We start from the raw sequence: 69,881 nt of genomic DNA on the forward strand, positions 1-69,881 counted from the left end.
TGACTTTTAGAAATGTTTGAAAACATTTTTTTTTAATTTTTTTTTAATTTAACATGAATATCTAAACTATCTTACGCGCACCTCATTAAATTACCAGGTAAGAAGAGAAAGCCAGTCAAAGACGCTTTATTTCATGCTCTGACAAAATCCCTTAGGTTTATATTTTGGAACAGTAGCGACAAAGAAAATGAAAATAAAAGTAAAATGTTTTTATATATTTTTTATTTCTAAAGTACATTAACTTATTTAAAAATTATCTTTTAAAAAATTATTTAATACATGTGGGACCATGAATTATGTTTATATCTCTTCAATCAACCATATTTCTGCTATTTTTATACTTCTATCTACATAAAAACTAACCAAACAAAACTTTTAAAAATTAAACTTCTTTGTGGGACCATCAATATTGCAAGCGAGCAATGAATTCTTCTCTCTCCCCCTGTTGTTTGTCAGTTGTAACTTGTATGTGTGCTGTGAAGATATTATTAAACTCAGTTAAGTTTACCGGGTTAACTTCTAGAGCTAATCTCTAGATCGAGTCAAGCTTCAAAATAAATTGGTTGGGAGCTGATTTAGTGAGGTTCAATTGACATAGCAGGGGCACCTATGACTGATCCACCTAACCACAACCTGGTTTGGCTTATTAAAAAACTTTAAAACAATGTTGATTTAATTTCAAAAAAAAAATATTTGAATGAAGATGTTTTAAATTAATCCAGGTTAACCCACCCAACTATTAGCCTCAAGTTTAATAACCCTGCTTTTTAAAACCTAATTTTTATTTAATTAAAAAATTATAAAAATAAACATTTGCAAGAATAAAGATAATTTGGATTAACTCGGGTTAAGTAACGTTTATTTTAAATAAAAATCTATTCTAATCACAAAAACCAAGTTTAAAAATAAAATAAAATAACATTTTAATATGTTGTATGTAATTAAATAAAAAATTAATAAATATGATAAAATCATATAAAAATCCATAAAAAAAACTTAAAGAAACAAAAACTTGATTGTCATTGATTATTTATGATAAACATAAATATATGAATACAATAAAGTCTTGAACTAAAATACAATTTTTAAAAAACTGAAAAATAAAATTGAAAATTAAAAAAAAAAGGCATCCATCAACAATGATTATAAAAAGGGTCTAGTCGCTGTGATCAATCGTGTGACTTGTTCTGCCCCCGTCCCGGATTCGACCCTCTATATACACGCCTGTCACCCTCACGGTGCCTTACTTGTTTCTGGGCTTGCAGGATATCCAGTGAGTTGATTCAATGGATCCAATTGTCTTTTCTAAGTGCTTAATCTCGTGAGCATTCCTCTTCTTTTTAAAGAAAAGAAAAGTGTTAAGAAAATTAACATCTAATCTGGAAATGCATTGACATGTTAACATCCGAAGAGTTTTTTCATCTTTTTTCCAAGGGAAGATCAAGTGAGCATTAAGTTAAGTTACACACTATACGAGATAACCCCGTCATTGCCTCTAAATTGCATTAATCCTTTATATGTAGTGTTTGAATGTGGAACCTAATAAGAACAAGATTATTCATGAAGTCTATTTAATTTATAAGGATAGTTGTTAAAGAAATAATTAAGGTAAATATTCTTAATTATTTTTTAATCCATAAAAATAAAAAATTAAAGAATCGAATAGTTCAAAACAATCATGAAATTATTTCAATCATTTAATTAAATGAGATGATCGCAAAATTTATTTGCTCCATTTCCTTTTATATCTTACTTATATAAAATATAATTAACATATAAACAAATTATCAAATAATATCATTCTTTTCCGTAAACAAATTATGACCAAGCTTCAAGACTTCATTACTAGGTTCGGTAGCATGGAAAAGTAACAAGTGAATTAATCTCAATGCTTGGTTTTGAATACAATTATAACTCTGTCCTTTGGGTTTAGAAACATCAATAATGGTTATTCCCTGAACTATCACTATGTCGGTTTTTCTATATAAATTTAAATTGTTAAATGTTATATTTGGGATTAAGAAAGTACCAATATATATTTTACCAAAAAATAATAAAGAATAATTCAGGGACTAAAATATTCATTTTCAAACACAAAGGACTAAATTATCAACTAGATTTGTTGCTAGTGGTCTATTGCGGGCCAGGAAAAAAAACTTTTTGATGTGAAAAATACTAGGGTAAAACAAATTTCAAAATTCCAGTTATTCGTTAAATTAATAATTTAAATAATATAGATAAAAATGCAATAATAATAAATAATAAAAACAAGATAAAAAAACCAGATTTGAGCCTATATGGATTATCAAACAACCCTATATTGTTATAGGGTGAAACTATAAAAAAAAAAATATAAAACAAAACAAAATAACCCTATTAATTCAGGTGAACTTGAAAAGCCTTTGTCCATGAATATAAGTTTAGTATAATTTTATAGAAAAAAAAGTTTAAAAATAAAAATAAAATTAAAATAAATCAATTTTTAAAAAATTGAACCCACGTTAATATTTAAAATCAGTGACACTCATGAACCCATGACTAATCAGAAAGCAAACTGTAAAATTTTCCAGCACGTTTAAAGTTACAGTCAAAATTAGAACAAAACGTCAAAACTCTGGCATTGTTCCTAACGATCTTCAAACAAGACTTTTCACATGTTGATAAAGAAAAGATTCTTGCTGACTCAGTTAATGTTGCGGTGCGATACGAGGCCATGTTTTTTATTCGGAAAAAGGTGCTAGGATAAAGGAAGGTTCAGTGGTTCCGCGCGATATTAGGAAACATGTTTTTATAGGAAAAAAGGTGCTAGGATAAACGACACCTTCTAGATGACTTCGTTGCTATATAAGAATCTTTCCCTTTTTTATTTTTTTATTTTTTTTTGAAATAGTGATGAATTAAGTTTTTATCATTATATTTTTACCAAAAAATACTAAATACAAAAAATAATAAGTATAAATTCTTTGGTGCACAAGCACGCTTTAGTGAAGGCATGCTTGTCAGACCCAACTACAGTTGGCTTAGTTGTGTGCCAAGCTTTGAGCACACCCAAGAGAATTATCATCATCATTGGGCATGCTCAAGAAAATAACTAGAACATTCTCTCTAGGCACGTGCGTGTTTGGAAATATGGTTGTGGTTGCTTTTCAAAGTACTTTTTACTTAGAAATATATCAAAATAATATATTTTTTATTTTTAAAAAATTATTTTTGACATCAGCACATCAAAATAATCTAAAAACACAAAAAAATATAAATTTGAAGCAAAGAAAAGAATAAAAAAATATTTTTTTTAAAAGCGTTTTTGAAACGCAAAAACAAACATGACCGAATGAACATCCTTCATGGGGAGCGCCCAATGGTTTGATGTCTTAAACTCTAATCTACCTAGACCTTTTAGGTGTATAAAAGTCCTCCACAGACCCATCATATTTCTATCAAATATTAATACAAATATAAGATATATTTATATATGCTATCAGGGTAAAATTATACTCCAGACCCTTCTTTTAACAAAAAAAAAAACAAAACTCATGAGTTATAAATATATCATGAAACCTTTAGAACAAAGGTTCACAACTTTTTATATTTTAAGATAAAAATACATATATTTCAGAGTATTAATAAATTTAGAACTCAAGAACAAATATATTTGTTTCTAGAATTTAAGATTCTTTTAAGTTATTTAATATATTTTTCATAAAAGATATTAATTTTATCATTGGAGAGTATTTAAGTCTCTCGATTGGGACTATTTTTGCAGATATTCAAAATTTTTATTATAAACCTATAATTTTTTAGATTAAAAAAGAAAAGTCAAAGTATATAAATACATTGATTAACCACTATCTCAAATACTAAATAACTTTATATATATAACTTTACACACACACGCACACAAAAGTCGCTGATTTTTCAAGTTTACCACCAAATTGGACATATACGTGAACCCTTATCTTTATTAATCTCATTGTCAAATTAACGCGGCCGGTTAGTTAATATTTATGCTTGAATGGAAATTTCCAATCTCTAATTTGGAGGTTGCAAAACTGCAATTTCGTGTGCCAAGAAAATATACAAACCAATTAAGAGTTATTCAATGAATTCCAAACTATTATACCAAACACGTGCAGATTCTAAAAAAACCGCATTGTTCATATTTTACATGTTAAAAATCTTTGTCCTAAATGATTAAATTCTAGACTATATCTCCCGTGAGCTTACAGGAGGTGTCATGTCAACTATCTCGGACAATATTTAGCCACGGAATTTTAGGGTGCTCAACCATCTTTATTTATCAATTACCATCTGACACGTGCTGGATTTCTACGGAATTGCAGTGGGCGTGGATGTTCAAGCTTGTATAAACTTGTCATGAGGTGTATGAAGGGTTATCATTACCTTGCTCTTTAAAAAACTTTGTATTTTTTTGTTGTCACGACAAGACGTGGGAAAAGAAAGACATATATATATATATATATATATGCATGGGAAGATTGGATCGGTGGACCCTTTTCATCCAATTTAATTGCCTAAAACTTGAGAGGCCAAAAACCTTTAATGTCTTGTAAAAAAGACTTGACAATAAGTCTCATTCATGTGTAGTTAAGTAAATAAATATTATAAAAATTCTCCGTATCCAAATTATTAAGATCATCTCATTTTATAGTAAGGAATCTTTAAAAGCATTAAGGGAATTTTGATAACATCTTTAAACTTTTGGATATAAGTTAAGAGGGTCATTGTAATTTACCCAAATTCATAATCTAAGTTATATAATTTGGAGGGTGTTATTAATTGAAATGATTAATGGAGGACTGAATTGCAAGAACCCGTATGATTGCGTGTCACGATGACTAGTTTTTTTTTTTTTTTTCCTGGGAAACTGCACGATGTTGAAGGTTTGGGCCGTCCTGAAAAGAATAAACAGATGCACCCGGAGGAAACCCAGCATTAACGATTATCTAATGGTTTCAAGATCTAGCAAAATGGAATCGAATTGGGACTGAAACTAGATAGATAAATAGATAAATAAATTAGGGTATCTGCTACTTATCAAGTTTTCCTTAATTACAAGTCAAATTTTTCATGGTACAATAACAAAGTGTTTCTTGGCTGGCCTCAGCCTTTTGATTCTTCGGATTTTCCATTGGCTTGCTCCGTGAGTTGCTCCGAGAAAGACTCCACCTCCTCTTCCACCTCCTTTTCCACCTCTTCCACCTGATTTTTAATCTTAATAAGAAACAAAGCAAACCCAATTTTTACTTTAAAAAAAAAACAGGCGCAGTTTACAGCATGGATGCTAAAAATATTGCAAAATGCTTAGTTTATTTCATGTAATATTATAACATGTTTAAAACAGCCTGCATTGGCTGTCAATGGGTGAAGCATGTGGTTGGTTTTGATTTTCGATCTGGACTGAAAACAAGTTGGGCATGCTTCTTTTTTTTAATCCTTTCTTCTTTAAAGCACGCAGCCAGCAAGAAAATGAAATTTGCTGATTTTTTTTTCCTGCTAGTTATAATTCAGCCATGGGACCATGTTGTTCGCAACTAAAACGAATCGGTACACGACTAAAGTGAATGTCAAAATCATCAACAACGAGCATTTAGGCTTACGCGTTGATTCTGCGTTTCGAGAAATACATTTAACCTGATATAAGGAAACGATTCATGCTGACACAATTAACAATCGTTTTATATGGTGTTAGGTAATTAAGTGCTAAGACAGAAAACAGTGTATTAGGCAGTACCTTTTCAATTATTTCATCTACTACATTAGCATCCTTCGCTGTTTCTTTCGCTACGTTTTCAATAAATGTGGCCACTTGTTGAAGTTTCCCACCTTCCGGCAGATGATCGGCAACTTCTTCAGCTACCTTCCCAACTTCCTCAGCCACCTCTTCTACAATGTCTGCAACGTGATCTGCTGTCTCCACCACTTGTTCAACTTTGTCTACACATCCAATTTAAAAGCTAAGTACATTGGATTCCATAACTCATTCACAGCATGTGAGTTTTTATTGAGAATTGACAAGTCAAGCCTTTCGATCCCTTACCTTTTATCAACAGTAATGCCCCCCATTTGTTTCTACAAAAGGGTAGAATTATTGATATTAGCATTCCCAGAACCCAACCCTTCCTGCTAGTACGTAGATCACCATAAAGTTGTATTAAACTGGCCGGGAACATGAAATATAAGGGCAGAGTGCAATTTATCTGTTTAATTTATAGATCGTTGGTAAAGTCAACTTACCAAGGAGAAGGAGCAGAAGGATGAGCAGGTCCTGCTCCAAGACTATTGTATACAGCCCTTTCCCTGCACCATTACATGCATTAGACTCAGAGCTGCAAGATATCTGCATCTGCATGATTAATGTTATACCCAGGAAAGTTTTGCGAAAGGAAAATAAACGTACATCTTTGTATTTCTTGCATAGAGCAGTTTCAGAGAGGTGCTGAAAACTTCCAGCCTTTGATTTCTAAGAAACTGGCTTTTGAATTTGAGTTTTGAGATTTCCAAAGTGCTATCAGATACCGGACTAGGTGCTAGAAATATCTGGCTAACGGAGCTGTAGGGAAACGTTGCTCTTGTTACAGACATCATCAATGCCGAGAGGTTAATTTCCAACTCGTGCAATCAAAGAAATCCCTCGATCAAATCGAAGATATATATCTCAAAAGTTTTAAGTTTGGTGCAGAGCGTGCTTGGAAATTTTAGATTATATTGACTCGTAGAAATGGTCGAACCATATATATATATTGCCACTTGCCGGGCTAAAGTCAAATTACTACTATTTTCCTCCCTTGCTTCGCGTTACATGATAAATTTTCTGGGAAATCTCGTAGCTATTTCCTATGGAGGTCTAGGAAATTAAAGTCCATCTTGGCGTGCAATGAGAAAAGGAAAGAAAATGTGCTCATCTCCCGCAAGGTCATCCAAGTTTTCGTGTTGAGAAGATGAGATGACAAAATACCATTGGGATTTAAGACAATTAAGAATATTTTTGTTGGCTTGAACAATATTACTTTATAAAGACGCAACATTCCCTGTTCCAACTCAAATGATAATTGAACAAAAAAAAGTAATTCTGGTTTTGTAAAAAAATAATAATTGGGAAAACATCAAAATCACTCTTCCAAGTATCCTTTCAGGGAAGAAATTTAGTGGTATTAGGCCAAGGATAAAGAAAGGGTTGCGGAGTCCGACATCCCAAGCTGAGGCCCGAAAAAAGAGCCCAGTAAAGATTGAGGCCGAAAGATTTCAATAATCAATCAAATTACGGATCAGAAGGTATGGTAATTGCTAAATTGTTAATTAACCAGGCGTGATTCTAATTTTTTATATATATATAATTGGCAACATTATAATTTGGATTGTGCTGAACACGCCGAATTTGGGATCTTTTGAACGCCATCCTGGATGGATATTATGCACAATCTGTGGCACCACGTATCATGACGAATTTAAAGATGATTGAGCATGATAGAAGCTTCGCCAAACGGACGTTTCAGTGCCTGGGAAGAAATAGGAGAGAGAAGGGTCAAGGTAGATTGGTAAAAAAGTCAATGGAACCCTAAACTCGGCTTCACAGCTTGTTTGATAATCGTCAATAGACTTTCATTCAAAGATAGAGAGATTAGAACGAGCAGAGTTGCCAGCCCTATTTGCGTGTCGTGTAATCAACTGGACGAGTGCAGGGATCGCATCGCATGTTTTTTATTGCCAGTTTACAAAGACAGTTTGAGGTGAGGTTCTACATAACTGTAAAATAATAATAATAGGTAAGTTTGACATGGTATATGCGGATTTCGTGGATGTCAAACTAATTAATTGATATTGTCTCCCCAACATCAATACTAATAACAGATGCGAATGAACCGATCACAATGGCTATGGCAAAGAAAAAATGAGGCATTAAATGAACTTATTCAATGCATTCGGGCCAAACTGACTTCAAAGAAAATACAACATATACGGAAGAGCTCAATTCTTCCACAACTTGGGTTTAGGGTTTACATCATGATGATAGTTTTATTTGAACTTTATAAATTAAAAATTTCTAGTTTTCAAGGTAAAAACAAATCTTGAAATTTATTTAGAGTGAGAAAATAAGATGAATTAGATTTTTAATTACCATAGTTATTATGAGAAAAAAAGATGAAACTTGTGATGATTGAATTTATTGATTACATGATTATTTGATGGGATCAGGACAGAAAAAGACCTCTTTTATTGAATTAGATACTCGCAAATTCATATCAATACATATACATGCACATCCTATTTGAAGTGAAAATATGAAGGTCATCCAACTTATTCTCTGTTATCTTCTTTGCCTAGCAGATTTTCTGGATGCTTAAATGGCTCAGACGTTGTCTCAATCACTTCCCATTTCAGTTCATCCACCTGCAGTGGTATCAAAATCAGATTAAGAGTTTAACAACCGAGTACTGATACATTAAAGTGTCATTAGAAAAAAGCAACAAATCAAGAAGAAAACAATTGCTTTTAATAGAAGAGAATTGAGATTCTTAAAGACAACAATTGAATTTTGGGTGGAAATAACCACCATATTTGGTGAATTTTATATGTGAATCAAGTACTTAATTAAATGGGTATGAATTGATATGTTGATATTAAAAATAATGTTTTTTAATAAAAAAAATATATCATTTTAATATATTTTCAAACAAAAATTATTTAAAAAAAAAACTCTAAATACCCAAAAAAAAAATTCCACTATTTCTTAGTTTTCCATGGTTTGGAAGCTTTTCATATTCCTTCCAGCCACTCCAGCAACTTTCTCCACCACATCAGCCACACTCTCACTGTCCCTGTAACTTTTCCCACACCACATCACAGAAGTTTATAATATGAATCACATAAATGTTCATCCAAACTGCAGTTTTGTCAATCGTCTTCTTTTTTCAGTTAAGGTCATCCACAATTGCAAATTATAGAAAATGTGGAAATGAACTAACCCAGTAATTTAGCCGCCACGGGACACCTCGAAACAGACAAAAAGACTTCCTTTTGACACCACCGGTACTATAGTAAAAATCCTGTTCTGATATCCCTTTCTTTAAGCATAGAACTTCTACTTAACCCTCGTAAGAAATTCTTTCGCGCTATTTGTGTAGCCGTAACATTTTATTTTAGGATTTACACTTAGATTCTGTTAGGTATAACTTTAAAATTGATTTAATTCTTTTTTAATTTACCTTTGAGTTTTACCAAACATTCCCATTTCTTCTCCCAGGAAGGCTGAAGCATAGATAACGTTGATTTGCTCGTCGCATTAACCTACATAATGCATTGTATTATTGAACTGAACAGATCTATCTATGCCAGTAAAGAGGAGAAAAGGATTTCTTGGTAGGAAAAGAAATCATCATATTAACCTTGATAGATGTAATTCAACTGGTTAAACTCTAGGTTTGCTTTTTAGAAATCATCAATTCGAGTCTCACAAATCTCAAGGTTTTTGAAGGCTTTTATTAGTTAACTTTAGGGTCTGTGGGATTAGTTGAGATATGCGCAAGCTGACCTGGACACCAATATTAATCAAAGAGGAAGAAAAAAAAAATCACCATATTAGAAGGTTCAGGATTTATATTCAGTTGTAAGATCCAAGGAACCATTTTTTGTCATTGTTGTTGCCCTTTTTATTATTAATAACACTAAATATATTAGACTATTGAGTAATAATATTTAGTTTATTATATTTATTATTAATAATTTTTTAATTTATTTTTAATATTTCTTTATATTTCTTTAATGAATCTAGAGTAAAGATAAGGTTCATGAAACAAAAAATACTTTGCAAATAAAATTATAAAATTATTATAATTATGAATCTTATTGTATCAAATCATTATTCCTAAATGTTCTTGATCAATATTCTATTACGACTAGATATTAATTGGAAGCATATACATATCATGGCTCTTTTTTTATGAAAAGAAATAACTGCTCTCATAAATTAAGCTACCAGAGATATTTAGAATTAATATGCAGGTGCTTGTCAAATGACATGTACACTGAACTACCCCGCAAGATAATTCCATATGAAGATATTACTTATTTCTATGGAAAGGCTCACGTGATAATTGTGTAAGTGATTTTTAAATTTGAGATCACTAAATTATCTTATATATAAAGTGTTATGTCAATTTTGAATCACATGTTGTCCTAATCAAGGTAATAAACGGGCATATATTATATATAACATAAATTATATAAATATATTTGAATAATCAAGAGATGATTCATCATCTCTAGATGAATTAGATAAAATATTTCATCTATTATCAAATAATATTGATTGTGAAATTCTTTATCAATGTGGAATGATATTTAAAAAGAATTTTAATTTTTATTGAAAAAATCAATTACTATAGTGTTGAAAATTAAAATAATTTAACAAAGTATAAAAAAACACCTAAAACATAAAATGAGATGGGATTTACAACAACCCGGATTTATATAGTGATTTCATTATCACCATTGAATTGGGACCATAAATTATATATATATAAACCTCACATGGCAGATACGAGGTCCATTTCACTTCATAGGTCTATACTGTCTATAGACTCTTCACTAATCCGGCTGTGACACCAAGGAATCTTACCAGGGACGATATTGATTGCACCAACTCTAAGATATGTTATAATAATAATGATAATGACATACTACCAAAATAGTAACAGGACGCCTCCAAAAATATTATAGCGCACCTAATAGATAAGAAATAAGGGGGAAGGAAGATGGCCATCAGAAGAGAAGTACTTGTACTCAGGAAAGGGAAGTTTAGTTTGTATTGGTACAGTTCGATTCAACTTGTTTTATGCATGGCCTGATGAGATCAAGCAATGCTGTACTGTAATGAGAATGCTAGTATTCTACTCGAGACGTACTCTTTTTTTCCTTTTGTTTTTGTAATGAGAATGTTAACAGCTGATAGTCTACAGAGGCCATACTGTTATATTTATTACCGGATGAAGGAGAATGCTAAGACTACATTCACAGCACCGAACTTCTTTAACTTGTTTTCAGCCTGTTGTAGCGTCTGGTCTTTTTGTACTGTACTATGAAAGTCTAAAAATCGGCAAAAATACAAGCAAATACAAGGCACAGAAAAACACAACCAGATAAGAGTTATCTACGACAAACGACAAGGAACTTCTAGATTCGGACCCAAACCTACCAAACACATCAGTAACCTTGTTGATTAAAAATTGAAAAGGACATGTTTCTTAACCTTGTTAATTTCTTTTCTTCCGATTGAAACAAAAGATAGTAAGCTCACCCACTAAGCCTCACACAAACACATTGTTGCAGATCTATCTTTACTTTCCTTCTCAATTTCTTCCACTTTTAACAGTTTCTTTAATGGCGATGAAACACAGAAAACTGTTCCCAATTGGAACTGAAACAAACCAGACTATAGACTGCCCTGACTTCTGTGACCCAGCTTGTCCTTATAATTGCTATCCTTACTCAGACTACTATTTGCTACCCCCACCTCCACCACCTCCATTCTTGCCCCAAGAACGTCACTTATCACCATATGTGATCATCATAGTTGCTTTGCTAGCCAGCTTCTTCCTTATTGTTAGCTATTATGTTATTGTGGCCAAGTCTTGTTCTGGTTGGTGTGGTTCCAGGAATAACACGGAGCCCCAGGCTCAGGAAGATGATACAGATGAAGAGTTTCTTGATGAGAACCGGGTTGATCACCCGATATGGTTCATTACCACCATCGGCTTGCAACAGTCAATTATAAATTCAATCACAGTTTGCAAGTACAAGAAGGGAGAGGGACTAATTGAAGGCACTGAATGCTCAGTTTGCTTGAGTGAATTTCAACAAGATGAAACTCTTAGGCTATTGCCTAAGTGCAACCACGCCTTTCACATCTCTTGTATCGATACTTGGTTGAGGTCTCACACTAATTGCCCTTTGTGTCGTACACATATAATCAATGGTCCAGCTAGCACTCCCTTGATTTCAGTGGGTCAGAACCACGATAACTTGAATCCAACTTTCAGTACCCAGGTGGAGAATTCGGATGTTGATAGTGGATTGGGTAATAATCAAGAGAGTAACGAACCTTGTGAAAACAGAGCTGGAACAGAGGAGGTAGGTGAAATACTGCAGGTTGGTGAGGAAAGAACTTTGAAGGATGAAGTAAATTCTAATGATATTGGTGATCTCCAGGTACTTTGTAGCTCCGTTGATAAAGACCAGGCTGAGGATAATGATATAAAGCTGCTGAGGAGGTCTTCTTCAATGGATTCTTTGAGAGCTACAACTATGTGTATTGGCCTGAATGATCATAAGAACCTGGTTAATCAGATTGACATTAATGAGGAAAGAAAATCAAATATGGTTTTGAAGCGAGATGGTGGGTATTCAAGCGTGTTTAAACTGACTGGTACCTCTTCCTTTTCACTAAGTCTTCATAAAGGTCCTGTTTCCATGAAAAGATCATTCTCGTGTGGGGGAAGGTTTTTCTCTTCGAGGCAAAACCCAAGCCTGAAGCCACTTCTTCCCTTGTAAATTCAAAGACTTCGCTCTTTTTTGGTACGTATTTTCATATGAGATATCTGCAAAACGGAGATTTCTCTTGCACTCCAAATAAGTTGGGGTTCTTGGAGATAAAGAGGTGAGCTAGAAAATGTCTCTACTTACATATTAATATGTTGATATGCACCTTGCTTCAGTGTTTCACGTTCTGAAGCAGAACTGGAATAAGTTTCTATATCACAAAAATTGTGATTTAACTGATGCCTTGAAGGAGAAGGTATCACTTCCACCATCAAGAACTTATTATGTACTGAGGGGATGTAACTCTTGTTTCTGAAGAGATGAGGTGATAGATCCGGTATGCAATCTTTTAAATCTGTCTATTTGACAATAATGGATGTTTGCAAGTATCACAGTGATGTTTCAAGCTGAGATACATCTTACACAAAGAAACTAGCAATATCAAAAAGAGAGTTCTTGAGGAATAGACCATTTATGACATTAAGGTACAATTATACGCTTAAATAAAAACATAAATTTGAGGTGAGAAATATTCAGCCATAGAATGGTAGGATAGTTCTTGTCCTCTTCACTTTACTTTATTACTGAAGTAGAGTTTATTAAAGATGCTTATAAATCAACGAAGGTGATATTGATGCAAACTACATGTAAAAAGAATAAAAATATAAAAGTATCACTATCTAGTTTTATAATAATAAAAAACTCTAATTGATTTTTAAAAATTCTTAAAAATCCTAGGTAAGAAGTTAATTACATAATAAAAAAATAATCGTTATTATCTAAAATAAATTGTATTGTTATTTGTTTTTAATAATGAAAGTGTCTGATATACTTACATGTTAAGAATTTATCTAAACTAGTATATTTATGTTTTTATTATAGGTAAAAACTATGATAGCCCAAGATAATAATTTAGAATCTAGGTCTAGAAAAACTTTTTATCCTCACTATTGTAACATGAGCGTTGAATCTAAAAGGATAGAAAACAAATGATAATCATAACCTTTTTCAAGATTATATTAATTGAAATGGATTTCAGATCCACCACTTTCATTTAATGAGTCGGATTAATTTGATCCTGCTTAAATTTACCTATAATATAAAAAAAAATTGTTCTAAAAATAAGAAAAGATGATAAATTCATCACCCACATGTCAATATAAACATATAAAATTCACTTTCACGCAATAAATGAATATTGACAAATAAACATCATCATTCAAATTTTAGAAATATTTATATTTAGTTTAAAAAACAATGGTATCATTATAAGTGACTTCATTTTTTGAAAATAATTGACTAAATAGCTAGAATAATAGTTTAGAAAGGTATTTTTAAGGGTGTATTTGGGAATCCACCGATCTAGATTCATGAGAAAAGAAAAATATTGTTATTATTATTATTATTTAAAAAAATTATGAAATTATGATATTTCAAAAATATCTTTAAACACGACAAAATTATGTTTTAATTGATTTATTTTATGCTTTTCATTAACATAAAATAATGACTAATGATAATTCTCATTTATCCTAAGTAACAAAATATGCATCAAAAAACAACACCCATATTCAACAATTCAAAAACGACATCTGAATCACAAAATAAATCCACAGAACAATCTAAACGCCATGAGCTTTCATAATCATCGATCCACGACACATTGTCAACTAATTACATTAGTCGCGAAACAACTGGATTGCCCAGATTTAATCAGCCTATACTTTTAATCTGTGGTTTTTTTTTTTCCTTCACTACAGTCTTAGTTTGCCATACGAACTCGTCCTAAGATAGAGCATCTCCGAGGCATGTGTGTAGCTCCTCCAAATTCAATTGAAATGGAAAAATAAATTTCGGTGATCTAAAGGGCTTAAAGTCTAAGATCTCCGTGGTCTTTTAATTATATTTTTCCTGACCCTTTTTCCTCCTTAACGATTCGATCCGTGCTCTCAAAAAACAAGTTCTCATAATTTAAACCCTTACTATCTCCCCGCTAGTTGGATGCTAAAAAAAGAGTGTACAAGATTTTATTTATGGTCAAAGAAACTTGGGTTAGTCCAATATAAATCTCAACAAATTAAGCAATGTATTATATATCAAATCTTTTGTTAATTAATTATACCCAAAGTCAAGATCAAAGTCACTCTTTATAGTAACATTTTGAAAAATGGTATGCACTTCCAATGTATCACAGCTATTTGTTGATGTGCTAGGATATTCAACACCAAACCTTCCCTACACAGCTATGCTTACAGTGCAAATGTGACTTACGTCATTTCCCAGTTTTCCTTTCTCATCACCGATCATAAAATCTTTGGCAGACTTTAGCTTCACGGTGAAGGCGATGTTCAAAATCCTACCTTTCAATTTTGCCTAACAATGCTGGCTAATTAATGACAATTAGTCAAGACCTAACTTGTTGTCAAACTTAGCATTTCACGCGGCAAGATGCTGAAGCTTCAACTACCATATATGATCACAAGAACATTTCAAAAAAAAAAAATTCAACCGCGTTTTCAAGTTCTTAATTTTTAATTAAACACACTTTTGTATATTCAAATCCAAAGCTCCGAACTAAGGTAATGAAGACGAGTCTTTTAAAATCCTATGTGCAAGAGAATGCTCGCAACTTATTCATCATCTAAAATTTCTATGAAACTCAAGCTGTAAATACTAATACTAATAATTTATAACAATTTTTTTATCCTTTTCAAAATTTGTTTTTTAATTCTCTCTTTTTTTTAATGCCTATCTATCTCTTATATGATAAATATTAATAATTATTGACTAAGCTAAAAAGTTTTTGGTCCCCGCTAGAAAAAAAAGAAAGGAATCTACAATAATGGGCCTATCCTTTGCTGGATTTCGATCCATGGCGAAAAAGATTTGCGGCCTTTTCAATTACCTTTTCGGGGCCGGTTGTTATTGGTTAGGCCTATTACAAATCCAGCTGTTAGACATTTTTAACCATCTAATCGAACAAGGATGGCTAGAAATTGTAAAGTTCTTTTTACATCATGAAGAACTTTGCGAAAAGAAAATATTTTTTATTTTTATTTTTAATTCATGAAGACAAGCTGGGATTTGAGACTTCTTGTTTATGAGGAAGAGGAAGACACGTACTATTGCATCAAATTGGAACTTTCTTAGCCTTTTAAGTAAAAGAGGTACTAATTTAACAATATGCTAGTGAATGGATTTGTATATGCTTTTGTCTTTCCCAAAGTCGATTGACTCAACTATATATTAAACAAAGAAATAGAGCCGCGGTCCGCCTCCTATATGCAGCCTCAAGATCGGTTAGATTAAATTAATAATTAATGTTAACATCTAGTAGATATACTTGTAAACTAGATTGATATGTCCTAATCTAAAAAAGAGTTGGACAATTGAAGTGGGATTTCTGACAAAATTAATAACTAATTTTCTATAATTTAAACAGTGTGGTATGTTATTGAAATAAGAGATATTGATATTCAAGATCCATCATATCATGGTTTTGTCTATGTATTTTACCTATAATTTGAAGTTTCGTAAGATTTTAATTCAACTGCAGCCTCTAGCTCCAATTGTGAGTCCTGCCTGCCCTTCAATCCTCTGAAATTGAAATTCTCAAGACACAGCTAGCCCCACCGGTCCTTGCACATTACCAGATAGAGCCGAAATAGAGGGAGGCATTGTGTGCATCCCAACAGTATCAAGAAGCTTTATTACTCTTTCGTAGAAATGCAGTCGTAATGATGGGGGGAATATCGTACCTGTTCCTGTGGCCGCCATTGTTTTACAATCCTGAGGATTCTTTAATCGGCAATCATTTTATACACGAAACTTCTTCGATCCCACCGGAACTAGCACTTTTGTCATTTAAAAGTATCCCCGATGGCACCCAATTATTAATAATTTCATGGCAAGCATGGTCTACAATATTCTCCCATAATCACGTAGTTACAAGAGGCTTTCATCCATTGCGGGACCCTGAATATTGGCATCAACATTGCAACATAGCCAACAAGCATTTTAAATATTTAAAGCTAGAGCACCAATCATCCAATCATCAAATCATAAAAGAAAAAAAAGAAAAAAAAAAAGAGCTTGGGTTCTTACGAAGTTACACGGCAGCTAGCCTCGTCTTTCTCCCTGTAAGTCCTTTCGAGCGCTACTTTTCCCCCTAAAGTGAGAACGAAAATCTAATGGATTTCTTCACCGTGCGAATATGGACATTCGGCAGTATAAGACAAGTATGGGACGTGGATCTAACGTGCATATATTGAAAACCCACGTACTACATGCCTTGTCCATTTTATGATTGATCCTTAGATATGTGGCCCACTACATCGCGGGTGTGTAATTTTCTTCGTGTAAAACCAATGTCGAATTACCAAAATCATATTTTACAGATTTTATTTTAATCAGACAATAATAACAAACGCACAAATCTAGAAAGAAAAAAGGAACACAATAATCCAGAAAAAAAAACCTTTTGAAATACCTAATTGAACAAAAATAGATAAAAAAAACTCATGTTCGAGTTAATTCAAGATAACATGATATATATATAACTTAGCTAATATGAAAGAGTCAACTCGAGTTAATCTGTAAAATTCATGATCCAAATTATGAGATTGAGATAATATGATAAAAAAAATTAAAAAACCATTTTTGTAAATTAAAAAAATAATGGCAAATAATAATAATAGAAAAAACATAATAAGCCAAAATAAAGAACGACGTCGACCCATATCAACTTTCAAATGGGTTATTAGACTTGAAGTACCATATATAGAAAAATAGTGAAATTCATTCCCAACAAATTAAATATTGAAGGATGATTAATATTGAGGATGAAAATGAAAAAAAAGTACATGAAAGGATCTAAAATTAAAAAAATAGTAATTAAAGGAATAAGGGTGAAAATTAAAATAAAAATTATAATAGAGGGCAAGAATAATTTTTTTAATGGGGGTTAAATTGAAAAGAAAAGAAATTAAACAAAAAGACAAAAATATCAAAAGAATGAAGATCAAATTAGAAAAAATAAAAATCATAAACATGGATTGAATGATGAAATTGCAAACTATCAAAACTTTAATAAAAGAGCCAAGAAATAAAAGAAATAAAAAAGGTGGACCAAATTGAAAAATATTATATGTAACAAACAAAAATTGAAGGATTAAATTGAAAAAAAAACTTTAACAAAGGATACAAGGATAAAAACACAAAATCAAAAGAGAAACGACTAAATTTGAAAAACTAATAACAATGTGGACCAAGTTGTATTTTTAGGTAGGAGAGAGAAAAGAAAAAAGTTGACTGAAAGAGGATGCGATAGCGAATTAAATAACATGGTGGAAGGAAATTTTCAACCACGGGGAGGCGCAACATACGCCGTCCAAAATACACAGACGCCTCTCACATGCTAATATTTTTTTTAATTAAAATAATATTTAATGAATATAAAAAGATATCAATACCTTTGTTACCTTGGTAAATATATGTATAAAAAATCGTGGTAGATTTTTTTATCATATTTTATAATATTTTTTGAATCTAGAGGTATATATGTAAACTTATTATATATAAATAAATGAAAAGACATCTATAACCAATGTTGTTAAAATGATTGCGAAGTTAATCATGAGGCATGATGTACCACCTATTTTTCAAAATAGGCTATAAGATCTAGATAAACTATGGCATAGGTTTCAAACCCAGTTACAAGGATTAGTAGAGGGCAGCAATGCAAAGGATAAACGAAAATAGCCTAAATTGAAGGGAGAGATCCTAATAATAATAAAAAAGATGGATATTTTGATAATTCACAATACATTTTCTAGACTTATCTGTATCATCAATTCATTGAAACTAGATTGGCCAGGTGATTTAGAAAACACAGAGGAGCTCCCTAGACTAACCAAAACATTAGCTCTCCCACAAGTGACTAGTGGCACATTAAATGAAGACATTGACTTTAATTAGCAAGTACAAAAAAGAAAGGAAGAAAAAAAAAGATTGATAATTAGCTCACTGAAGAGACTCCAATTGTTTTTAAGATTAAGTAATTCTCATTTTCTTCTATTTTTAATAACTCTAGCCTCTATGTTGGGAAAACTTGTTTGTTTATTTTAGTGAACTTGTTTATTTGCTTTATATTAGTAAAACTTTATGTAGTTCATTTTTCTTGTTTCTTGTTTGATTTCTTCTTTCATATTTTTATTTGCATCATCAACCTTACAGGAATACCAAAAATAACCACCATCTTGAAATGAAAAATGATCTAATTCCAATGAAGATTTAATTGGAATTGATTAGGAGGATTGAGGTGATAATGAGGCACATGAATTTGCTAAGTTAGTTGAATCATCAAAATCAATTATAAAATCGACTCAAGAAGAATTAGAATTAATAAAATATAGGCGCAGAAGAAAATAAAAAACAACTAAAAATGAAAACCTTCATCTCTAAGAATAAAATTAGTATCATTTCTTTATTAAAAAAGTACTCAAGTATGTTCTCGTGAACCTATACAGATATGTTAGGGTTAAATAATGATATTATGGTACATAGGCTTTTATTAATTCTAAATTATTAGGCAGTGAAGCAAAAACTAAAAAGAATAAAGCTAGAAATTCTAAAAAAAATAAAAGATAAGGTATACAAACAATGAAAAGTAAAATTCTTAGAAATGATTGAGTGCCCCTAATCGGTATCAAATATTGTTGCAGCTTTAAAGAAAAAAAGGTGGGAAAGTCAGAGTGTGTGTGGACGTTAAAGACTTGAACAAAGCAAGCTCTAAAGATGATTTTTTTTATTACCTCATATTGATGTACTTATGGATAACATTGCTAAAAATTTCACATACTCTTTCATGGTTGAGTTCTTAGGATATAACCAAATTAAAATGGTAAAATAACCATCTTCATCACTTATTAGGGTACTTATTATTACAAAGTTATACAGCTTCATGAATGACTCTACTTCTACTTGTCCCAACTCGTTTCTTATAGTTTTAAAAGGTTTATTTCAAATCCAAAAGCAATTTATTTGTTTTGTGATATTGATATGTGAATTGATTTTATGTATACATTTATGATGATAATTAGGGTGATATTTTGTTGATTATATGTGTGTTGATTTATTGATCTATATTTATATTTATATTTGTGTTTAGGATACTCTTATTGATTTTGTGATAATTTAATTAATTATGTGGAAAATATGCATTGGTCCACATTTAATTCTCGTGTTTTATATGATTAAGTGTGATTTGTAATTTGAGATGCTAAATATCTTTTTAAATGGTATGATATATTTTTATGTGTAAAAAAAAATTATGTTAAGTTTTTATCAAAGAGTCGATCATAGAGTTGATCATTGACAATATAATCACTCAATGGGTTTTGTCAATTGGATGACAATACTATTTTTTAAAAACAAAATTATAGCAGTATGATCATTTAACAAGACTTGTCCTTGAAAAAGTAAAAAAAAAAATTATTTTTAAATTTTTATTTTAAAAATAATCATAAATAAATTCAGTTTGTGAGTTAAATATTCTCTTTTGATTTATTTTTCTTTCATATAATAAATCATTATCGCTCTTGTAATGACATTTATTTTCTAAAAATAATGAATCTTATTTTTAGTTGTAAGTACTTTTATTTATTAATGTCAATATGTACATATTTTTAGAATATTTTCTTTAGGATATTATCCATCATTATAAGGAAATTTAGGTGGGGTCAACATGACCCAATAAACTTATAGAGTGTGATAATTCAAGAAATATGTTTAAAGTTTAATTTGTCATTTTCCATCTTCTCGGATTTAACGCCGTAAATATTAGACCTTGTAATCAGGCATATGTCCCATCTCATTTTCATAGGATTAATAGCCTTTACCATACACGTATATACTAGATTAGGTCGCAAAAACACAATAGTTAATTTTATTATTAAATATAAGCACAATACAACCTATTAATTAAAGGTGAAATATTTTAGAATGATGGGTTTTTTTTTTTTTTTTAGTATAATCAACTATTTACCTAAAAATTTCTAAAAACAAATTAGATTTCTAGTTATCATAAACTAGATGACATAAATGAAGACTTCTAATCTACTTTTACCTCAATTTGATTTTCATTGCGGTACAGAGTATGACACAAAAGATAACAAATTAATTTGATTGGAGATTGATTCAAAACATAGATCGAAGAATGACTATTATTCCATTTCTTTGTTGTAATTGTAATTATTAATATTATTATTAACACTCGGTCGCGGTTATATAGAATTATCTTGGAGAAATTAAAATGGAGGGAAAATTAAACCAGCAAAATCCATTACGAGAGGCAAATTAACAACCCTAACTGCAGAACAGGTATACAAATTAGGTTTACAAATCTCAGCTGAAAGCAGTTGCTTCTTCAATCCTGTATAGCATGTGATTAACAGCAGCTGCAATCTCATCCACTGTATTCAGATGACATCCTTCTTCAACCTGTCCCAATATATTTATACCCAATGAAGAATTAAAAAAAAAATCTAATACTGTACAGTAAATGTGTAATAGTAGATGATCATAATTAATACCAACCTTTCCAATTAATTGGTGTTTAATTTTAAGGTCCTATTGGCTTAAGAGAAGAGGACAAAAAAGTGATATAAAATTGCTCAATAAAGAAAAATTGACTGATTTGACTATAAAAATTCACTAACCTTGACACTAACTGAATAGAGAACCATTTGATCAACAGTGGTGACATTGAGGTGAAGAATACTGAGCCTTAGGTTTTGCAACCCCACCATCAACTTCAAGAGCTGTCCTGGCCGTTTCTTTGATAGAATTTTGAGATTGGCATGGCTCTCCACCATTGTCACTTCTATGTCCCCTAAAGCCCGCTGGTTCTGATCAGCCACTGATTCATCTGCCGTTATTGAAGGCTGAGATGCACGAGTCGAATACTGTGGGAAGGTGAAGAACTCAGCAAATAGCCGTGAAGGGAAACCATTATCGTCGGGTTGTTGCTTGTTCTTGTTATTAGTTCCCATGGTCTGCAAGAGCTGCTCTAGCTCCTTCACGAAGTTAATGGCACCTCCGATTATCGATGCTTGGTCACCCTAAGAAGAACAAATTAATGTAATTAAATTTATTAAAATATGTTTGAAAAAATTTACTTCTAATGAATTAGTACAAGTCCGATCAAGATGACCCATTAATCAATAGATGGAACTGTATAATAAGCTCCGGTGAACTTCCATGAAAAATTTATTTTCATATAAGTGGGGCTATGGAATTCTTTTTTAACATTGAATTTTGAAAATAGGTAAAATATAATTCAAGTTTTAATATGCACAGTTGAAAAGGGGGGTTTGATATGCAAGGCGTGTGTAGGTACATACTCTTTGAACATAAGAAGGAGGCATCAAAGACCTAAGCACAGCAAGATACTCATTCATCTGTTTTCTACGGTTGCGTTCAACAGCAATGTGAGTCATTCTCTGGCTCTCAATTTCTTCTTTATTCTTGGAGCTCTTGGTGCGTCTCCGTTTTCTCCTGTTTGTTGTTGTCACTGGTGCAGGTTCCATTATTGCAGGAAACAGTATTCCTTGGAGAGATTGATCAACATTGCAAGTCCCGGGTGAAGAGGAATTGTGATCCCATTCTTTTTCTTGTTGCATCAATGAAAGTGATGATGAATCCCAGCTTGCATGGAGACCTTGTTGCTCAATGTTGTTATTTTCAAGAATCCCAAGAAAAGCTTTATCATCTTCTTGCAACTCAAAATCATAGCCCCAAGCTCCTCCTCCTGCCAAGGAGTAAGAATCCTTGCAGCCATAATTAGTAAATGGATCTTGAGAGTACACAATTGCCTCTAGTTCCATGTCTAGTTACTCTCTCTCAAACGCGCAAACAGACTGGCCTTAATTTTGTGTTTTCTAATAATCTCTCTCTCTTTTTTCCCTCACTCCAAGAGGCAGACAGACATGAAAAGAGGATTCGGGGTATAGACCCACAAGCTAGTGTACTGTGTACAAGGGAGGAGGAGTCTTGTGAGTAGAGGGGACTTAAAAGGAGGAAGAATTATAGTATAGAAGTGGCGTTCCGTTTGAAGAAACCCAAAGGAACATAACATGCACAAACCCGAAGGACGTCTATATACCAAAGGACAAACGAACTTGCCTTTTTATCTTTCTCTCTGTAGGAGAAAGCCATGGTACTTTAGGGATGTTTAATTAACTAAGAAAAGCTACAGCGTTCTGCACGTGAGATGGCAATTTGCACCCCTCACTAAACGAGAGAGAAGAGAGATTCTCTTGGTTCTTGGAGATTGTAAATACTGTTTCCTGAAAATTAACATGGAACACACACTACTAGTGAAAAAGAAAAAAACCAGACTACCTTTCTGCTGCATACACATCCCAAAAAAGTAAATATAGACGAAGATAACAAAAGGAGAGGATTTTGATAAGAAAAAAAGGTGGGTCCAAAAGGTATATCCCATTTTGTGAGAAGGGAACATTATTTTCCTAATTAAGGGCGGCATGAGTCGTCTTCTTTGACACCACTGTTCCTTGCAATACGTTAAAAGGCTTGCTTGATCCTTTCAAAGTTTCAATAGGATGCATTAGTTTCTAACAATAAATAAAAGGATGTGCCTAAATAGATGTGACGATAGATTCATTTGGCAATAATGTGGTCGGACACTTGGTCATGGAAAGGAGAATATGTCGAAAAGCTGATAATAACCCAGAGATTCCGAGTAAGATCTACAGGGGAAAGAAAGAGAGAGAGAGAGAGAAGCAGGACAATTTAACCATGTGACCCAACAAAGAGCCACTCCGTGATCATCTACAGTCAAGACTATGTTTCTACTTTCCCAATGAAAGCCCTCGTTGTTCTCTTGCCGCTTCCTTATTACACTTCCCAACTCCCAACATAAATTAACCTTATTTACTGATGCCTTTAATGTTAATGAAATTAGTAATATTAATCACAAGTCAATAAGACATTCTCTAGGGTTTCCTCTCTTCTTTCTTGGGTTCTATCCCATAGAGCATAAATTGCCCCACAACGTTATTTTATTTGGTCTTTAGAGAAATGTGATTCCATGCCATAGGTGCTATACACTGCCCTCTTTAATTAAACAATTATCAATGGAAGAATAGAAAAGGGCAAAAATAAAAAAAACAATCCTTATCGAACTGGCATTCCTTTGAATGTATCACCAAAAATGTAGTTTATGAGATTCCTTGTCGAAAGGTATGCTTAATAAAAAAATCAACTGGCTATTTTAATACCTCTAATTCACTTATTTTCTTCCTTGAGATCTCTTTGAAAGGTACCAAATTCCTGTTAAAAAACCGAGGAATACCCATCAGCCTACTGCTCTGAGTGTCACATTACGCTACCACCTAGCAGTTTCTCACCCATTCCCTTAATTTAGTGATTTATGTTGTACGAATTTAATTGTAGCATAATTATTCAAATACACTCAGGACAAATCATATGCTAGTGAATCGCTTTTCAATTAATTAATCACTCCAATATGCTTACGTGTGTTTTTGTTTCCTTTCCCTGGAGAGAGAGGGAGAACGATTGAAAGAGTGTGCTTTTTTTTATTCATCGAGGAAAAAAAACAGCTCTTTCACTATATGGTAACCAAAATCAAAAGCTGTAACTCATCGGGTAAAATTATAGCACGAAGATCATGTTTTTGCTAGAGCGCTATTTCGAGCCATCAAGTTTGATTTGAAGGGTTTCACATCTTTATGAAGTTGCGTCGACCCAATATTTCATTCTTGGATTCGAATCATTTCCAAAATAGTTTTGGTGGAGATAAATTGATAAATCGACAAGTTCTCCAGCATCGAAGGCTCCTGTGATTCAATAATTTAATCGTATTAATTGGGTCTTTGTTCGAGATTTCTTTTGACGTAAAAATCATTAGCTAAACAAGCACGTGTGACATGCACTGGTTGTTGAATTTCGGTCAAGATTTGACCATTAATTTTAATGAAAGTTGGCAACAAATTGAATCGATCGGAGGACTAAATCTGTATTAGAATCAAGGACTTATTAAAAAAAAAAAAAACCATATGACTCAATGTCACCAAATCATTGAATACAAAGATCTGCGATGAATGCAGATCTCAAGGATTTAGTTTGCATAAATAAGAAAGTCGCTACTTTTTTTGGTGAGTCCCTTCTCCTTCTGTACGTAGTTATAACGTCATAAATCCCGGTGTTTCGGAAAACAATCTATGAGATGTCGCATGTATTTTCTATAGTGTGAAAGAACAAAAAAAACTCAAAGTTTCATGGACCAAAGTGATGACCATCTAGGTTTATGAAGGTGGAGGTTTTGATATAGCATTTGACAAATACAGAGTAAGATTTATTATTAAAATTTTAAACTACAATAATATATGAATTATTTTGATACATGCTTGCATGTATTAAAAATAACTTTTATATGGATATTAATAATTATTGTGGTGCGCTACTAACAAAATAAAAATACATTAATTAAATAAAAATAATTGTCTTTAATGGTGACCTTGTAACAATTAATTATGTAACTAATAGGGATGAAATGAATGAAATCGATAATGGATAAATATTTATTAAATTGAGAAATCAATAACTACAAATAATTAAAAGAAAGAAAAAAAATTTCTAGGCATATTCGAGCCCAATGACTAAACTGAAAGTTTATCAAGACTCAACATGACATTACTTAGACTTCTAACTCAATAAATAAACTAGAATCCAATTATTCAAATTTGAAATATTTACAACTTGAAAGATCTGGGATAATCTAGAGATGATTCTTCAACTGTTCAAATTGTAATAATCTATTGTCGTTTTATGTTGATTATAAGAGCTGTTACACATGTCGCCTATTGGTACGCTGGTGAAACATTATCCCATTGTTCTCTATTTCTCATGCAGTCCTGGGTGTACATTCCAGTATTTCTTTTTCATTTCTTCCCGAAGTTTTAGCCCTTATTGTCTTTTTAAAACTCCTCTTTCTACAATTAGCTTTTTCTCAGCCTCCATGGAAACGTACCTAAACTCATCACACTCTTGCCCCTATTAAAAACCTTGCCCTCAAGTTAAGGGTAGGTTTCCCTAAGCCACTGTTTATCCATCCAAGTTGCAATTTCGTTGCTTCGCCCTTTCTGTCGAACTAGTAGCTCTTTTTTATTAGAAAAATATTGATTATGCGACTTCAAAGAAAAATATTATAAATTTATTTATTAAAAGATTATCAAGAGAGCTCATAAATAATTAATCGAGATGAATAAGTTTAAAGCATTTAAAAATGAAAAAATATTATAATGATAACTCAACCAAGTTGATTGGCTACCCCCAAGATTTAAGTTCTAATATAAAATTAAGTCATGTAACACTCTTAATAGCTCTAGAAAATAATAATTTTCAATCTATTTCTATGATGAATAAAGATGTTAGTTGTAGTATAACAAGGATAAGTTGTGCTATTAACAGAGTCGGATCTAGAATTTTAGTTTGGGGGGTCAAATTAAGGGAAACAAATTAGGGGAAATTTTCAATTTTTCATTTTTTAGGGCTAGAAATATAATTTTTCATTACAGAGACTCTGACCCTTCTTGTTGCCGCTAGCTCTTAATGACTCTCATACCTTAGCTTACCTTGTGAAATATTACTATTAATAAGAAATTACTTATATGATTGATAAATATGGTCGCTTTTATGAGAATTTAAAAAAAATAAATTCTTTAAGGTACTCATAAAATTAGACATTTTTTGAGGATAAAACGAATATAATCATACGTAAGAACTAAAAAACACTCTAAGAAGAGAAACTATACGAGTATTATTGGCTTGGTTTACATAAAATGATGAGTAATTTAAGACATTATGCCCACTAATTACCGAGTAAATCTTATAATACTCCACTAAAAAATATTCAAAGAGAAAAGTTATTTGTCATAATATAGTGACCTCATAATTCACTCTTTCTCTATTGTTCTATATGTCTTTGTATTTTAATTAGTTAATTTTCATTCATGTGAGGAATTATTGAAAAAAATTAACTTTTTGATATGGTTTGATCATATTTGAAATCTAATTAAAAATGGGATCCTCCTATATTTAGGATTAAGACTTTATTGAAAAATATTCTCCGACATAAATATTATAATGTGAAATATTAAAAATCTAAAACCTACTATGGATGAATAGAAAATTGATATCAAAAAATCCTCAGTGGAGTTGGCAAAAAAATAAAAAAAGAAAATCCAACCATAAAACTTTATCCTATATTAATAAGAAATTATTTTTTTCCTCCTCCGTGACCTATACAAACACCAAACATAGCCTATACCCGCACATTAAAAACTGGAAACTCTTATTCTCTTATTATGCCTATAAAGAGATGCTTTTGTTGATTTATTAAAGATTAATGACAAGAAAGTATCCTTTCTTAATTATTTTCCTCAACTTAATTGCATGGTTATTCTAGTTTTTATGTTAAAGAGAAAATGAATCAGCTTTTTTTAAAAAAATTACTTAAGCTTAGTGTTGAAGTGTAATATGATAGTTGAATCTTAGGCGGTAATTTGCATATATTGTTTGCATCAATTGATGAGAAATTTTTGTTTCAACGATAAATGGTATAACTCTTACTATTATCACCTTCTTCTGTTATATTGTTTAATCTGCACTTAAATAAGTGTAATTTCATTTATTCATTTTTTTAATTAATTAACATCCTTTTATTGGTAGGCTAGTTTCATTTTTTTGTTGCTTTGTATGCATGCCTATTTTTTTTTTTTGTTGTAGTTCATGATTTGTTGTTTGATCTAATATTTAGATTTAGTTATTAATTAGCTTGTATTTAAATATATTTAGTTTTATTTAAATTAAAATCCAATCATTTCCATGAGATTGGGAGTTTTTTTAATATATCTTATTGGATTTGGTTGGTCCAAAAACAAATTAGTTGATTGGTAAAAAGGTCTAAAGATGAAATTAATAGAAAAAACAATGAAATTAATACAAAAAAATCATCCCAGCCTAATTTCTTGTCAAACTCAGGTTTAAAATTAAATTATGTAGAAATTACTTAAATATGAACTAATCGACTTGACTAGTTAAAATACAACCCGATCGACTTGTAAAGAAAGCTTGAGATTGAAAATGAGGAAAAAAATAATTAAATTAATAGGAAAAAAACATATCAACTTCACTATTTAAAATATATAAAAGTTATTTTAATGTAATTTATTTTATTTAGTTTGTTAAGACAACTCGAATGTTAAAAAATTTAATGAAGGAATTAAGAAAAAAAATTTAAAAAAGGGCTGAATTGAAAGGGAAAAAAAAAGATTTTATAAACAGTACAAGTAGCCTGGAAAGCTTTTCCAAGAATTTTAGTTGTGATACACGAGAGTGAATAAAATATGTATTTTAACAGATAGAGTGAATCGTCAATGATGATGACAGAACTAAACCACAACCTTTCGTGTCTAATCCAGGATTTGTCTCCTGCGATACTGATGGAATTGCACCCAGCAATGTCTAATCTAGGCTTAATCTCACAACTCACCGCCTACACTAACCTATAATGGTACGAACCTACTTAATTATAATCGTAGCATGTGTGGGCGCTCTGCATGCTGTCAAAAATTGTAACAATCAACTAGTCATTGATCAAGTGTGCTCTTGTGCACCAGGGTTGGTAGCCCAGCGACGGATGCAAGGTTTCTTTGTTTCTGTCACTTGAATTCGAACTCTAGCATACATGTTTGTTATTCTCGTAATGTTTTATATATTTATTGGGTTTGTAGGGGTGTTCAGTGAATCCGAAAATTAGTTATGGTGCGCGTAAGCTGGTCCGGACACTACGAATTAAAAAAAAAAAAGTGTGCTCTTGTGTAGTGTGACGCCAGGGATCAAAGATCTGGTATGATCAAATAGCTAAATTTTAAAAAATAAATTATTTAAAATTAATTAATTTTTAGATATTTTCTATCGATTTGACATGTTAACATTAAAAATTATTTTAAAAATATATATATAAATATTATTTTAAAAAACAAATATTAGCATATTTTAGGCACCGTAGCCGCTTCAGAGACTAAGATTGTTGACTTAAATTAATCAAGGAAACGCGGAGACATAGGGACCTGAAATCCCGGGAACCTGTTTATTGTTTGTTTCATTACACTCCTTCGTTAAATACACTCGATGCCAACCTTTAGAATTAGATTCTCATAACCGGGTTTGCATACAATATTTATAAGCTGAGACCGTATTCATTGAAATTGGCCGCTTACACCAATGGAAGCGAGCCACGTCAATAATAGGCCCTGCTGGTGCGCGATAGGCTAACACATGGGGGTGGAAAGTAAAAACACACGCTAAGGGGCTGGGTCTGGCAATCCTGGCTCCATAATTCATACTGGAAAGGATAAAAACCTGGATTCATTGTCGTTCTTGTGATGTGAAATACGCAGCTTCTCCTTCGTCCTTGCTTGACAATAATGTATAGCTTTACCCATGAATAATTATTATCCCTTTTCTTTTATTTTTTTTCGCTTTCTGAACAGAAGATTGGATGTTGTCCGGAGAACATTTTGTTTTATTGAGTTGAAATTAAGAATCTTAGTTTGAGTAAGCCTAATATCATGTCATTAAAGCACTAGCGAATTTGACGTTGAAGTCTTAAATCTAATAATTGCAAGTTAACACTAACTTTATTCTTTTCCTTCTTCAATTTAGCGATTGTATGACCCACTCGATATATTTGAACAGTAATTGAACTTGAAGACGTTGCTCAAATAGTGTACTAGGTAGTATTAGACTGGAGCCCATGCTACTGATAAGGTTTCAAAATATCCTACCAGTTTAACATCAGGACTTATGTGTTGCGCATCATCTATTAAGCTCTTAATTTTAATAATTTTATTTATTTTTCTTGATCAAGATAGCTGGTAGCCTGTATCTAATATTTATTAGGGCAATATAATTGATGATTGGTGTCTATAAAAAGTTTTTTTTATAGATTTGAAGACTCTTTAATGGTTAAGTTTATCTTTTAAAAAGATAGATTCTAAAACTATAAATGCTTCAAAAAAAATATTTAGAATAAAGAGATTTATAAACCCTCTCCTTTGAAGGATCCAATGAATATTTGTGACTCGTTATTCTTACTTTTTGGTGGAGGGGATGACTAAAAAGTCATCATTTTTTAATAGTATTAAAACATCTTTTTATATAACAAAGAGAAAAAATATCTCTGACTCATCAGAGTTTTATAATCCAATATGGATCATGATAAGATTGCTAAAGTCTCTTGTACTTGGGTTCAGCGTTTGACTGAGTCTAGAGATGGTAGGTATGATAGCTCATCAAACCCATACATGTTTGGGATTAACACTTGACTGAACCTGAAAATACTGGATCTAAAACTCCTTAAACTCGTATATGCCTGGGTTTAATGTCTAGTTGAACACAATGATATTGGTTCTAGCAGCTCAGCAGACTTATATATTATTGGACTCGGTGTCTAGTTGTTCTTGACTGACTTTTAAATTTAAAGTGTCTGTTTATCTAAGTATAGAATTTATGGGCAATTAAAAAAATATGATATAAGTGTATAAATAACCTTTATATAAAGAAAAATAGGATAGGTGGAAGAATAACAACATAATAGGTTTATGCCTTAAAAACTAGATTTACTTTTTTTAAAAAAAAATTATTCGGTTGTTTTCCTTTGAAAATAAATTGTTTAGCAAGTGAAAGGTTATTGTTCAAACTGTTCATTCAAGGGCAAGGGCTGAAAAAACTAATGGACTAAAATAAATTTAAAAACCAAAAAATTATTTTATAATAAATTCAAATTTAAGTGGAAAAAAAAAAGGTTTGCGAAAAGCAAACTCCAACCCAATTCTCAGAACCTTATGCACCGAGGCCTTATACCCTACTTTCCTATTCTTTTCTGGTTGAATATTTACTTTTCTTTATATTAATATGTCAGATTTTCACAACAAAAACCTATTTCAAAGTAAAAAAAAAAAAACAAGTTATGTGTAGCTATGGTATCGAACCAAATCTTTGATTAAGAAAACAAGTAAAAAAATTTTGGGACTCCACTACTTCTGGAGTGTTAATTTAAAATCAGATGAGAGAAAAGTTATATTAATCTAGAAGAGGAATAAGCTAAAGGCTTTAACAAATAATTAAAAACCACTCCAGTATAGTTTTCAAACCCGGCTCGGTGGGTCGACCCGGGACTGAAATTGGGCCGAGTTGAAGAAAAAATAAAGTAAAGAAAAACCCGGTAAGACCCGGTTGCAACTCGTTGATTTTTTTTGCTAAAATGACATCTTTTTGATTTAATAAAAAAAAATTTGACCCGATCAAAACCTGAAACTTGAATCTTAAACCGGATCGGGTTTGAAAACTATGCAGTCGAGGGTTAAAAATCCACCACCAAGATTTTGTTTTGGTTTAGAAGATATTCTTATTTTTAAAAGCTAGCTTAAATAAAAAAAATTCTATTTCATGTAAAAAAAATAAAAAAATCAATTCCTTCTCTCAAAATGAATTCAATACTAAGTTACATACATTAAAATAAATACTTTTAGATGTAAAACTTTATATTAAAATATTTTATTTTAGTTAGAACAACAACCTCAAATACTTTTACATCGACCATAAAATTGTGTTGGAATTTTTTTTTAGTTTAATGTAGGTGTTTGGGTCAGCTTGCGTGTATCTCGACTAATTTTACGGGCCCTGAAGTTAATGACCATGTAAGCCTTCAATAATCATCATATGAACAATTACAAGGTTTAAATCTAAAATTATTAAATAAATAAATTTTTAAATTTTAAATTATTATTACTAGATTAGATGAATTTTATCAGATTTTGATTTGATTACAAGCGTAAAGGTGGTAGTCAATGCCATGTCAAAATAAAAATCAAAACCCTCCACTTAAATTTAAAGCTATATTTACTTTCCTGCTGTCAAAGACAATAAGAACTCCTTATGCTAGACACGTAACAATCTCTTGGACCCCTCACATGTTGGAAAGCAGATTCAATTATTATGCACATGTACTTAATTTACTATCCATTGATTCACTACAATTATTGTTTTACCCTTGCAAAAAATCTGATGGCTTTAATGTAATGTCAGGGGTAATTTGGTTTTTTCCAATGACTCGTTAGTCATTATTCAATTAACCAGGCACAACTTGGTTTTTTTGCTTTTTTTAATATAGTAAAATTGCTAAAGTGCCTTTAAAAAAATAAAAAGCAAACGATGCTTTTCATACACTATAGCTCGAGGATGAAGGAGAAATTCCTACAAAGAATTTGTTTGAAATGATAGAAGTAATTGTGGTTTAAAGTATATTTTATTTAAAAATATATTAAAAAATATTATTTTAATAAAAAAATTAAAATTTAAAAAAATATTATTCACACCGTGTTTTCAATCACGTTGAAAGAATAATAATTAAGTGGGGTTTTTTCCACTAGCTTACAATCTTGTTTATTTAAATTCCTGTAAAGGTGGAGGCATAATTTCTCCATGGCAGGTACCTAACCGAATTTTTTTATTTTAAAAAAATAAAATATAAACTTAAAATAAAACTATATCTCTATCCATAAATCATAAAAATATAAAATAAAATTTAAACTTTAAATCAATGCATAAAATTATAAAAATACTTTACAAATCATAAGATGAAATCCACATACTATATCACAAAATAAAAATTAGGACTCCTTAAAATAAGATAAAAACTATAAAAAATCAAGTGAGGGCGGGGCCAGGTGAACCCCTCACCCACCACCGCATCTCTTTCAGTCAAGCCGAAACAAAATTTAGACACCCTTTTGTTATATCCAGGCCTGATTTAGTTTATTTTATTTAGCTTGATTATCTATTCTAGTAATTGGGCTAAATGAATGCTATGAGCTTAAAAATGGGCTGGAGATTTCAAGCATGGACTGTTGTCGGCTTAGACACCCAAATTCTAAAGAGAATGGACGGCCTTCTTTGCTCCTCAGCCCATCAATATACTTCGCTCGCTCCATCGTTTCATTTCTTGCTTGCATTGAGATTTTTTAATATTTCTCTCGAATAAACAAATAATATTTTTTTAAAAAATAATTTAAAATATTATAATGAACAAAATAATCCAAAGAAACTCCGATCAAGAAATTTAAAATATTTGATGCTGTTTTATATTTTTTTCTAAAAAATATCATATGATGACTCAATATTACTCTTAAACATTTAAAATATTACAATTTTCTATTTGTTTTCAAAGTTCTTAAACATATTCGAAAATTTTAAGGATTAAATATTTTTCAAATATTTATCTGGGCATTGTGAAATTTTTTATTCTTTAAAATCTTAAAAGTTTAAGTTTTTCTTAAATATTTTTTATTTCCCGAAAATTTAGAAGACCCAAAATAGCTGGAACTTTAATTTTTTTTTAAAAAAAACTTTATGTTTAAAATACTAATATTTTTATTCTAGAAATATTTTCAAAAAAATCAGTTTTTTTTTTCTAAAGATTTTTCCAATTGTTAATTGGTGTTAAGTCTGCAATCGGAGGCAATTAAATCCGATTAGGTTGAATCGACTAAAGTTTACAAACAAAGGTTAACTCTTGAACAAATATTTTTTACATGAGTTAACTTGCCTAGCTAGTACAAATACAGGGGAAAATGTGGCACTTTTTCAATAACTTTCAATATAAAATAAAATATTTTACATAAATTTTCAGCCATTGATTTAAGATAAATCCAACAGTCGAACTTTAATGAAATATCCTTTATTAATAATTAGATTATACTTCCTTGAAAAAGGATAAACTTCTTACCACTCCTTTTCATATGAAAATTTCTATGACCGATCAGTATTTAATTTTTTTTTTTTTTTTTTTTAAAAAAAGGCATTGTTGCTGATCGGCTACAAGGCCCAGGGTAAAAAAAATAATAAAAAATGAACAATGCTGTCCACTTAATTTTCTTGGGCCAGAGGCGTGACAACAAAGACAGTAGCTTGTCCAAACTACTGGTCTGGTCCAAAGGCCCGCCTGCTCAAGAGAGGAAGCAGAAGAGAGAGGACCGGACAGGAGGAGAGAAGTAACATGTCTTGCTAGTAAAACATCGCGCAACCACCCCCTGGTGTTCCACTACACGTAGATAAATACATGTCTTGCATAGTAATTTCTCCATCTCCTTTAGTTTTTTTTTTTTTAATTAGCATATAGACTCGTGCACGATGTTGCAAGTCTGCTTTAAAAAAATATTTTTATTTAATTTAATGGTAGTTAAAATAAGTATAGAAAAAAAATTTTAAAAAAAAATAAAGTGATAAAGCTTCTCCCATCATAGATTATCACACTAAAGAAATTCACATTCTATATTTCTTAAATCTATTGCGGCTATTTTTCAAACATTAGATGTTATCATGGTCCCTTAATTTCATTTGAATATTCCATTGGTTTTCTAAAAAGATACTCCTGAGTCCTAACATATTGAGTTTATAAATGGATCAAACTAGATCATTCATCCACGAATTATTTATTTTTAATATAAAAAAAATATGAGCATTGTTGATGTTTTTTCCAGTAGAATAAAAAGCTTAAATTGTGTGGGAATTAATTTAGGTCATCTTGACAAATCCAATACCAACTCAAATAACTGGTAAAAACATAACTTGACTCAAAATATATATTTAAGATGGGATATTTTTTAATAAATATCAAGACAATAACATATTGAATCATTTTGGATCAACTTGAGTTAATATTTCAATCTGCATATCAAGTTATGAGATCATGATAACCTCATAATAAAAATTAAAACAAATTACAAAATTTAATTTTCAATAAACTCAATATTAAAAAATAAAATAAAAAAATCAATTAAAAAAATGACTTGAGTCAACTTAGGTTGACCTGTCAAACTCATAATCTAGATTATAAGACCATGATAACACAACAAAAAAAAATTATAACAAATTATAAATTTTAATCTCAATCAGTCTAGTGTTAGAAGATTAAATTAAAAAAATTTAAAAAACATAAAAAAATAACTCAAATCATGAGATGACAATAACTTCATAAAAAACAGGCTGAAATAAATCACGAAACCTATTTTTCAATTAACCCAATGTTGAAATATGAAATTAAAAAAAGAAAGTCAATTAGAAAAATAGAAAAAATCTCAAGTCAACTCATCAAACTCGTGGTCCGAGTTATGAGTTTAGGATAACCTCATAAAAAGTAAATCACAAAACAATTATGAAATCTAGCTCTTAATAAACCTAATATTTACATTTTTTTTGGAAAAAAAATATTTTATTTTTTTGTTACATTCGAAACATTTAATACTCTACACTTTGACTATTTATATCATTATTTTTGTTCTCATCGTCATTCTTTTGTAATTTATTTATAATTTTTTTTTGTTTTTCTTCTTTAAACTTTTTATTTTAAAAAAATATCATACAAAAACTAAATAGTATTTCAATCTAGCAATTGCAACATTATCATATTCTTTTATTATATTAAAAATAAGTTTAAAATCTTACAATTATATTTTTTACTCGTTATCAAGAAATATGTTAGTAATACCTACACATTAATTCATTTATGTTAGAAAAAAAAATCCAACTTGTAGCTAATCAAGTCGAATAGACACATTAACATTTTTATTTATTTATTGGCATATATAATTTTTAATTTATTTAATTAAATGCACAATAAAGCCTTTTGATTTATATTAGATTTTATAGAATAAAAAAAAACTAATTTTAGAGGATTAAAAAATAAATAAAAATAAAAATGGTCTCAGGACGCCTAGGCTCAAAGAGCTTGGCCCATTCGTTCTAGGCTAGGGAAGCCCGGTCAAGTTGTTTTCAAAATTATTAAGAAAATAAAGATAAAATAAGAAGCCTCCAACATCGAGCTACAATTTCCCATCCAACATCGAGCTACAGTGTAGAAGAAAACACCATAATCATTCAATTTTTCTTCGATAATTAATATTACAATTTGTATTTGATAATTAACATAACAACGAGCGCATCCGTTTGGGCTGCAATCATCCCGTTGGCCTGGGTTTTGACCATTTGTCCACGCGATTCCGAGCCTTTTCAGCCTGCAAATAAATTTCTCAAAACTTGCGAGTAAAAGATCATATGAATTCATGTTGAAGCTGTACAGCATCAGTCATCAATATAAAATTCTACCTCTTTATCCCAGTTAAATTTCATCGTTATGATGGCCAAGGTAACAGTTTGAGTAAAAGTTCCGCCAAGAATCATCCCGCACCAGATGCCCTGGTACATCAAAAAAATAAATAAATTAGAAAACTCTTTTTTTATTGGCCGTTATCTTGTAAAAATGTCGATTGTTTTTTCTCCAAACCCCAATTGTCAATCGGAAAAGTAGTTTACTCTATGTTCTGCTAGCTATTATCTCCTGCAGAATAGATGAAAGGAAAAGTCATGGAAGTAAAAGAGATCCCAACTTTGGAAACTTACCTTAATACCCAACTTGAAGACCCATCCCATAAGAAATCCAAGAGGGAGACCAATAATGTAGTAGCAGCCAAGATTTACATACGCGATCTTTGCTTGCGAACCTGATCCTACGGCCACTCCTGTCACGGCGAAGACGGTTCTTTTAATGGAAAGAGAGGAAATCGGAAGGGACAACCAGCTCCTCTATAGCGATAGCACAGAATTAACAGTTTTTTTTTTAATTATTATTATTGAATATTGTTAAGTTACAATTAATTAACTGGAAAGCTCGAAATCACCTGACAGAACCGGTTGAACATTATTAAGGAGAATACTAATGGCTAAGAGGGGCGAGAGGCTATCAACCTCATGGATAACATCAGCGTCAGAAGTGAATGCCAAAGCAATCTTGTTCTTCAATAGCATGATAAGCACGCACAACACAAGTCCAGTTATAGTTGTTTGTGCAACTGAAACCATTGTTGCAAATTTTGCTGCTTTACTATTCCCAGCTCCTAATTCATTGGACACTCTCACGCTGCAAAATTGATGATAGATTTCTTTGAGTGTAAGATCAAGAATAGCTAGCTACTAGATTATATAACCAACCAAAGCAGCTCTAAATGCCTGATTTGGGAGTTGAAATGTATTCAAAGTGTTTACAGGAATGGACTTCTGATTCTATCTCGTAAGATTTATGGACACCTACTCGATAAGGTAGTGACATTATTTGAACTCGAATTAAAACACTAACATGGCCATGCCGCCACACATACTGACTACACAATGTGTTCTAGGATATTACAGGTAAGAAAAAGAGGTTCAAAATAGTACCCCGCAGCTGCAAAGAAGGCTAGGGGAATCATGAGTTCCCACCCAATAGTAGCCATGCTGCAAATTTTTAATCCTTGGTTAAGGCAAGGCTTACAGAATCGCGAGCTAATAACATCTGCAAAGACAGCAAAGGAAAAACCGTCTCTTACCAAACTGAGAGAGCATCCACAGCAAGTGTCGAGTTTTTCAAGTGCCCGGTCATTATTATAAGTATTCTATAGTACCAATTCTCCAAGCTGCAGCAAATAAGAGCTAGATGTAAATTCATGGTTTAACTGTATTAAATTTGCTGCTTAGTTAACGTTCTTGGTAGAGCGTGGAAAAACAAGATAACATTATTATTTGCCTTTGTATATGATATTTTGCTCAAATATGGATTATAAATGGGTAAAAAAAGAAATTTGTTGCTTCAGTTCACGATCTATATCCACCTGATGAATTAGTGATCTTCACTTTTTTAGCTGGATACAAACACGCACCAACAATTTTGACTACCCCTCAAAACAAAAGGCTCCATGTAAGTGACCTTGCTCAACAAGAATCGATATGTATATCACTGTGTTTTATATATATATATATATATATATATATATATATATATATATATATATAAAGATTATCAAATTATAACCGTATCAAGATTTGGAAGATATTTTTTAAAAGATAAAAAAATCATTCTGATTAAGGTATTCGGCAAGAATTAAGGGAATTTGGAGGAGACAGGACTACATACCAGAGCATGACCCCAGAAGCAACAGAGAGCTTGACAAATTCCCATAGCCCAGAAAAGGCTTGGACGGAAAACCCAGTCCAAGTAGAAGGGCACCGACCACAAGAACAATAAACAAACAACCCAAGTGTTAAAGCCCACCAGGATATATCCAAAGCAATAGCCACGCCAACAACTCCGAAATGGAGCTCGTAAACGAAGAGCCAACTTGTCAAGGCATTGATCCCCAAGCTTACCAAGGAAACCCAGGCAGTCACTTGATTCTTTTGCTGGCTCTGCAAGAACGTCCGCAATGGGAACAGAAATGCAAAGCTAAAGTGCAAAGGTATCAACCATAAAGCCACCGCTCCCGCCATCTTTGCCACTTCATCAGCCTGACCTAGACGTTTGAGAAGTGGAGTGGCAAAAACGTAAAATGGCAAAAGCATGAAACAACACAAGAACAGAACAACCCAAGATCTTTGCATGTAGATGCCCAGCATATGGTATCTTTCAGCCCCATAAGCTTGCCCACAAAGTGTCTCTAAAGCACTTGCCATTCCTAACTAAAATACGAAAACATCCCCTAAAGAAGATTAGAGCATATAATAGAAAAGAAGTTGGTTAGTTTTGGAGATAGAAAGTGAAAATGAAATAATATCGCACCAGGAGTCCATAATTGAAGCCAACAATAACGGTATTCGATATGGAGATAGCAGCGAGCTCAACACCACCAAGATGACCAGCAAAAGATTGAGTGATTATGTTCATGGAGAACATGGCCATAAGACTGAACATGGCAGGCCCTGCAGTTTGCCATAGCTTCTTTGTTTCAACCCAGATTCTTGATGCAAGATCGTCCTTGTTTTCTTGATCATGTTGATCTTGGAGATACAAGGCTTGATTACGTTCACTATCTGTGTCAACACTCCCCATCGAAAGGAAAAAAATGCAATGTAATCTAGGTTCTTATTTGCTTCTGAGGGAGAGAGTTTGTTGGATGTATAAATAAGAAAAAGTTTCATGGTTAGTAAATTTGCCGTTATATGTTGATATGGTTGGCAATCAAGTGAAAGGGCATCTGGGCATGGATTGTATAGGCTTGAGGACACATGGAGGTAAAGGTGGCAAATGAATATTATGGGAATGGGTATTGGAAATATTTTGCCCATTTACGTTTATGATCCGTTTATTTTTAATATATAGAAACTCAAACCTTCATTCCGAACATTAACTCATTTAAATTATTTTTACATATTATCATTATATCTATCTTTTTATTTATTTGACTAATGTACAGATTATAAGTTTAATTAAAGTGAACTTTTTGACATGCAATGATCTAATTGTAAAGAAGTTTTCAATTTAATTAGCAACTACTATTTATGATAAATAAGGACAAAAAATTCCCAATTAAACCACTTCTATGAACACATATGACAACTAGTTATTGGGCCCATATTTTGTTACAAGCGGATAATTTTTTTATTAAAAAAATAAATATGAATATTTTCTAATGTATTTTTTTATATAAAAAAACTCAATTTATAAATCAAAATATTTATATCCATATCTAATTAATTAAGTCAGATTAAGAAATAAAAATTAAAATATTTGATCTGAGCTATCTATTTAATTGTGTTTAACAACTTCATTTCTTAGAATATTTTTTTTATTTAATTAATGATTATCCATACCAAAATTTTTTAAAAAAAATACCAAAAATATATTAAATAAAACTATGAACCTGAAATATAAAACAACATAACCTTGTTTAATGAATATGGATTTCACCCCAGATGGATTAACTTAATCGACAGCCATCCAAGGGAAGCGGGATTGGCTAGTTTTGGTAAGGTAATATCTAATTATCTGGATTCTAGCTAGCAACGCTAGAAGGAAGGTACATGGATCTGTAATGGCTTATGTTGTTGAAGCTGGAGGCACTTGTATATCCCGCTCGAACGAAAAACCACTGGAAGCCGTCTAAACTTCTCTGCCGTTACAAGCAAATTTTGCGATGGAGACGGTGGTTTTTGGATGTAAAACACCATTTTGAGCAGCAACAGAAACAGGTTGGAAGGACACTGCAGGTTTAGCTACATGCAGGGGTCTCCCTTGTATATCAGCATATTAGTTTTTTTTTTTTTTTATGATTGTAAATAATCTTATCACATGTTTATAAACTAAACATTTTTTTTTTCACTTCTCTGATTTTTATTTTTAAGTAACTTTTTGGACAACATATGCGCAGTTCGCATAAAAGTGTGTTAGAACATTGAAAAACCAAGAGAGAGGATTTTGATTTGCGACAAAAAGTAATTTCTTGTTTGTCAAATTGTCAATAGCATATAAGGTTTTAATTTAAAGAGTTTTTATTCTAAAATATATTAAAATAATATTTTTTTTATTTTTTAAAAATTATTTTTAACAGCATATTAAAATAACTTTAAAATATATTAATTTAAAGTAGAAAAATAATAAATTTTAAATGTAATTTCAAAACACAACGTGAAACACGGCATTCCAAGATAGAGTGGGTTCAGGACCGTGCGAATCAAAATTGTCATGAACATGGTCTCAGGCTTGGCAATAGCTAATTACCATAAAATCTAATCTGGGCCACATCAGCCGGCCCATTTCATCTGAACTTGAAAACATACCTTAAGAGTTAAGACCCGTCCATGAGATATCCGAGCGGAGCGCAGCCCTGATTTACATTTGCGAACTTTTCTTGCAATCCGGATCCTACTCTACTCCTGTCACGTTGAAGGTGGTTTCTTTTTCCATGGATATAATAGGGACAAGACTCCTCTTTTTTGTTTTTTTCTCGGGAAATAATTGTAGGAACAAATTATAACTAATTAACATGCACCTCTTTTATTTAATTATGTATAAAAAAATTAACAATGTTTTTTTCTCTCAAACTTAAATTCCAGAATTTCATATTAATAACTTTTTGAAATCCATCAATACCACATATTATTTATTTATTTATTTATTTTCTTTAGAGTGGGAGGGATATTACTTGGACTCTATTTTTAAAAGAGCTTTTTAAAAAATTTAAATTTTATTTTATTTTTTCTTTACTTCAAATTAATGTTTTTGGTGTTTTCATATCGTTCTAATATATTAATTTTAAAATTATTTTTTAAAATATTATTTTAATATATTTTCAGATAAAAAACATTTTAAAAAATAACCCTTATCACATTTAGAATTTTTAAGAAAAAGTTATTTAATTGATTAACAAATACATGATAAATATCTGGAAATTGCCATCAAAAGAGGGCATGGGAGGCTCGCTGGCAGATGACTGGTGTCACATGGTTAATTTCACTTCAAAAAATTTCAGCCTCCATGCGGCTGCCCAACCCCTTGCTCGACTCAGGCCCCCCTCAGCTTCTATCCACTTATTTTCATCTGGCAACTAAGTGTTTCTCTTTACAGCTTTCCCCACGCTCTTTCCTATTATAAGACAAGTGGAATGCAAACATGTGTACAGCGAGTTGGTCGAAATTTATTGGAACGTTAGTTATTGATGGATGTGTTTTGAATGATCTGGGGGTCTCATGAAAATAATCGATAGCGCCGACGCCGTTTGTTTCCGTGGTTGATTTTGTGCTTGAAGTCAACTACAGAAAATAAATATTTGATAACGGCTGAAAATTTAATTCAGCTATGTGGGCCCTAGCAAGGCACTGCATTAAAAACACAAGTTACTGAAAGTAGCACGGTGTTACTTTCTGTGTAGAGAGTGAACAGTAGTACATAATTCCAATCGGACTGGATTTGATTCAAAACTGAATATATTAAACCGGATTCGATCCAGTAAAAAAATTAAATTAAATTTTTTTATTTTTATTTGTGCTTTATTGATGACATAATATTTGTAGAATTTGATCGCAATCCCAATTTTATTCCTGATTATATTTAATCTGAAGTTGTTGCGTGCTTATAAAACCAAGAAAACTGTAGCATTATCGGATGTATTTCATACGTGATGAAATTCTAGATGGTTTAATTGAACAATAAAAAATATTTTATATAAATTATTATTTATTTCATGATGTAATAGTAATAGTTAAATATACAATATTTAAATTAAAAATTATCAATATTAATATATATATATATATATATATTAATTATTTTATAATTTCAATTTGAAAAGTAATTTTTTAACCAAATATATTAAATTATTTTTTTATTTAATTTTAAATTCAACCATAATTTTTAACAAACTATATTTTATTGGTGATCTTGCTGTCATATTAATTATGTTGATTCACAAGATTGATATGTTTTGGTAATGAATTCAAGATCTGCTTTGCTCGGTAATAACTAGTTGTCTAGTATTTTTTTATTTAATTTTTAAAATATATATTGTTTTAATATATTTTTAAATAAAAAATATTTTAAAAAATTTATTTTTTCAAACCAAACATAAAGATTTTTTTCCAGACTGAGAAAAGATATCAGCAAGAAAAGTTCTATATCTCGAGTATCTTGCGTTTATGTTTAATTTTTTTATAATATGGAATCTTAATTATTTTTTATATTTTCAATCAATTTTAATGGCCAATTTACTCTGGCTCCAACAATGCAAACTGCATTTTGCTTTCACTATTGAATTTCTCAAGTCATTCACATTTGATTGGAATTCTTTTTCATTCTGGTCCATTGAGAAGCTTTAAACAGTGTTCTATGAAGTCTGTAACATTTTTAAAGCAGACCACCAGTCATAAAAAGAAAAGGCAATATAAAATCCATGAGTATTTGTGAAGATGTAAAGGCAAGAGATCGGATTTTTTACAGGGATTTCATATTTTTCTGAGATTAGCATATAACACGTATTCTGAGGCAATGATTTTAGTTTGAGAAATTCCAAAAAGCTGGCTGACGACAATGGGGATGAACAGGCTTGACATGACCGTGTTTTTCAGATAGGGATTTGATGCTTTGACTTCATTAGGACTGGAAGCACCAAGGATTCTGCTAGACAAATGTACATATACCCACTATTCATGTTACAGCAGCATCAAGAGAAACATGGAGGAATGAATATATATTTTTTTGGTAAAATTAATATTAATTTGATTAGCGTGTAAGAAATGCAAAAATGAAAAAACAAAATCATGCACTTACAAAGAAACTCGGTTGCTGCCAATAGAGTAACACTTTACCGCTCTAAAGACAATGAAATGTAGCTTAAATAATAAAAGTTTTCAACTCCAAGAATTTTTTGAGTAAACCTCTTCTTTGTAACAAACCCCTCGAGGACTGTTATCAAATTGGGTCTCTTTATCATTCAACATCTGGCTTCGATTGCGACCACTTGTTTACATTAATGCGTGCCTTTTCCGCCTTCAAATTCAATGCATTGACAAGTAAAGGATCATAAGAGAAACATTTATGCATTGTATAGAGTTGAAGTTTTAAAAGGGAAGTCAGTTTATGCTTCCTACCTCCTTATCCCAGTCGGATCTCATGGTTATGATGACCAATATCACCGTTTGAACGGCGGTTCCACCAAAAATCATCCCACCCCAGATGCCCTGGTATACCCACAACAGCGGTCCGAGAAACAAACTTCTATTAGTAACAAAGAATTAACAATCTCTCGATTGCACAGAAGAGAAAAAAGAGATTTGATGAAATGACTGCTTGAGATATTCAAATCCATATTGTTGTGAGCGCTCCTTGCAAAGTACTCAAGGATTGAGATATTCAATCCATATTACTTGAAAAAAAGCTTTTTTTGATCGGAATAAATTTAATTGAAGGCAGTTTAACTCACCTTAACACCCAACTTGAAGACCCATCCTATTAGAAATCCAAGTGGGAGCCCAATAATGTAGTAGCAGCCAAGGTTTACATATGCAACCAATGCTTGCCATCCTGCTCCTACCGCAACTCCTGCCATGGTGAAGGAATTGGTAATATAATTTGAATTAGAAGGAAAGAGCACAGGAATTGAGGTAATGTGTCAGCAATTCTTTTTATTTTATTTGTGTGTGTGTGTGTGTGGGGGGGGGGGGGGATCATAATTGACAAGGGGTTTGAAACTTACCTGATAAAACTGGTTGAACGCTGTTAAGAAGAATAGTAATGGCTAGAAGCAGGGCGAGGCTATCAACCTCCTGGATAACGCTGGAGCTAGAGGTGAATATTAATGCAATCTTGTTGTGCAGTAACATGATAATTACGCAAAATATAAGTCCAACCATAGATGATTGCACCACGGATACTATAGTTGCAAATTTTGCTCCCTTGCCATTTCCAGCTCCTAACTCATTAGACACCCGTACTCTGCAAATTTGACGAGCTTTTCATGGTTGTAAATTCAACAAGAAGACAGAAATATACGAATCATTTCTTGAAGTGATAGCTTAAATAGCACTGTGTGTAACTGACCCCAAACCCAAATACAAGGAGTGCATCTTCTTCTCTTTATCACCTCAAAATCTATAATTATTGAATTATGTTCAAAAGATCAGGAAATTACCCTGTAGCTGCGAAGAAGGCCAAAGGAATCATGATCTCCCACCCATTAATACTCATGCTGCAAATTTCAATCAGAAATAATAATTAAAGTGGAGATCATAATAAGTATTTTACAGAGGCGCGCATATTCTTCTTTCACAATAAGAATCTAGCAAGTAAAACGGGGTTTATGATACCGAGAAATTAAAGAAGAGATAGAACACTTTAAAAAGAACATCAATCGTTAAAATCTCTTACCAGACTGACAAGGCATCCACAGCAAGCGTTGCGTTCTTCAAGTACCCTGTCATTAATATCAATATTCTGTAGTACCAATTCTCCAGGCTGCGTACCAAAGCCAGATACAAAGAGCAAGTTATTATTTTCTTCTTTTTTCTATTTAATTATGAGCAATGCTGCGCAAACAAATAAATCATACAATACAAGATTCTCTGTTCATATATGGCTAATCATTTTTAAAAAACAACAACAACAATAATTTGATGGCAGGATATGGCAAAAGAAATGAAGCGTATGGAAAAAGAAAGAAGAAAAAAAAGGGTAAACTAATGAATAGACATATAAGCATCTGACTAGTTCATTCTCCCAAGAAGAAGCCCGACAAGACTTAAGCCCAAGATCATCGGCAACTACCAGAAGATCCAACGCAAGAACCGACCTATTAGAAAAAGATTAAAGAGAATTTGATAAATCTATTCTTATTTCTTAGTTCGTCAATGAACTAAACCCCATCCCTTCTTTTTCCACCGCCCCTAAATATTAACATATGCTTTTTTTTTTCTTTTTTTTTATTTCACAAGAGAGATGTTTGGACTCCATGCTTCTTGAAGGGAGCACACACCGATACCAGTCAGCTGCAATTTATTGACAACATGTATTTAAGCCTTACCTTATCTCTCTTAGAGAAACAGTCCTTCGAAAGTTGATTGATTACTTTCTTTCATTTTAATTAGATTTTTCTTTATAACCACATCCACTTTAATTAGACAGGAGCAAGGGAATTTTGAGGATGAGAAGAAGATACCAAAGCATGACTCCAGAAGCAGCAGATAGTTTGACAAATTCCCAGAGGCCAGAAAAGGCTTGTGCCGAAAACCCAGTCCAAGTAGAAGGACACCAACCACAAGAAGTATATATGAACAATCCAATAACTATAACCCACCAAGATATATCCAAAGCAATTGCAGCACCAATAACTCCAAAATCAAGCACATAAACAAGGAGCCAACTCGTCAACACATTGACCCCTAGACTCGCCAAAGAAATCCAGGCTATCACTTGATTCTTTAGCTGGCTCTGCAAGAACCTCTGCAATGGGAACTGAAATGCAAAGCTAAAGTGTAGCGGTATCAACCATAAAGCCACCAATCCTGACTGCTCTGCGACGTCATCGGGCTGGCCTAAGAATTTGAGAAGTGGAGCGGCAAAAACGTAAAATGGCAAGAGCAAGAAACAACATAAGAATAGAACAATCCATGATCTTTGCATGTAAATTCCCAACATATGGTATCTCTTTGCACCAAAAGCTTGCCCACATAAAGTCTCTAAAGCGCTTGCCATTCCTAGCTGTTTTTTTTCAAAACCACTTTAAGAAGTTTAGACAATAAAAAGGAAAAGGTGCAAGATTGAAAGCGAAATTTCCAATACCATACCAGCAGTCCGAAATTGAAGCCAACAATAACAGTATTGGCTATGGAGATTGCAGCAAGTTCAACATCACCAAGATGGCCAGCGAAAGCTTGGGTGATGATGTTCATGGAGAAAGTGGCCACCCTGCTGAAGATAGCAGGCCCAACGATTTCCCATAGCTTCTTTGTCTCAGTCCAGACTCTAGATGCAAGCGGGTCTTGATTTTCTTGACCGACATCGTGGTTGACTGGATCATCTGGTAACAAGGTATCGTGGAGATCATCACCATTTCTGCTGATTGTGCCCATTAAAGAAAAAATGTACCACTATATTTTTCTTCGCTACTTTTGAGGAAGCTAGAGAGAGCGCTGGGGGGAGAGAGGGTCAGAAAGGAAAGGTAAAAATAAAAAAAGTTCTTACCCAAATCTAATCTAGCTTAGACTGTCAATAAGGAAATATGGACAGATTATTTTGGACTGCCTGTCACTGGAGGTCCAGGTTACTGTTCACCAAATTATTTCTAGCGTTAGAGCTATCTTCCATATATATATATATATATATATCATATTTTCATTATGTAAAAAATCATTATCAATTTTATTTTTTAAGATAGCGTTTAATATCATGTTAATAACTATTTATTTTTTAAAATATTTTTTATTTTTAATATCAAAACTCAAAAAAATATCATAAAAATTAATTCAGTGTAAAAATAATATTTTTTTTAAAAAATGAATTCCTTGCACAACATACGAAATACCAACTCTCCTTGTAAATGCTTTTAGGTATAGTTATTAAACCCGGCCCGGCGAGTCGACCCGGTGGCTGGACCGGTCCGGGTTTAACAAAATACCGGCTGTGGCAACAGCCCGGCCAAACCCGGGCGACCCGGTGGGTCGACCCGGGACCCGGGTGACCCAGACGAACCCGGACGAGACCCGGTTTTTTTTTTCAAATGTGAGATTTGAAACACATTAGTATATATACTATATGTTCCCAAGAAAAAAGTCATGTTTTTTCAATGTGGGATAAAAAATCTTTTGGTTTAAATACTTGAACTTAAAAGGATAACATAGTATTTTTTTAATGTGGGATTTGAACCCCTTTCATATATATACACTATGTTCCCATGAAAAAAACCATGTTTTTTCAATGTGGGATAAAAAACTTTTTGGTTTAAATACTTCAACTTAAAATGATAACATAGTATCTTTTCAATGTGGGGTTTGAAGCCCTTTCATATATATACACTATGTTCCTATGAAAAAAACCATGTCTTTTCAATGTGGGATAAAAAACCTTTTGGTTTAAATACTTCAACTTAAAAGGATAACATAGTATCTTTTCAATGTGTAGTTTGAAACCCTTTCATATATATACACTATGTTCCCATAAAAAAACTATGTTTTTTCAATGTGGGATAAAAAACCTTTTGGTTTAAATACTTCAACTTAAAAGGATAACATAATATCATTTTAATATGGGATTTGAAGCCCTTTCATATATATACTCCATGTTCCCATGAAAAAAGTTATGTTTTTTCAATATGGGATTTGAAACCCATTAGTATATATACTATATGTTTCTAAGGAAAAAGTTATGTTTTTTCAATATGGGATAAAAAAACTTTTTTAGTTTAAATACTTTAATTTAAAAGCTTAACATAATATCTTTTTAACGTGGGATAAAAAACTTTTTAAAATATTCTTTTAAACTTCATAATATGTATAATCTATATTTACATGGATTTTTTGATATGAAATATTAAAACTTTTTTTTTTAATTTTTCAAGGTTAATCCGGGTTGACCCGAGTTAACCCGTGTTAACCCCTGAAACTCGAGACTCGGTCTCTTGACCGGGTCAACCCCGAACCGGGTATAATAACTATGCTTTTAGGTGACAGCTCTTGGCCTTGGGGTACATAGCTTTTTGAATCGTAATTTTCTACGGAAACTAATTGAGTGAAGAATCTGATATGGTATCCTATGATTTTTTCAGTGACGTCATTTCATACGTATGTCACCTAACATGTTTTGTTGCTGGTTAGGAATTTGGAGACGTCAGTTGACAACACAGTATGTCTTTAACAATTCTACTGCATTTTAATTATTAATTAATAGATTCTATTTAAAATCTTCATTTAAAAAAAAAATTTACTAAATTGCCTTCTAGAATTTTACATCAGTTCCGTTTATTTTATGAAAATTTATTTTTAAAATTTTTCTGCATTTATTTATTATTAAAAAATTATTTAACAAAAAATACTTCACGGTCAAAAATAAAATTGACTTGGTTTCCAGAAAAATATTTTCTTTTTATTTTGATGGAAAACAGTTTTCAGAAGTTGTGAAAAAATTAAAAATATCATGTTATTTGCTGATTATATCAAATTTGATCCTCAAATTTTTTATTGCTATACAATTTATTTTGAATTTTTTTTTCAATTTCATCCCTTCAAATTTAATTTGATTTGATTTTTATATCAATTTTTTTCCTCATTTTTATGATTGTTATTTTTTTTCTCTTATTATTTTTTTAATTAAAATTTTTTATATAACAGATTTTTGGTCCTTATTCTTTTTATTGTTGTTTATTTTATTTAAAATAATTTATAAAATTATATATTTTTTTAAATTTCATTATCTTTCAACCTTTTTTATTTTTTAGATTTGATCTCCATTATTTTGATTACTATTTATTTTATTTGAGATAATTTATGAAATTATATTCAATTTTATTTTCATTTAACTTTTTAATTTATAAGATTTATTACTCATTGTTTTAATAAATTTGATAAAAAAATATTGATATATTATTTTTCAGTTCATTTTCCATGATATAACCAAACATTTGAAAGTATTTTTTAATTTATTTTCTATAATACTATCAAACATAAAAAAATAATTTACTTTTAAAATTTTATTTCTCAAAAAAACTAATTTTTAAAATGAAACAATTTTACAGCTAATATACAAGCTTAATACTCCATCATAAAGTATATCATCTTCTGGAACAGTATAATCTAACGATTTCAATCTAATATTCCGTTGATTAGTGAGCTGGTGGCTTTTTTAAGGCTTCCGGGGATATATTTTGCGTGAAATTGTTTTATTGAATATTCAAAGGTAATTTAGAAAAAATTTAAAGAATAGAATTTTTCGGATTAAAAATTTCTAAAATGAACTTATCATTCAAAAAATATTTTATTATATTTTATTGGTTTTTTAACAGTGAGAAGTGAACGTATTGGTATATTTTTAATTAATACATACATGCAAGCACGATTTTTTTTTTTGCAATGGATTAATTTCTTTTTTTGTATTGAGATGAGGTTTTATATAAAATAATGTTTTAAATTTTTTCATAAATACTAGATGATTAAATTGTGAAATTTAATTATCCTTAAAGTTAATAAATATATGAAATAATTCTAACTTTCTATTTAAATGTAAAATATTAGGATTTACTTAATCTACATTGACCACTCTCGTATACATCAAAACGGTGCTGATGAAAAATATTTTTATAAATAATTTAATCAACCGTCACAGACAATACATTCAATTATTATTATTATTATTATATTATTGTTATTATTATCACTATTACTGTTATTCTTTTATGGATGACAACAAAAAAGTGGCTGACAAATTATCATCGTTTTGTTACTATTACTGTTATTCTGTTGATTAATATGAAAATTGACAATTGAAGTTGACAAAACACCAATAATTACTGGCTAACTTGACGGGATTCGTCAGTTTAGAGTGTTAAAAATACGTGTCCTTCTTAAACTTTAAATTGAAAAAACTGATCATTTTAATTAATATTAAACTTGACATAACTCGTTTTTAATTTATTTTTTAAGTTTATAACCAACAATTTCAGCCACGTCAGCTATAACCTAAACCTGGAAAAAAAAAACACACACAAACACAGAGTGGAAAGATTTTAGCAAGATACTATATTTCATTTAACACTCCAGCTCCAACTTTTATTTTTTTAATATTAAACATATATATATATATATATATATATAAAAAAAAAAAAACTCTGGTTATCAAAATCTAAACTAACAGATGAGAAGTCACTTGCCAATATAAACAATAATAAAAAAAAAACCTGATGACGTATCAATTGTTTTTAAACAAAAAAAGAAAAGAAAATAAGATCAGATTTCCGAGTCTAGCTATAAATATTATTTTTCACACATGTTGGCAACTTTATCTGCTACCGGTAGAATTGTTGGTGGAAAACGAAGAACCTTTTGCATGGAATTATGTTTAATGTGGTAATGCGATTTGTGTTTTTTATATTATTTTTCTGTTAAAAAAATATTTTATATAAAGTATGTTTTATTCCATAATATAATTACAATAGTTAAATGCATAATATTTAAATTTAAAATCATCAATATTAATATATATATGTATTTTTTTTAAAAAAAATTATTTTATAACCTCAATTTCAAAAGCGTTTTTATCCAAACACATTAAATTACTTTTTTTTTAATCTCAATTTCAATCACAGTTTTAACCAAACATCTATTTTTTCAAACCAACCTCAATTAAAAGTACTTTTTATAAAATTATTTTTTTTAAACTATAATTACAACCATTACCGCAATACCAAAATCACTATATCGGTGGCGAGACCGGTAGGTTGGAGATAGGACCGTGCATGCTGAGGTGGCGAATTATTGACTAGACAGTAGACAGTACATCCACAAGAACTCGTTTTGTAATGGCCCGCATTCATTGCCACAGTTGCCAAGAAAAACAAGAAACTAAACCATCCATCTACGTGTGTGCATATTTTCTTTTCAAGCCAAAGATATTTTTAGGAAAAAATAAAAAACATCTTGAGCCTCTTCCTTGATTTTTTTATTTATTTATCAACGAGAATGAGTGGATGAATCTCGTTGTAAGTGTGAGGGATGGATGTGTGGTTATAATTGGTTTTTAAATAATTTTTTATGTTAAAATATATATTAACAATATTTTTTTATTTTTTTTAAAATTATTTTTGATATCAGCGCATTAAAATAATTTAAAAATATTAAAAATATATTAATTTAAAGTTAATAAAAAATAAAAAAATTTAATTTTTTTTAAAAATATTTTTAAAACACAAAAATAAATAGATAGACCAGAAAATATTAATTACCATTCCAAATATGGAGTGTAAAATTACCCTCAAATTATCAATATTATTTCTTTTTTTTTTTTATCTTTTTTTTTTTGTCTCGAAAGGTATATGTATATATCTAAACAAATTTGTATTTTTATATCAACATAAATTTGTATTTGTTTCTCCAATCAGTACTACTATTTTTTTTAATTTTAATTATTTCCTAGCTCTTTCTTCTAGCTAGTAGTTTATCGATCCTTAAATTTACCAGTGATTTAAACATCTTTAAAAACTAATGTTTGCATTTTTGTTTTTCATCGTGGACATTCTTAATTAACAATTACTCTTACTGTAATTATTCTTCTACAGTCCTAATTTCAGTTTTTATCCTCGTGGTAATTGTTACCTTACAAGATTGTGAGAAGTGACGTGAGATTAGGCTCTGTCCGTACATTCTTAGGTATTGTCGGTTTGTTGCCAATAATTAAAATAACAACATGCTTCCGGACAAATTAATCAATTAACTGTGCTTCCAAATCGTATTTAGAAAAATCAAACCCTAATCACAGGAAGAATCCGAGAGGACGAGAGAAAAAATCCTAACCATGAAAATTATACAAAGGGAGCTAAACTTTTCTACGTGGGTCAATGCCAGCAAACAGAAGAGTCGGACAAGCAACTTCTTTTATCCGACTCTCACTGATGGCGTCAAATTGACATAATGACTGCACCGAGCTAATGTGTACAAGGAGCCGGAAATTAAATTACCAGATCGATGAATGCTCGGTGTTTGTTAATTTACTTCTTCTTTTCCTTCCCTTTTCTGATTTTCATAAAGTGCGTCCAATAGTGAAATTTCTAAATTCCAAGCATGAGTGCTCTGATTAAAAACATTTTCAAGCAAATCGCACGTCGTCTTTAAAGAAAATCGAGAGGCACTCGATTGGCAACAAACACTCTTTTGTCTACTATTGTCTCTGGATATTATTATAATTTTAAAATACACTCCTAATTGGTAACCAACCAACCAACTATCTCTGGCTACCAATGCACAATTTAAACCTAAAGATCCTTTTTATTCTCATTTCTTTATTTTTTTCCCTTGTTTCTCTCCTTGTAGCCACCCACCTCTCCTTCTCTTACCACCTCCTGCGACCTGCCCCCCCCCCCCCACCTCTCTCTCTCTCTCTCTCTCTCTCTCTATATATATATATATATATATATATATATATATATATATCCAAATTGACGACAATCTCTCTTGATAACATTGAATGTTAGAGTTTTAAATTAGAAGTTAGGTTAATTAAATATAATTTAAGTTGATAATTAGATTATTTTATTAAATACTCAATGATTTTAGGTTATTGTTGACGGTGAATTAATAAAGTTATGTGATAAAATAGTTAGTGTTGATTTAGATTGAATTATGAATTATACCGAATTGTATATAATATAATAATACTAGCCATAAAATGCATAAATTTAATTGATAATTTTGTTATGGTAGCGAAATTTGATGAATGTAGAAGTTCGTCAATTAATTTGATGAGCTTAGATTTTAGCCGATTATATTACTATTATGGTTTTCTTGATAAATCACTCAATTTGATTAACCTCAATATATTAATAAATTAAAATTATGTTTTGTTGTGTTGTTTAATATAATGTTTGATGATTTAGAAATGTTATACTTTCATGGTGATATCATTGTTAATACTGATAATGGTATCATTTATAATCGAGGAAGTCATGAATTCCTAACTGCTATATCAAATATTTTTTTAACGAGTTATCTAGAATTTTATGTGATCAACTTGGCTGGAATATGTTTGAAATAGAAGTTGAAATTACTTTGGGGATGTTGCAAACTAAGGTTAGTTAAGTTCGTTATGTCACTGTACTAATTTGATGACAGTGTAAATTCAATGTTTGAGTTTACGAGAATTAATGAGATTAATATGTTGGAGCTCCACTTGAACAATTGAAATAGACAAGGAAACTCTTCTAGAATGGAGTTGACTTGGGTTCAAGTCACTCTCGTAGAACCACACAAACATCATAAGCAGCTAATCCATCTATGTTAGGTGGTAATGCTAATAGACAAATATTGATGCAAAAAATTATTAATATGAAACCTCAACTGGGTATTAAATTGTCTCCATATTGTTATGGAGAATACAGACCAAGTGATGACTAAGGTGACCATCACATTGATAGAGTTGGGGTTGAGAGGAAAGATGAGGACGATGGGTTAGTTGAGCTTATTAATCAATACATGACACCTCTTGCTCCTGAACTTGAGGTTGTGAGTGCGGATAACCAATACGAATGCAATGATTGGGCTAATAGTCATAGACATTCAAGCTTATCAGTTGATGAATCGGAGGTTAGCAAAAAAATTCAAAGACAAGTCCTAACGTGTTAATGTAGTAAATAAGTGACATATAAAAAATTCATTGCAATACAAAGGTTCATCGTTCAACAAAAACCTATGTTCATTTGAAGTGTGTTCAGGAACCATTTTGTAGATGGTTTTCGCGTAGGAGATATCACCAGGAGCGACTCCATCAAATTGATATCTTTGGACATTAATTTTAAGACCTCCCCGACATATGTGATAGAGGACCGGTTGATTTTGTATGCTCGAACATGCTTGTTACATATGTTTCGAGGTCTTGTTTTCACGAGTACTCTTGGTAATGCAGTGCTGTTGTTTTTTCGAACACTATTTAAGAATCTTTGAGCCATTCCTAATTACAGCAGAGGGGACCATTCTTGCATATTTATACGGGCAACTATGTAAAGCATGTCTAGAAAAAAGATAAATTATCGGGTGTCTACTATTTCTTCAGATATATATATTTAAAATTATTTGATTATTAGAATTGATGGAATTTAAAATACTAGCTTATAATTGTCAATGTTGGTTAATATAACTTAATTATAAAAGCATATTTAAATTGAACTTCTAGAGAGTTGGGGTAATAATATACTAGACATTGTCACTCATATGCCATTATCCATCGGTTTTAGGTAATAAAAAAAGAAAATTGATTATAGTCAACAAGTTATTTATATAAATTAAATGTAAAAAATATACTAACTTTGTGACTTGTCATGTCAGATGACATGGAGCTAGATATTTCATAGTAAATCCCATTCATATCCACGAGTTTTACCGATATGAGTTGGATGCATAACAACCACATTAGGTTTGTGTTATAAATATATTGCATTTTTTGTTATTTTAACATAAATTATTTAGTTTTGATTTGTTATCTAATATAAGTCTTTCATATATTATGATAGGTTATATGGATGACATATATAGAGGAGTTGATACTTCCAACTTTGCCTGCATATCGTAAAGGATTTGATCTTTGGTTAGCACATGCTCCATTGCACTGCTTCGATATTGTTGAGATGCATTATCCAAATCAGGTAATGCAATAATTTGAAACATCTTAACATATACCGGATTATGTTGATACTGGTTACAAGTTGCACAATATTAGTCGCCAAGGTAAATGCGAGGAGAATTGGTTGGTGATTCATCCATCTTACCTATATCTCTGAGATGCTAGCATATATCATGTTTTTTAGGAGCGACATCTAACAATTGATGTAGATACCTATACGAAATGATATCTTTCTATTACACACCGTTTTATTACACCTATCCAGTCATGTTTCTCGGGGTGCCTATGCAATCTGAAAATTGGATTTCAGTGTACTCCAATACTCAAAAATACTATTTAGTATTCATTGTAATATTGTGAAAAGTGCTTTTGATTCTTGGATGGAGTGACTCAAAAACCTTATTTTCATTCACCAAGGTAAGGTAAAAAGGCTAACTTTCATCCTTAAAGTATCTTCAGAAAATTATATTAATATTTAATGTGAATTAAACAGTGTTATTATTGTTATTTTTTATAGGATTTTTTATGAATTAATTATTCTTTGATTTTTTATATAGCCACATAAAAACTTTTATTTTTGTTTAGAACATGTTTTTTACATTATAACAAGTTTTCTCTTAAATATAACATGCTAATAACAAACAAATATGTTTTTATAAAAACAGTTGATAAAAAAAAGAACGTTCTGTCTTCAAAAATAAAAATCTTCACTCTTTTATTTAAATTATCAAGATACTTGCAAATATTTATTTAAATTATCTTTTATATATATTCAACTCTTATAAATATTTATTTTAGTCGTCTTATAAATAAATTAAAATTAGTTGTGAAAGCTAGGAGCTTGACTATATAAATACTCCTATCTTTTCTGAAACGCGTGTCGTCAGCGGCCTCAATGATTGTTGTTGTCTATTCTGATAACCACGTGACTGCCTGCCTTATCTCTGGAAAAGCAATTCAGGACTTTATTTACTGAATTGATTTTCTTTTTCTTTCGAGAAAGCGAACGATCATCGATAATTTTTGTCCCCACCCGAGCGCTATAGGTCGACGAAAGGAAGCCAAGCAGATCTCGTCCAAGAGACATCCGCCCCACTTTGCTACTCTCTCTCTCTCTCGAAAACTAAAAAAAGTCCTAATTTACTTCTCCTTTCGTCAAGAAAGTCTGGCGCCGCACGTCCCTTGACGTTGTTTAAATAGAATTAGAATTCAATTTTGTGTCCTCTGCCTTGTTCACATTTTATCTGGAAAATTATATGGAAAATACTCCTTTTCCAAGTTCTATCATCATATTGTTTCTTCGAAGAAAATCCTTCCGAGACCATCTCTTCTTTTAAGATATGAAGAAACTGTATACTTCACTATATAATGATTCTCGGAGATTACAGTTCGTGACAAAAGCAAGACCACAAAACAAAACACCAAAAAGATAAAATCACTCGTCCTTGGAAAAATCACATAGCCACTTTCCCGTTCTTCTAAATTTAACTATTCATTTTAGTATTTAGGTTTAAATCTACAAATTTTTCGGTACAATATTAAATAATAGATTGTTTTTCAAAAAAGTTTTGGTTCATAAATATATTAAAATAATATATTTTTTTATTTTTTAAAATTTACTTATAAAAAATAATTTAAAATAAATTTAATTTTTTAAAAAAATATAATTTAACAACAATTTCAGACACGTCTTACCCACGTCAGATCTGCAAAGACAGGAGACGTGCCCTATCTAACTTTTGGACACCACCAAATTTCTACTCATCTAGCCTAATCGCGGTGATTAAAATCGTTGTGTTTTGGGGTCCAGAGCGGAGAAAATTCTCTGGGCTACAGAAGGAGCACACGTTTTCCACTATTTCCACTCTTCGTCAATTGAACCATTGAAGCCCGTAATTTAAAAAAGGGGATCCAATATCCCTTCTATTTCAATTCAAGATAGCGTTTAGAGGACATTAAAAAATGGGGTGAAAGGGTACAAAAGTAAATAATCTCGCTCAATCATCCATATAAAAAAGATAAAAACTTATATAATACAAAGTCAAGATAGACAATATAAAAGAAATTAACCTTTTTTTCATACAATATCTTATTGAGATTCTATATTGTAATTAATAAATTTAATTTAATTATATAGCTAATACAGTTCCGTTCCGACTACCTTAATACTGTCCTCCTTCCCTCTTCTTAATTTTTTAAGTTGGAATCTCACCAAACACTTTTTGCATTTTACCTTTGTTGACCGACAATCATATATGCTTCACCAGTTTGCCTATCTTTAATAATTAATCCCCGCTGGCCATGCATGTGCTCCCTGGACTCAACAGCAATAAGTGCTCTTTGAACAGGCTCATTTATCAGTGCAGCTCAAGATAATCCCTAGAGCGGGAGATTAGTTTAATTGAGACTCAAAAGATTAAAAAAAAAACAAAAAACAATAATCACATGAGATTAACGAAGGTAGCTTTTAATTAAGCATGATTGAGGACTGCATGTTCCGAACGAGAAAGCCAAACGATTACAATAATCACATATTTAGCTTGCCATGCAAATAAATATTAACCATTATCCTTGTTGCATTAGAAGTGTCAAATCTGTGATGAGAGACGGTAGGCTCCATGGCTGCATGTCACTAAAAAATATACAGCCTCTTGGGAGGTTGCTCCTTCAAGAACTATAGGCACGCCTCTCATTCATGACATCTATCGATCATACAGCCTCGTGATTAGCTTTTCATAATTACTGGCTATGGGCTTTGAATTTTGCAGCTAACACCCCAAGTTTACTCAATATTTTCTATCGAAGGTCTTAGCCATGGTGAGCCAGGTGATGGCTCGATCGACACCTAATGTTAAATTGAGACTAGGAGTCAATGAAGGAATGAAACAGTAAAGCCCACACAAATCAAGTCCAATCATACAGCTAGCAATAGCATAGTGAAGAATAAAATAAAATCTGGGCTTGCCATGCTGGGCTTTAGAACTATGGTATGCATCCATCGGATCTCGTTCTATCAAAAGATTATTTCAAGATAGTGATCAAATCTCCTCCAATCAGAAGATGTTTTCAGGATCAGTATGAGATTTCTTCATATCAAAAGATGTTTTCAGGATCATCATCAGATCTCTTCATATTGCGAGATCGTTTTATGGTCGCCATTAAATTTCATCTTATCAGAAGACCATTTCAAGATTAGCATCAGATCTTGCCCTTTAGGAAGGCTCTTCCAATATCAAACTGGGATTTCTTTTCATCAGAATAAACTGGGATTTCTTTAAATCAGAATATCCTTTCATGATCTCTCTTCGGATCGTAAGGCTATTTTGTAAACCCGTAAGAGAAAAATGTTTATGTCTAGGGGTGAAAATGCCTAGTAATTAGTATACAATCCTCAAACAAAATAAGTAAAAAATAAAATAAATTAAGCAAACTCATACTAAACACTTTGAATGATTAATAAAAAAAAATGATCCATAGATAAGCTTGCTAATAAAACCATGATATTCGTTATTTTTGTTTAAGAATCTATTCCGTGATTACTTTCTAAAACCCTCTTATATCTAAAACTTTAAATATATTTTTCATTTACTCTCAATGATGTTGGGAGATTTAAAATTCTTTCACACCTTAAAGTTATCCGAATCGACTTTTTTCTTAGTATAGGTGTGTGCCTCATAACAGAAATCATGCAATATGGTTCAAAAATTCTTTAAACAAAATAAATATATAAAAAATCATAATTTTACAAAAAAAATACTTCACACATTAAAACTTATCTAGTTTCGTTATCATTTTCCAAGACTCGCATGATCGTCTCAGAATTTGTAGCATCACATCAAAAAAATTTCTTATAATCATTTATGTAAGATAATTAGTTTCTAAATTTAATATATATATATATTAACTAAAAATATTAATAATAACCTTAAACTTCTCTCACCATTTCTCAACAAAAGGCATCCATTCAAAATGATCTCTAAGCTGGCTCCATCGAAGCAAAGTCAATTTTTATCGCTGTAAATGCAGGAAATGCAGGAGGGAGAAATAACTTGGTGTCTCTTGTATGATTTGTTAGTTGATAAAACATGCTGTTTTCTTTACTCTCTGATGTAATAGTACGGTCAATGTTATTGTATGAATTGACTTCCGTAGACGAGGTGCTATGTAACACAGAACTAAGATCAAATGCTCTTTGCAAGCTCTTTTTGTAATTATTAGTTGAATTATGTCCTCAAAGCTTATCTTATGCATATGAGATGTCGTTTTTACTCTCCTGCAGATCAGACCTTATCTGGTTTGGCTGGAAGTCCAGCATATGCTGTCCCTGAAGTTCCATTGGGAAACTATTCCGAGAAGGTCGACATTTGGAGTGCTAATGTCTCTTCCTACATGCCTGCTGGTCGTAAGCCTTCCATTTCAAGCTGACTCCTTATAGGCTGGTTGAGGCAATCAAGAATGTCCAGCTTGATCTTCACACAGGGATAGGAGAGTCAATATCGAATCCTGCACGCGATCTGTTGCAAGGATGTTGACAAGGGATGTATCAGCCAGGATCACCACAGATGAAGTAGTTGATAAATATCTGAGACACAATGAAATAAGACGACGGACATATGATTGCATTTTGTTTTCTCTTCCGGGTTCACATGTCTGCTCGTATTGTGGCACTGGGATTTTTTTTGCAATTTTATCCAACTAGATGGGTAAGACTTAGACTACTTCGTGACAGCTTCTTTAATGAGTGGCAGTTTGCCTTTTAAGAGAACTTCACTCTGTAGTTCCTTGTCTGCTTAGCAGCACCTTGATGACAAGGTTTCTAGGTGATTGCCTGTGTTTATCTCCTCGACGAAATCTCTATTGTATACTTGTCTCAGAGGTCTTTATATCTCTGGGAAGTAACCCCTCTGACTGAAAGAAGAATTTTCAGCTTCCGTGCTTCGCATATGGTGAGCTGCCATTTAAATTAGATTGATGGTGCGTGATGCATCCTTTTATGTCAAAAAACCTAATAATTCTTTGCAAGTTTCCCTAGTGTGAAATTAGGTTTTCCTTCTTGGTTGCTTGTTCCCAATTTAATCTCAATTTCTAGCAACTCCTCGTAGGTATAGTAGAAAGTCCTCAATTCCCGGCCTTGAGGTGCTGGATTCTTAATTAAAGGCTGCTCCAAATTTCCTGAGTTGTAATTTAAATCTCATTCTTTTCTTCCTGCGTCAGTTTTCTATAGTGTACATTTGTTTGAGATTTTAACAAGCTTATAGAACTTAAAGAGTTACTATTTTCACTAAGTTTACAGTCCATGCAACCTTGTCTTCTCGCAAACGTGATTGTCAAATCCATTTTCACCGAGCTCTTGTTAACTCTCTCGATTTATGCATGGTTTGTGATCTTTGATAAGTTTCTTGGATTCTATAATGGTGGAAAGTGGAGTTTTTCATAAATTTATTGCTGGTTCTGCTGACTAAATTGACTGTTAACTACAGGGCACCCATGGATTTTGTTCTACCCAGAGCGCACCTTAAAGATACTGTCCATCAGGTCAAAAGCAAAGAATCAAGTTGCAGAAACTTCGTCCCAGCCTGGAAATGCACCTGTTAGAGTTGGCTGTCCTGAAGAGGACTCAATCAGCTTCCATCTGATAGTTAAACCTGCAAGTCAGAAGAGCAGGACGAATATGAGCAAAAGAGGAGTAGATGCAGACCCACTGGCCCAATAGAGCCAGAGTGATCATCTAACATCACAGCGAACAATTTGTGTAGAGCATTTTGATTCTGCTGACAGATTAACACCACTAACGTTGCTCATCTCCACTGTTTTGTGAGCTGGGAGAGAAGATCTGAAACAGCCACACCTTAACTCCAATTTTCAGTGGGCACTGGGCGAAGATGGTTACAGAGAAACTTAACCATAGCTGGTAAATATGGTGTCATTTCTTTTTTATCAAACATGACTGTAATTTCTTTCAGTAGCCATGTTCTCGATTTAACTCCAATAATGTTTCTAGACTGATTAGCTGAGAAATTTGTTGAACAGAATTTAGTAAATAGTGCCAATGAGCAATTATGATTTATGTTTTGATGTCAGTTTGCATGGATTAGTTCCTTGCTTTTCGAAGTCTGTTTTGGAAGTAAAATTGCAAGCCCTTTCTAATTTGTTTCAAGGATCTGTGTAAAAGGGCTCTTCACTTTGAGCTGCAGAGAAGCAATGGTGTCGAAGTTGAACAACAGTTGATGCCCTCGGGATTGTAATGTATTGGCATTGCCTTCCCGATCCAATCCCTCCCAAATGCTAAACTCTGTGCCACCGTCAATTGTGGATCTCGATACATAAAATCTTATAAACAATAGTTCCCTAGTTTCCCAGGTGAATTATGTTTCTAAACGTCGACTGCTGAACAGGCATAGTTCGATGAACATAGAAATGTGGACCCGTAACATCTTCTATTCTTCTCTCTTTAATTTTATGTTTGTAGCAAGTTGATGTGGTTTCAATAAGATCTGGCCGTTGGAAAAGTGAATCTTTTCCTTTTTATGTCTTAATCTTATCGCTCGGAACACTAATCTTAGCCTCTCACGACTAGTTCTCCTCCGCAAGCAACATGACGTTATAATTTCATAAACACAGCTGGCAGTAAAATAATCCTCATCGCTGGACCTGGAGGGGAGACCAGCTATATTTTATGATCAACCTTTGACCAATCACGATTAACAGAATTGTTTATCAGGGCCACTTCAATCTCGAGAGCTCAACTCCTCACAAAAAGCCATAAAAGAGGCTACAGGTTTCCACCACTTCCATTTCAAAACTAAGTTAGGTATGGATGTGGAAAAGACCACCAAAACATTTACCAAAAAGAAGAGTTCATGTCACTCAAACAAGATCATCACATGTGTTTTTCTACTGCTGCTGATTCCCATACTCGTGCATTTGCAAGCTTCCCCTTTCTATTTCTTCAACAAATGGAAAGGAATAGCACTTGACGCCTCCGCTGGTCCTTCTATCTCCAAAAACAGTGACGGTTTGATCTCAAAGCTCCGAGAGTCAGTCACTTTCCTACCCCTGAAAGATCTGAGGTTCGCTGAAACTGCCATGGAGGGGAACACTTGGTTTATGAGCTCCTTGAACGACACCCATGAGGCGAACGAAGCTGAATACCTCTATTTCCCTTCACAAATGTCCAAGGGGCGGCTTCTATGCATCAAAGGACGTCACGCGACAGATGGCACCAAGAACTCATACGCCTTGGTTTGGCCAGAAGCTCTTCCAGATTCTGCCACACTCATGAAGGGCTTGACCTTTGTGGCAGACACATTCTATGATTATGGCAATTTGTGGCATGGATTGACTGGTATGGCGCCCTTTGTTGGTTGGTCTATGAAAAATAAGTGCCTAAATCCTACAAGATGGGTACTGTTCCATTGGGGAGAGTTGAGGTCTAAAATGGGGTCATGGCTACAACACCTAATGCAAGCTAACTTTGGAGATGTTAAAATTGAGGGATTTGGAGGAGATGGGCCGTACTGCTTTGAGAAGGCAGTTGTGATGAGACATAACGAGGGAAGTATGGGAAGGGAAAGGAAGCTTCAGGTTTTCGATTTGTTGCGATGTAATGCTAGAAGATTTTGCGGTATAAGCCCTGAAGGGAAGGGACAAGAGACCAATGAAAGAGGTGAACCGATTATAAGGCTGACGCTGCTCATGAGGACAGGTTCAAGGTCATTCAAGAATGCAAGCGCTGTGACAGACATATTTGCACGGGAGTGTGCACAGGTGGAAGGCTGCACATTCAAGGTAGCTCAGTCAGAAAATCTAAGCTTCTGCGACCAGGTTTGTTTCTTTTCCTACCCTTTTTACAGTGAAAAAAAGACGATATTTTCAAAGAGAATTAATGCAAAACATAATATACCCACGATATCGATACATTCATTACACTTAACACACATTTTTCTCTCAGAAAAGAAAAAACGATACTCATCTTATGTTACTCTCTGACACTCATCTTATATTTTACTGACATAGCCCCTTCATTGTTACTGAGAAATCAAATTATCCAGCGTTCAATTTCTTATGAACAAATGCTAGTGATCATGACGGTAAAATCTCTGGCTTAGTTAGGGACAACTGCGGGCAGTAACTGGTTAGGTTGGGAGCAGAACTAATTCAAGCGAATGCCAACATAATCGAACTTCTACATACTCATCCGATTGGTCGAATGAAGAACATATAGAACATTTTGCAACTTACTGCTCATTAAGTTTCCTTTGCTGAAATCCTCTCTTGTACATGCTTACTAAACAACATGCAATGACAGTAGCAATAAGCCAACCGGAATTAATAAAAAGCTCAATGGTTCGAAATGTCTTGCTGCAATCTAGCTCATTCTCTTAACAATTGTTTTCATCATTCAGGTCAGAGTAATGACTTACACCGATGTTGTCGCATCCCCACATGGTGCTCAATTGACAAACATGCTTTTCATGGACAGAAACAGCAGTGTGATGGAGTTCTTCCCTAAAGGATGGTTAGAGCTTGCCGGAGTGGGTCAGTACGCACATCACTGGATGGCAGACCAATCTGGCATGAATCACCGAGGTGCATGGTGGGATCCACTGGACAAAAAGGAATGTCCATTTCCTCAACAAGATCTAGATTGCTTTAATTTTTACAAAAATGGGAAAGTTGGTCACAATGAAACCCATTTTGCAGAGTGGGCAAGAATTGTTCTCGACCAAGTTAGGATAAGCAAGATGCAAATTGCCACTAGGAGTCCCACTAACAAGCCACAGCCAAACTCAATTGCCTGCAAGTGCTAGTGTATTTGTTCACTTGGCATTTTACAATCTTATATTACAGGGCACAGTTGAATGGTAACAGCAAAATTTGACGAAATAATGCTTTGTTCTTGTACATGAGAAACAAGAGGAAAACATGCAGTGATATTCTCTTTATATAGCATTCAACAACAATTATAAGGAATTTTTCAAATGTCGCATTAAAATTGAAGAAGCTGCCGGTAAGATTTACAATTGAACCTGCATTTTAACTTTTTTTTTTTATTAACGTGGGTGTCCGGGTCAGCTTGCGCGTACCTCAACTAATTTGACGGATCCTAAAATTAACGATCATGTAAACATCCAATAACCCCGGGGTTTATGGAATTCGAACTAGTGACTTTTAGGAAGCAAACCTAGAGCCTAACTAATTGAGCTACACCACTCAGGGTCCTGCATTTTAACTCTTGATACATCCAAAGGATGGGCATTGCTTTAAGAGATACTTTGGTGCTCAATAGACCTCATCTTCTAGACATTTTGGACCACAGATAAACCACCAAGAAACAAAACAGTGCAAAAACAACCACATGAACAATACGGTTTCCACCATTCTTGATGATACTCTTGTTTAATTTCCTAAGGTTGTTCTTCACACCAGCTTGAGCTTTCATCACAGTCATTTGCTGTTATGTCATTCAAAGGAAGCTTTCAGAAGGCAGTTGCAGATTTTTGTAATGGACCAATGTTTCATTTATCCATTTCCTTTCCTAAAAATAAATATTCAACATTTCAAGTTGTTTTCTGTATCTGAGAATCAGTATTTTCAGTAATGGGCAGATAACTGTCCTCTTCTTTTACAATATAATGCGCTATCTCTAAAGTTTAGTAATTTTATCCACCATTTCCTTGCCCTTTTAAAATTTCACACGGCTATTGTGTTTTGTTTCAATTTTTTTGTTAAAAAAAAAGGTTGAAATAAGCAGACTAGCAATTCAAAAAGAAATCATTATATCATAGGAGTGGCAACGTTGAGCAAACCAAAAACAAAACGATGGCAGAAGTTAATGTGCGCAAATGTAAAAAAAAAAAAAGAGGTTTAAGCATATACCAGAGTCTCTAAGAAATCCTTCTCATATTTCGCTTCTGATTCTATCTCTTGAGCCACCTACACCATATGATTAAATTGGAGCTTGAACATTACAACAGAGGAAACTTCAAACAATTCTGCACTCAAACTGACCACATCAGATGGTAATGTTAAATTTCAAATGGAAAGATCTTCATCATAAAAATATGCGAACAATATAAACACAGAAAAATCATTAACAGCAGTTTTTATTTTTGCAGGAAATGTGCTCAAATTCCATACGACAACATCTTACATGGCAAGGAGAAACAGCAAGTGGAGCTGCCCAAATTTGCAACACAGCCAGGCTTGTTTATGTGATTGAGTATTAGAAAATCTAATCTTTAATAAATCACTCCATTTTACAGCCCTCGAGCAAAATATTAGTTCAACAATACAGAAACATGTCCGCTTTTTTCCAGAGGAATTGCTTTTCCTTCATTAAGCAAGCTCAACAATTTTTATATATATAAAAAATAAAAATAAAGAGGAGCTTACGTTTCTTAATTGCCTAACTTGGCTACGAAGGCCAGTGAGCTCATCGTCCAAATCCCAATGGATCGGGTCAATCCGCAATTGTATTTCATCGGAGCTCGCCACGGGTCTCGTGCTAAGTCCCTCTCTACAAACATTTGAAAAGAATTAATAAAGGAATCACAAACCCAAAATTTGAGAATAACAAATACCTTGATCTGTAAGGAGCAGCGCCTCTGTAAAAAGAACCGCCTCTTCGGTTCAAACTAGCCTCCGTTCAACAAAAACTTTTTTCCTTGAAGCAAAGTTGAGTGGTGAAACCAAATTAAAAAGGCTGGAGATTTGCGCGAATTTTAAAATTCGAAGAATTGGTGGGTGGCGTTTTTTCGAGCGAGTTTCGAAAATTTTATATTCCACGTATTAATTATTTTTTAAATAATTTTAAAGAAAAATAAAAAAGATATATATAAAAATAAAATTTATAAACTATTAAAAGTAACAAAAATATTTTCATCTAAGATTTATTTTTTACTTGTATTTATTTTTTCAAGTAAATTTATAAAATAACTAATAAAATATTATTAATTATTTCATACCATTATAAAATTTCCGATTTTTATGTGTATCAATCAGTGTTTTAAGACCCGGCCCGGCCCGGCCGGTCAACCCGGGACCCGGCCGACCCGGGCCTGTGGCCGGGCCGGGTCCAAGCAAAAAACAGGCTGGGAATTGGCCCGGCCAGACCCGGTCGACCCGGAGGGTTGACCCGGGACCCGGCTGGCCCGGCCAAACCCGGCTGAGACCCGGGTTTTTTTTATATTCTTATGCCCGAAACGACGTCGTTTTAGAGTTTTACAATTAAAAGGCCAAATTTTAAAGAGACGAATCACGAGCATTGCAGAGCAGAGAAGTGAGAAGAAGTAATTAATTTCAAGAATTTGTCAAACCCATTTCTTTAAAAGTTGGAGTCGAACCCAGAAAGTTTGGGAGAAGACGCTCATTTTATTTGCCAAGAAAGGCAAACCTTTGGGGTGGCTGATGGTGTTGGTGGATGGGCTATGAAAGGAATTGATTCTGGGATTTTCGCAAGAGAACATATGTCCAATTATCTCACAGCTCTTCGATCCTTGAAGCCTAAAGGGGATGTTAATCTCAAGAAAATATTGTTAAAAGCGCATTCAAAGACTGTTGCTTTAGGATCATCCATTGCCTGTGTTGTTACCCTTAAAAGAGACCGATTGTGTTATGCCAACGTGGGTGATAGCGGTTTCATGGTTTTCAGAGGGAAAAGGCTTGTTTACAGGTCACCGACACAGCACAGCTTTTTCAACTACCCTTTTTCATTGGGGAATTGGGTTCAGAAGGGTAAGCGCCGGGCTTCGGTTTTCCTTGGTGAATTTGATGTGGAGCAGGGGGATATTGTGGTTGCTGGTACCGATGGATTGTTCGATAATCTTTTCAGCTCTGAGATCGAAGAGATTCTTCAAGAACATGGAGGAAGATCTTGTCCTCAGGATCTTGCCTGGACCATCGCAACTGTTGCGTCCATGAATTCAACCAGCGAGGATTATGATTCTCCCTTTGCAGTTGCTGCCGAGTCTGAAGAAATCGAGCATATTTTTTTTGGGTTGACCCGAGTCAACCCGAGTCAACCCATTTGACCCGTACCCGGTTACTAGACCGGGTCGATGACCGGGTCGGGTTTTAAAACTATGGTATCAATAGTATTTTTTTCTCAAACAGTAAAGTGCATTATTTACTTGGTTTTGATTCTCAACTTACACGTGCAATCATTTCATGATTATGATCATACAATAAAGTTATTTATTATAACTTTGATCGTGGTGTTTATATATTTAGTTTTGAGAAAGAAACTCGATGAAGATGTTTTATATCTTCAACTACGCTGGAAAAGATATATTAAAGTTTAAATATTATTTAATTTAATTTAATTTTGAGTTTTTAAGTTAATTAGAATATACTTTGTTATTATAACTAGGATTATAAAGGTTCGTGTGATTTTTGTTATATACTTGGGTTAAAAATAATTGGAATCTAGATTATTGGATTCAAAAACTTGAAATTAAGTACTCAAGCCACCTTATGTAATTGAAAATGTTTGTCAAAAAATGTGCATTAATTTTTGTTTTTAGTTTAATGTAATTGTCCGAATCAACTCGTGTATACCTAAATAAATATATATTATTTGTCAAAATGAGTGATGCTGTATTTGCTATTTAAGAAAAAAAAATATAAACTAGAGCGTGGGCCTAGGTTCGAGCAAACTTGTTTTTTTAGACCATGTATGTATGCCTCTTCATTGTTTCTATTTGTTTTTATTTCACATTTTATAATTAGAATTTTTAAAATAAATTTATCTAAATAATATTTAAATAATTATCCAATTACATTATTATTTTTAAATAATATTAGTGTTTTTCATGGTAATATACACAATTACATTTTCTTATATAATTTAAATTAATATTTTTACTATAAAAACTCTTTTTTATTATCTTATAATTAAATATAAAAAAATTAAAACTGCTCATCATCGTAAGGTTAAATATCTCCACTTATATTTATTTTTTACTTGCATGTTTTATTTTTTAGTTAGCATCAACAACATTTTTTATGATTTACTAGCTTATTGAAAAAAAAATTAAACTCACACATTAACTTTTAAATTTTCAATTAATATTTTTTTACATTAAAAAATGTTTTCACGATACCTGCTAATTTTCTCTCCTGTTAAAAATTAATTTTAAAACGGGTAATTGACTAGTTTTTTATACGGTGAAAAGAGTGTTAAATTCGTCCTTGATTTTCCTTTGTGGTGGCTTTCTGTTTTTTTGTTTTTTAATTCGGCGGCCTTTTCCCTTCTCACATGGTCAAGTCAATTGGAAGCTGTGTGATAATTAATTCTCTAATGCACAGTAACCTAAGAACAACTCAAGGGACGTGGCAAAAGAAAAGTAAAAAATAAAAAAAATATTATTTTAATTTTTCAATGTTTATTTCATGTGCTCTATGTGTACTGCTAAATAAAATATCTAAATGCCTTTTCTCTTCAAATAAATGGTACTTTTATATATTTAGTCAAAACCAATAAAGTAAGGTCAATAAAAAAAATAAACCAATTAAATACTGTGTAGGAAAATGACATTGATTTTTTTTATAAATAAAAAACTTATTTCTTACACTTCAATAAAATTAATTTTTCAAATAGGTTTTTTTTTATTAAAATATACATCACAAAAAAATTATATTTATATTATTTAAAATACTAATTTGTCAATTTGACTCTTCAAAACAAAAACAAAGAGATGCTCTAAGATGTATATTTCCATCTTTACCCATAGATCACAACCTTTAGTCATGTCTGACGCACATCCTCCACCATCGATTAGTTTGACCTTCGAGGATTCCAATGCTGCCCACTAAACGACTTTCACTGTCAAACAAATTACACGCGTTGTTTGGAAGTTTCCATCAATCCATGTCCATCAACACCCTTCTCGTAAACGCAGAAATAACACGCGATGTCTGGCTATAAATTTTTGCCCTCCAAAGCCACAGGTATCACAGCCTTTCTCTCTCCTATAAAAAATCCCCAGACAGAGAGAAGTATCCCCAAATTTTGCAATATGGGAAGTGAAGCTGAGATTCCTAGAAAGCCCAGGTTTTTATGTCTTCATGGATTTAGAACAAGCGGAGAAATTCTGAAGACACAAGTGCACAAGTGGCCTGAATCAGTGCTTCAAATGCTCGATCTTGTTTATCTAGATGCCCCTTTTCCTAGCCAAGGAAAATCAGATGTGGAAGGAATCTTTGACCCTCCTTATTATGAGTGGTTCCAATTTAACAAGGTCCAAATCCTTATATCTCAACTGTATAAAGTTCAATGAAAGAAATTTGATTTTCGAATAATCTTTATATCTAAGAAGATAAATTTATATTGTTTCTCTATGGTTTGATTTTGATACTCGGTTTGTTTTGGTATATATTTGTTTTTAATTTGAAGAGATGTTTGGTGTGTTTTCTTCCAGGAATTCAATGAATACACTAATTTTGATGAATGCCTTGCTTATATCGAGGATTTCATGATCAAGAACGGACCCTTCGATGGTCTGCTTGGTTTTTCTCAGGTGGGCGAAAAACTGTATTCTTTATTTGTTTCCACATAGATAAAGATTCTGTTTGGTTGCAGAGAAAATGCAGAAAACTGTGATGATTCTTGTTGTTTACATTTTACTCATGGCTAATTTAATATATTCATGTAACTTATTCACTGGATGTGCATAAATGATACAGGGCGCAATTTTATCGTCTGGGCTTCCCGGATTGCAAGCGACGGTTAGTTGAAGTTGCTCATTTTTTATTTTTTAAATTCTAATTTATGTGTTACAGATGAGAGGCTTGAAGCTCGACATCTCTAGGAAAGAGAGTATGAATACAAGACACTGGCAGCCGCTAGTTTATTAATAGAATTATAATAATGCTAGTTGATTTATTGGGCTGTTTGCTGTTTCCTTTTGCAGGGTGTGGCTCTAACCAAAGTGCCCAAAATAAAGTTTCTGATAATAATTGGAGGAGCTATGTTTAAGTCACCATCTCTGGCTGAGAAAGCATATGGTTCCCCAATTGAATGCCCATCCCTCCACTTTTTAGGTATCTTATCTCCATTTATTGTTTCTTTCTATCAGTATAGAGTTCCATATCTTTTCCCATTACTCCTTTAGCAGCATTGATATGTACTAATGAGGCATTCCTTGTTTATAAATGAAACGGTTAACAATCATTGTGAAAAGAATATAAAACAAAGCTGTATATAATTGAATTCAGAAAGAACATATTTGCTAATGTCATCCTGCCTGTTTGTTGCAGGGGAGACGGACTTCTTGAAGCAATATGGAATGGAACTCTTGAAATGTTGCGTAGACCCTGTTGTGATTCATCATCCTAAGGGTCATACGATACCAAGACTTGGTGAGAACTGAAATGTGAATCACCCTTCTTTCTGTTTTGCTCTAACAGGAGGCTCAATGCATCTTGTGCTATTGTAATAAGGGATAGATCCCCGTCAATCATTAAATCTTAAGTGCATCCTTCACATGATTTGGATCTAAAATCTTCAAGTGTAAATCCCATGTCTTAATTGCTGATGAGGGACCCAACA

At 32.2% G+C, this 69,881-nt stretch overlaps 10 protein-coding genes and 1 long non-coding RNA gene across 15 annotated transcripts in view; 5 read left to right on the forward strand and 6 right to left on the reverse strand.

The window, feature by feature from the left end:
- The window catches only part of LOC133691015 (uncharacterized), a 1,851-nt gene extending 1,829 nt beyond the window's left edge, over nucleotides 1-22 (reverse strand). Inside the window, exon 1 of the mRNA XM_062111320.1 lies at nucleotides 1-22. This exon is cut by the window's left edge and continues 368 nt beyond it. The gene's annotated coding sequence lies outside the window, so the exon portion shown is untranslated.
- Nucleotides 23-4,999: 4,977 nt separating this feature from the next.
- Nucleotides 5,000-6,737, reverse strand: LOC133691823 (uncharacterized). Of its 3 annotated transcripts, none has more exons than XM_062112421.1 (5): nucleotides 6,419-6,737; nucleotides 6,256-6,318; nucleotides 6,059-6,141; nucleotides 5,753-5,955; nucleotides 5,000-5,232 (listed from the first exon to the last, which is right to left on the reverse strand). In XM_062112421.1, the coding sequence occupies exons 1-5, from the start codon at nucleotides 6,604-6,606 to the stop codon at nucleotides 5,122-5,124; spliced, it is 648 nt and encodes a 215-aa protein (XP_061968405.1). In that variant the 5' UTR covers nucleotides 6,607-6,737; the 3' UTR covers nucleotides 5,000-5,121. The 3 variants fall into 3 exon arrangements, with proteins under 3 accessions (XP_061968405.1, XP_061968404.1, XP_061968403.1); XM_062112420.1 differs by having other exon boundaries at nucleotides 5,000-5,220; nucleotides 6,059-6,177; XM_062112419.1 differs by having other exon boundaries at nucleotides 6,059-6,177.
- Nucleotides 6,738-11,272: 4,535 nt separating this feature from the next.
- Nucleotides 11,273-13,019, forward strand: LOC133691331 (RING-H2 finger protein ATL54-like). 2 transcript variants are annotated; one of them, XM_062111786.1, is made up of 2 exons: nucleotides 11,273-12,147; nucleotides 12,226-13,019. In XM_062111786.1, the coding sequence occupies exons 1-2, from the start codon at nucleotides 11,398-11,400 to the stop codon at nucleotides 12,565-12,567; spliced, it is 1,092 nt and encodes a 363-aa protein (XP_061967770.1). In that variant the 5' UTR covers nucleotides 11,273-11,397; the 3' UTR covers nucleotides 12,568-13,019. The 2 variants fall into 2 exon arrangements, with proteins under 2 accessions (XP_061967770.1, XP_061967769.1); XM_062111785.1 differs by having other exon boundaries at nucleotides 11,277-13,019.
- Nucleotides 13,020-20,867: 7,848 nt separating this feature from the next.
- On the reverse strand, nucleotides 20,868-22,955 carry LOC133691689 (transcription factor bHLH94-like). Its single transcript, XM_062112293.1, has 3 exons — nucleotides 21,957-22,955; nucleotides 21,273-21,674; nucleotides 20,868-21,054 (listed from the first exon to the last, which is right to left on the reverse strand). Exons 1-3 carry the CDS (start codon nucleotides 22,437-22,439, stop codon nucleotides 20,959-20,961), a joined length of 981 nt encoding a protein of 326 aa, XP_061968277.1. The 5' UTR covers nucleotides 22,440-22,955; the 3' UTR covers nucleotides 20,868-20,958.
- Nucleotides 22,956-35,592: 12,637 nt separating this feature from the next.
- On the reverse strand, nucleotides 35,593-38,578 carry LOC133690569 (protein DETOXIFICATION 27-like). The gene is made up of 8 exons (XM_062110792.1): nucleotides 38,309-38,578; nucleotides 37,667-38,208; nucleotides 37,083-37,169; nucleotides 36,934-36,990; nucleotides 36,399-36,637; nucleotides 36,121-36,239; nucleotides 35,827-35,916; nucleotides 35,593-35,735 (listed from the first exon to the last, which is right to left on the reverse strand). Exons 1-8 carry the CDS (start codon nucleotides 38,576-38,578, stop codon nucleotides 35,679-35,681), a joined length of 1,461 nt encoding a protein of 486 aa, XP_061966776.1. The 3' UTR covers nucleotides 35,593-35,678.
- Nucleotides 38,579-42,695: 4,117 nt separating this feature from the next.
- On the reverse strand, nucleotides 42,696-46,278 carry LOC133692696 (protein DETOXIFICATION 27-like). The gene is made up of 8 exons (XM_062113806.1): nucleotides 45,802-46,278; nucleotides 45,174-45,715; nucleotides 44,387-44,473; nucleotides 44,151-44,207; nucleotides 43,716-43,954; nucleotides 43,443-43,561; nucleotides 43,111-43,200; nucleotides 42,696-43,009 (listed from the first exon to the last, which is right to left on the reverse strand). Exons 1-8 carry the CDS (start codon nucleotides 46,084-46,086, stop codon nucleotides 42,950-42,952), a joined length of 1,479 nt encoding a protein of 492 aa, XP_061969790.1. The 5' UTR covers nucleotides 46,087-46,278; the 3' UTR covers nucleotides 42,696-42,949.
- An 11,952-nt stretch (nucleotides 46,279-58,230) lies between these two features.
- LOC133690505 (uncharacterized) lies at nucleotides 58,231-60,411 on the forward strand. 2 transcript variants are annotated; one of them, XR_009841457.1, is made up of 2 exons: nucleotides 58,231-59,277; nucleotides 59,812-60,411. It is a non-coding gene; the product is annotated as an uncharacterized LOC133690505 (long non-coding RNA). The 2 variants fall into 2 exon arrangements; XR_009841456.1 differs by having other exon boundaries at nucleotides 58,231-59,034.
- A 548-nt stretch (nucleotides 60,412-60,959) lies between these two features.
- On the reverse strand, nucleotides 60,960-65,703 carry LOC133690571 (bet1-like protein At4g14600). The gene is made up of 5 exons (XM_062110795.1): nucleotides 65,650-65,703; nucleotides 64,915-64,973; nucleotides 64,727-64,850; nucleotides 64,211-64,267; nucleotides 60,960-63,785 (listed from the first exon to the last, which is right to left on the reverse strand). Exons 1-5 carry the CDS (start codon nucleotides 65,701-65,703, stop codon nucleotides 63,624-63,626), a joined length of 456 nt encoding a protein of 151 aa, XP_061966779.1. The 3' UTR covers nucleotides 60,960-63,623.
- LOC133691201 (uncharacterized) lies at nucleotides 61,145-63,235 on the forward strand. Its single transcript, XM_062111603.1, has 2 exons — nucleotides 61,145-62,155; nucleotides 62,737-63,235. Exons 1-2 carry the CDS (start codon nucleotides 61,145-61,147, stop codon nucleotides 63,139-63,141), a joined length of 1,416 nt encoding a protein of 471 aa, XP_061967587.1. The 3' UTR covers nucleotides 63,142-63,235.
- Nucleotides 65,704-65,760: 57 nt separating the features above from the next.
- On the forward strand, nucleotides 65,761-66,363 carry LOC133690575 (probable protein phosphatase 2C 55). The gene has a single exon (XM_062110799.1). It carries the CDS (start codon nucleotides 65,761-65,763, stop codon nucleotides 66,361-66,363), a length of 603 nt encoding a protein of 200 aa, XP_061966783.1.
- A 1,816-nt stretch (nucleotides 66,364-68,179) lies between these two features.
- LOC133691013 (uncharacterized) overlaps nucleotides 68,180-69,881 on the forward strand; it is a 2,100-nt gene continuing 398 nt past the window's right edge. Inside the window, exons 1-5 of the mRNA XM_062111319.1 lie at nucleotides 68,180-68,571; nucleotides 68,752-68,850; nucleotides 69,017-69,058; nucleotides 69,244-69,373; nucleotides 69,590-69,691. Coding sequence (XP_061967303.1) covers nucleotides 68,245-68,571; nucleotides 68,752-68,850; nucleotides 69,017-69,058; nucleotides 69,244-69,373; nucleotides 69,590-69,691 — 700 coding nt within the window. The 5' untranslated portion in view covers nucleotides 68,180-68,244. The remainder of the gene's footprint in view (nucleotides 68,572-68,751; nucleotides 68,851-69,016; nucleotides 69,059-69,243; nucleotides 69,374-69,589; nucleotides 69,692-69,881) is intronic.

This window comes from Populus nigra, chromosome 4, assembly GCF_951802175.1.
Source record: "Populus nigra chromosome 4, ddPopNigr1.1, whole genome shotgun sequence".
NCBI lineage: Eukaryota > Viridiplantae > Streptophyta > Magnoliopsida > Malpighiales > Salicaceae > Populus > Populus nigra.

What these genes read in the sequence shown, in the direction of transcription:
- LOC133691823 (XM_062112419.1), bottom strand. Translation starts at nt 6,606, where the DNA reads ATGATGTCTGTAACAAGAGCAACGTTTCCCTACAGCTCCGTTAGCCAG. An exon ending in CCTTCTGCTCCTTCTCCTTG is followed by an intron (nt 6,178 to 6,255) that starts GTAAGTTGACTT and finishes GTTCCCGGCCAG; the next exon opens with TTTAATACAACTTTATGGTG. An exon ending in TAGATGAAATAATTGAAAAG is followed by an intron (nt 5,233 to 5,752) that starts GTACTGCCTAAT and finishes TTTCTTATTAAG; the next exon opens with ATTAAAAATCAGGTGGAAGA.
- LOC133691331 (XM_062111785.1), top strand. Translation starts at nt 11,398, where the DNA reads ATGGCGATGAAACACAGAAAACTGTTCCCAATTGGAACTGAAACAAAC.
- LOC133691689 (XM_062112293.1), bottom strand. Translation starts at nt 22,439, where the DNA reads ATGGAACTAGAGGCAATTGTGTACTCTCAAGATCCATTTACTAATTAT. An exon ending in CTCCTTCTTATGTTCAAAGA is followed by an intron (nt 21,675 to 21,956) that starts GTATGTACCTAC and finishes TGTTCTTCTTAG; the next exon opens with GGTGACCAAGCATCGATAAT. An exon ending in TCTATTCAGTTAGTGTCAAG is followed by an intron (nt 21,055 to 21,272) that starts GTTAGTGAATTT and finishes ATATTGGGACAG; the next exon opens with GTTGAAGAAGGATGTCATCT.
- LOC133690569 (XM_062110792.1), bottom strand. Translation starts at nt 38,578, where the DNA reads ATGGGGAGTGTTGACACAGATAGTGAACGTAATCAAGCCTTGTATCTC. An exon ending in GCTTCTGGGGTCATGCTCTG is followed by an intron (nt 37,170 to 37,666) that starts GTATGTAGTCCT and finishes TATTTGCTGCAG; the next exon opens with CTTGGAGAATTGGTACTATA. An exon ending in GTGGATGCTCTCTCAGTTTG is followed by an intron (nt 36,991 to 37,082) that starts GTAAGAGACGGT and finishes AAAAATTTGCAG; the next exon opens with CATGGCTACTATTGGGTGGG.
- LOC133692696 (XM_062113806.1), bottom strand. Translation starts at nt 46,086, where the DNA reads ATGGGCACAATCAGCAGAAATGGTGATGATCTCCACGATACCTTGTTA. An exon ending in GCTTCTGGAGTCATGCTTTG is followed by an intron (nt 44,474 to 45,173) that starts GTATCTTCTTCT and finishes TTTGGTACGCAG; the next exon opens with CCTGGAGAATTGGTACTACA. An exon ending in CGTTCAACCAGTTTTATCAG is followed by an intron (nt 43,562 to 43,715) that starts GTAAGTTTCAAA and finishes TCACCATGGCAG; the next exon opens with GAGTTGCGGTAGGAGCAGGA.
- LOC133691201 (XM_062111603.1), top strand. Translation starts at nt 61,145, where the DNA reads ATGGATGTGGAAAAGACCACCAAAACATTTACCAAAAAGAAGAGTTCA. An exon ending in ATCTAAGCTTCTGCGACCAG is followed by an intron (nt 62,156 to 62,736) that starts GTTTGTTTCTTT and finishes TTCATCATTCAG; the next exon opens with GTCAGAGTAATGACTTACAC.
- LOC133690571 (XM_062110795.1), bottom strand. Translation starts at nt 65,703, where the DNA reads ATGAGCGTCTTCTCCCAAACTTTCTGGGTTCGACTCCAACTTTTAAAG. An exon ending in GCTGCTCCTTACAGATCAAG is followed by an intron (nt 64,851 to 64,914) that starts GTATTTGTTATT and finishes AAATGTTTGTAG; the next exon opens with AGAGGGACTTAGCACGAGAC. An exon ending in AGGATTTCTTAGAGACTCTG is followed by an intron (nt 63,786 to 64,210) that starts GTATATGCTTAA and finishes ATGACATAACAG; the next exon opens with CAAATGACTGTGATGAAAGC.
- LOC133690575 (XM_062110799.1), top strand. Translation starts at nt 65,761, where the DNA reads ATGAAAGGAATTGATTCTGGGATTTTCGCAAGAGAACATATGTCCAAT.